Source organism: Hyla sarda, unplaced genomic scaffold, assembly GCF_029499605.1.
Source record: "Hyla sarda isolate aHylSar1 unplaced genomic scaffold, aHylSar1.hap1 scaffold_38, whole genome shotgun sequence".
NCBI lineage: Eukaryota > Metazoa > Chordata > Amphibia > Anura > Hylidae > Hyla > Hyla sarda.
This window is the reverse complement of record NW_026610399.1, coordinates 1-71089: the sequence shown is the minus strand read 5'-3', so window position 1 is coordinate 71089 and position 71089 is coordinate 1. Positions and strand designations below refer to the sequence as shown.

At 45.2% G+C, this 71089-nt stretch overlaps 8 protein-coding genes and 1 pseudogene across 8 annotated transcripts; 5 read left to right on the top strand and 4 right to left on the bottom strand.

The window, feature by feature from the left end:
- The first annotated feature begins 34971 nt into the window (after positions 1-34971).
- Positions 34972-35448, top strand: LOC130332610 (histone H3). The gene has a single exon (XM_056553782.1). The coding sequence runs from the start codon at positions 34978-34980 to the stop codon at positions 35386-35388; it is 411 nt and encodes a 136-aa protein (XP_056409757.1). The 5' UTR covers positions 34972-34977; the 3' UTR covers positions 35389-35448.
- A 1670-nt stretch (positions 35449-37118) lies between these two features.
- On the bottom strand, positions 37119-37541 carry LOC130332614 (histone H2B 1.1). The gene has a single exon (XM_056553786.1). The coding sequence runs from the start codon at positions 37520-37522 to the stop codon at positions 37142-37144; it is 381 nt and encodes a 126-aa protein (XP_056409761.1). The 5' UTR covers positions 37523-37541; the 3' UTR covers positions 37119-37141.
- Positions 37542-37753: 212 nt separating this feature from the next.
- Positions 37754-38392, top strand: LOC130332612 (histone H2A type 1). The gene has a single exon (XM_056553784.1). The coding sequence runs from the start codon at positions 37863-37865 to the stop codon at positions 38253-38255; it is 393 nt and encodes a 130-aa protein (XP_056409759.1). The 5' UTR covers positions 37754-37862; the 3' UTR covers positions 38256-38392.
- A 1368-nt stretch (positions 38393-39760) lies between these two features.
- On the bottom strand, positions 39761-40448 carry LOC130332619 (histone H4). The gene has a single exon (XM_056553790.1). The coding sequence runs from the start codon at positions 40296-40298 to the stop codon at positions 39987-39989; it is 312 nt and encodes a 103-aa protein (XP_056409765.1). The 5' UTR covers positions 40299-40448; the 3' UTR covers positions 39761-39986.
- Positions 40449-58526: 18078 nt separating this feature from the next.
- On the top strand, positions 58527-58625 carry LOC130332643 (U2 spliceosomal RNA; annotated as a pseudogene).
- A 4658-nt stretch (positions 58626-63283) lies between these two features.
- Positions 63284-63843, top strand: LOC130332618 (histone H4). The gene has a single exon (XM_056553789.1). The coding sequence runs from the start codon at positions 63519-63521 to the stop codon at positions 63828-63830; it is 312 nt and encodes a 103-aa protein (XP_056409764.1). The 5' UTR covers positions 63284-63518; the 3' UTR covers positions 63831-63843.
- Positions 63844-65167: 1324 nt separating this feature from the next.
- Positions 65168-65695, bottom strand: LOC130332611 (histone H2A type 1). The gene has a single exon (XM_056553783.1). The coding sequence runs from the start codon at positions 65658-65660 to the stop codon at positions 65268-65270; it is 393 nt and encodes a 130-aa protein (XP_056409758.1). The 5' UTR covers positions 65661-65695; the 3' UTR covers positions 65168-65267.
- A 253-nt stretch (positions 65696-65948) lies between these two features.
- On the top strand, positions 65949-66419 carry LOC130332617 (histone H2B 1.1). Its single transcript, XM_056553788.1, has one exon. It carries the CDS (start codon positions 66001-66003, stop codon positions 66379-66381), a length of 381 nt encoding a protein of 126 aa, XP_056409763.1. The 5' UTR covers positions 65949-66000; the 3' UTR covers positions 66382-66419.
- Positions 66420-69735: 3316 nt separating this feature from the next.
- On the bottom strand, positions 69736-70558 carry LOC130332582 (histone H1B-like). Its single transcript, XM_056553743.1, has one exon. The coding sequence runs from the start codon at positions 70532-70534 to the stop codon at positions 69872-69874; it is 663 nt and encodes a 220-aa protein (XP_056409718.1). The 5' UTR covers positions 70535-70558; the 3' UTR covers positions 69736-69871.
- Positions 70559-71089: the final 531 nt, after the last annotated feature.

Genomic DNA, 71089 nt, shown 5'->3' with positions numbered 1-71089 from the left:
TCTGCTTGGTCCTGGCCATGATCCTCTGTACACGTACACAGTGGAGAAGTGATGGGAAGAGATCGCAGAGCAGAATATTTATACTCCTGGTCTCATCACCATTGGCTCATGTTAACCACACCCCTTCATCCCATTGGCTGATTCATACAAACTAGAGCCCGCCGAAACACTTGAGACATCTGTGATGGATCTTTGTTCTGAAGCGGCGGGGCCCATCCTCAGCGATGATAGCGCCCCCCATGTATGACACGATGCCGGGTCTCGGGCGTTCACACTGATTCCCCGCTCCTCGGATACAGACTCCTTTATGCCTACAATTCCTCGGAGCTCTATCTGCTTCACTATTTCCAATCTCTATATATATTTACATGGGGCAGTACAGTAGAGCGCCCCCATGATCGAACAAAATGCCCAGTAATTCTCTGTATGGGTTAGTAACTTCATATGTGCACAACCTATTAAGTAGAGTAGATGGTTAAAATTACCACAATGTTTCTGGTTAATCAATATTAATAATTTCCAATAAATATTTTCTATTAGTCACTGCACGAAATTTTTACAGTTTCAGGATATACAAATCAGTTGCAGTGAGTGTTACAATAGCGACACCTGGTGGTGAGAGCTTTGTATTCTAACCTTTGCATGTTGCCAAATTGTAACAAGTCTTTACATTTCCTCAAGAACTGACACTAAAATTGTTACAGAGGCGCAAACAGATACAACTAGATGTTATATGAACACCACGATACCAGTTTCTCTAATATGGAGAATATAGTCAAGCCGGGAGCTTGTGTCTCTTCTTGAGGATCTAGGACAAAGGCATATGCATTGTAAGCTTTTTTATACATATATATATATATATATATATATATATATATATATAATATATATACATACACACACACACACTCCAATTTGTTTTATACTACAGTGTTAGGGTATTTAATAAAAGCTAAATTTTAAATTAGTGGGTCAAATGGTTTTCGGGTAAAATCAATGGAGTTAGAGGTCAAAGTGTCTCCTGATGATATGTATGATTGGCAATGCGCCCCAAGACTTCTGTAAACCCTCGGCCTCCTCCCCTTAGATCCTGGGCTCTAATCCCTCAGTATATCTGCGCTCCTGTCCTGTTCTGCCCCAGTAAACCCCAACAGGATTCCCCAAATACACCAGACTATGATGGCGCTTCCTTCTCTTCAGGATCTCTGCTGTCTGGAGAAAAATACACGGGCTCCGGGGAGTGTTCTGTCGGTAAGAGAGGAGGAAGATGCCGCAGGTAGAAGATATCATCCGACTGAAGCTCTGGGTGTGGAAATGGTGGGGTCGGCGGGTGATCTCCGGGCTGCTCAGCGGTGAGAAGAGAGCGGGAGAAAGGAGACAGGGATAGCGGGAACCGGCGAGGACAGCGGAGGGAGCGGAGAGCAGTGAGGGGGTCAGAGGGGCTGAAGATGAAGAATAAGGGAAGAGAACAAAGGAGAAGATTCTGAGAAGGAAAGTAATAATCCTGATCCAGATACAAGACGATCCGGATTTTCTGTAGGATCCTTCACAGACTGTATTGTATCCGCAGATCCCTCGTCTATTCAGTGATGATCTCTGGGATCTATTGTGATTATTGTCCCCCTAGATCTCCATTATAAGAATTACTTGTACATTATCCGTATAACATCAGGCTCTATTGGGGATTTCCCTTCCTATTTATTTCTCCATAAATATAAATATCCAGAAATTTAATGCACGTTTGAGAATATTTGGGGGGAGTTAAATCTCCCAATCATTCCTGTTCGCATGGTTCACAAATAATTCATTTTTTCTCTCTAAATAAAGAAAAAAAGTATCAATAAACCTTTTATATAAAATAGTGTTCCTGTTAAAAGTCCACATGATGTGAGAGAGACAGGTTTGTGTGAGGAGGGGGCCGCTGGAGGCAGCAGGAGTCTGTATCTCCCGCATTGTCCTTTATTTCACCCGCAGGAAATAGCCGAAGGGAAATGGATAAAATCTCTCCTGGACGGGGGAGCAGAGGCGGTGGTTGTGTAATGTGCATCCATTGTGGGGTCAGCCCCAAACCTAAGGACCCCCCGCGGGACATCATACTGTATGCGGCTCCAGACCTCCCCTTATACCGCTCATGTACTCACCGCAGAGAGAGAAAAGAGTCCTGTAATGTATGCAGGAGTGGAGCGGGCATTATACCGGGATGTGCCACTTATAAGGCAGCGATGTCTTCTAGAAATGTTTATTACTAATGTTATTCTGCTGGTTTATGTGTCACCTACTATCATGAAGCTGAGAACTATTTGCTGCCTCTTCCCCATTCCCATGTGCCCCTACTTCCAGCATCTTCAGTCATTGATAGCTCTACACCTAAGTGCCCTTACCCAGGTGGGCACACATACTTGAGGGTCCCGGTTTAGGCCCATGGGCTCCTATCAGCTCTCAGCCCCAGGCGCTCACAAGTGGGTTAAAAGGAAAAAACTAAACACATTTTTTTGTTTTTGTTTGTTTAATAGGAAACAGATTGGTTCAGCTCACTCCCACTGCCCGCAGCGACCGGATTGGTGTGGGCTTCACCTTCAATACAGGAATGCAGAAGAGGAGATTGTCCAGTGCAGGTAGGTGGTAGTGAAATGCTTTTATTGAAATAACTTCAGCACATAGAGGACAAGGACATGAATGACACGTTTTGGCCCTAAAAATGGACCTTAGTCAAGGCCCATTTTTAGGGCCGAAACGCGTCACTCATGTCCTTTTCGTCTATGTGCTGAAGTTATTTCAATAAAAGCATTTTGTTACCACCTACCCGCACTGGACAATCTCCTCTTCTCCCCCCCCCAAAAAAAAAAAAAAAATAAATAATAATAATCTATATATATCTTGGCAAAACCCGGCTGCGCTTAAGAAAAAACAACACACATATTTAATGTCAACTGTGAATTAAATTGTCTTTATATTATTTTAATGCCAACTGATAGACAATAGTTTTGGTGGTTTTATTTGGTGTACAAACAACATGTGAAAAACATGAATTTTCCAAATTCAATCCAGCAATAGTTAACTCCTTGGGGACAGAGGGTTTTTCCATTTTTGCCCTTTAGTTTTTTCCTTCATACCTTTTAAAAATCATAACCCTTTCAATTTTGCTCCTAAAAATCCATTTAATGGCTTATTTTTTGCGCCACCAATTCGACTCTGTAATGACATCAGTCATTTTACCCAAAAATGTACAGTGAAACCGAATAAAAAATCATTGTGCGACAAAATTGAAGAAAAAATGTGATTTTGTAACTTTTGGGGGCTTCTGTTTCTACACAGTACATTTTTGCTAAAAATGACACCTTATCTTTACGATTAAAATGATACCCTACTTATATAGATTTTATTTTGTCGTACTTCTGAAAAAATCATAACCACATGCAGGAAAATGTATACGTTTAATATTGTCATCTTCTGACACCTATAAAATAAAAAAAAATAAAAAAATCTGCAGATGGGGCGGTATTAGGGTTCATTTTTTGTGCCGTGATTTGAATTTTTTTAGCAGTTCCATTTTTGTATTGATCAGACTTTTTGATGGCCTTTTTATTCATTTTTTCATTTGATAAAAAGTGACAAAAATACGCTATTTTGAACTTTGCGATTTTTTTGCGTGTATGTCATTGACCGTGCGGTTTACTTAACAAAATATTTTTATAATTTGGACATTTTTCCGCACGTGGCAATATCACATATGTTTATTTACACTTTTTTTTTTTTTATGGGAAAAGGGGGGTGATTCAAACTTTTATTAGGGAAGGGATTAAATGATCTTTATAATAATAATAATAATAATAATAATAATAATAATTTATATAGCGCCTACAGATTCTGCAGCGCTTACAATTATGGGGTACAAACAAAGACAAGTATCAGACATAATATCACCCAATAACTATTCAAACAAGAGGTGTGGGGATATGTTGGGGATATGTTGGGGATATTGTGAGGATATTGTGAGGATATTGTGAGGATATGGTGAGGCCAATTAGAGACTGTTATAGGCCTGTCTGAAGAGATGTGTTTTCAGGCCACGTTTGAAACTATGGATGTCATTGTTGAGTCTGAGGGTTTTGAGGGATAGCATTCCAGAGAACCGGTGCAGCATGAGTGAAGTCTTGGAGATGGGAGTGAGAAGTTAATATTATAGAAGATGTTAGTGTGAGATAATTAGCAGATCGTAGAGAACGTGTAGGATGGTAGACAGAGATGAGAGAGGAGATGTAGGGAGGTGCAGCATTGTGGAGGGCTTTGTGTGTGAGACTGAGGATTTTGTACTGTATTCTGGACTGAATTGGTAACCAGTGTAGTGACTGGCACTGGGAGGAGAAATCGGTGTAGCGGCTGGAGAGGAAGATGAGTCTGGCTGTGGCATTAAGGATGGACTGGAGAGGAGAGAGTTTGGAGAAAAGAAGGCCTATTAGTAAAGAGTTACAGTAGTCGAGGCGGGAGTGAATCAAAGCAATAATGAGAGTTTTAGAAGATTCAGTAGTGAGAAACAGGCGGTACTGGAAATGTTTTTGAGATGCAGGTGACAAGAACGTGAAAGGGACTGAATATGGGGAGTGAAAGACAGATCAGATTCAAGTATAACTCCAAGACAGCGAGCCTGCTGCCCGGGAGTTATGGTAGTACCACATACCGAGATGGAAATGTCAGGGTTAGGTACAGTATCAGTTGATGGAGAAAAAACAAGAAGTTCTGTTTTCGAAAGATTTAGTTTCAGATATAAAGAGGACATGATGTCTGAGACAGCAGAGAGACAGTCACTGGTATTCTGTAGGAGTGCAGGGGTGATGTTGGAGGAAGAGGTATAGAGTTGGGTGTCATCAGCATAGAGGTGGTACTGGAAACCAAATCTACTGATTGTTTATCCAATGGGGGATGTGTAGAGTGAAAATAGTAGAGGACCTAGGACCGATCCCTGGGGAACCCCAACAGCAAGGGGAAGAGGAGAAGAAGTAGAGCCAGAAAACAAGACGCTAAAGAAGCGGCCAGAGAGATAGGAGGAAAACCAGGCGAGAGAAGAGTCCTTGAGACCGATGGAGCGGAGACTACTGAGGAGGAGTTGGGGATCCACAGTGTCAAAAGCAGCAGAGAGGTCCAAGATAATCAGTAAAGAGAAATTGCCATTTGATTTGGCCATCAGAAGATAGTCAGTGACTTTGGATAGGGCCGTTTCTGTGGAGTGAAGGGAGCGGAAACCAGACTGTAAGGGGTCAAGGAGAGAGTTCTCGGAGAGATAGCGGATAAGGCGGGAGTAGACCAAGCGTTCCAGGAGTTTTGAGATAAAGGGGAGATTTGAGACGGGTCGATAGTTGGCTGCACAGGACTGGTCCAGAGATGTTTGTTTCAATAGTGGGGTTGTGATAGAGTGTTTGAAGGAGGAAGGAAATACCCCTGAAGAGAGGGAGAGGTTAAAGATTTTAGTTAGGTGACAGCTGATAGCAGGAGAGAGAGAGACTGGATGAGGTGTGAAGGCATGGGGTCACTAGAGCAGGTAGTGGGGCGAGCGGAGGAGAGGAGCCTGGAAACCTCATCATCCGTTACAGGCTCAAAAACAGAGTGATGAAGAGGAGACGTAGCTGGGAATTGGATCAGAACTTTTAGGGGACTGGGAGAGGATTTCATCACACATGTCATCGATTTTAGTTTTGAAGTATTTGGCCAGGTCTTCCGCACAGAGATAAGTGATTGTGGTCTGTATTTTAGGCCAAATGAGAGAGTTGAACGTGTAAAAAAGGGGTTTTGGGTTGTTAGACAGAGAGGAGATGAGGGAGGTAAAATATGTTTGTTTGGCGAGATGAAGAGCGGAGTAATAGGATTTAAGCATGAATTTATAGTGCAGATAGTCTGAAGAAGTCTTGGTTTTCCTCCACAGACGTTAAGCACACCTAGAGCATCGCCTGAGAAAGCGGGTTGTTAGCATGTGCCAGGGTTGCTGCCGTCTGTGTCGGGAGGTTTGTGTTTTAGGGGGTGCCATTTGATCCAGGGTAGACTTTAGGGTGTCATGGTAATGTTTGGCTGTTAGATTAGGGCAGGAGAGAGAAGAGATTGGTGATAGTGAAGATTGTAGAATGTCTATAAATTGACAAGTGTTTATGGCACGCAGGTTTCTGTAAGTGTACAAGGTTGGAGTGTCTGGAAGAGACTAGGAGTTACTGATAGAGAAAGAGAGAAGGTTGTGGTCAGAGAGCTCAAAAGGAGAATTAGTGAATTTAGAGACAGAGCAAAGTCTAGAGGAGATCAAGTCCAGAGTATTCCCATCCTTGTGTGTGGAAGAGTCAGTAAGCTGTGAAAGGGCAAAGGAGGAGGTTAGAGACAGAAGCCGAGAGGCAGAAGAGGAGATTGGGGTATCAATGGGGATATTAAAATCACCCATGATGAGTGTAGGTGTTTCTGAGGAAAGAAAGTGGGGGAGCCAGGTGGCAAAATGATCCAGGAACATTTGGGGAGAACGAGGAGGACGATAGATGACCACCACTCTGAGAGACAATGGGCGGAAGAGCCTGAGGGTGTGGACCTCAAAAGAGGGAAATGTGAGTGAGGGTAATGGGGGGATGACTTGAAATGTGCATTGTGGGGCTAGGAGCACCCCAACACCTCCACCATGCCTGGTGTCAGATCTGGGGGTATGGGAAAAGTGAAGGTCACAATAAGATAAAGCAGCGAGAGAAGCAGTGTCAGAAGGTTGTATCCATGTTTCTGTGAGAGCCAGCAGATTAAGAGAATTAGTGAGAAATAAGTCATGAATCTGGGTGAGCTTATTGCACACAGATCGAGAGTTTAGGAGAGCGCAGTTAAAGTTTGTAGTGGTTCCGCAAGAGGCAGGCAGTGTAGAGGAAGTATTAGAGAAAGGTGGGCCAGGGTTAGGAGCAATGTCCCCAGCAGCTAAAAGCAGAAGAAATAAGAGGGAGAGCAGATGGCTGGGTGAAGTGATGGAGCGACTTCTGTGCTGTACCATGGAATGACGTGGGGGATAGAAGAGAAAATGTATTCCAATGATGTAAGTAATAAGTGTGTGCATGTTTTTTTTTTGTTTTTTTTTTTCATGAAAAAGAGTGACTTATTTTTGTAGTTATAATGTTGAGTTAGTTACCTTTTGTTCCCTTCTGGTTCAATTCTGGTATAATTCTTGATATCACACTGAAGAGCACTTTAGATGGCAGTATTAGATGGCTCCAGACCTATAACCTCTAATATATAGTGCTAGGCTGAGCCAGAAAATTGCCAGAGGATTGCAATCAGGTGTGAAAAGTTGTGATCAAACAAAATAGAAACACATACCAAATAACAGTACTAAGTATACATGACAATGCAATGATGGGGGTAGTTGTTCATGAGATGAATGATGACAAACCTGTAAATGAAAGAATAGGCTGGTGAGAAGATGTAGTGAATGAATTATGGTATAATTATTGATATCACACTTAAGATCACTTTAGATGGTAGTATTAGATGGCTCCAGACTTTTTTTTTTTTTTTTTTTGCAATGTGATACCTCCGATAGGGGGCTATATCATTGCACACACTGATCTTTTACATTTCTCATAGGAAACCATTGATCAATGATTCTGCCGCTTGACTGCTCATGCCTGGATCTCAGGCACTGAGCAGTCATTTGTCTATCGGACAGCGAGGAGGAAGTTAAGGGACCCTTCCTGCTGTCCTACAGCTGTTCGGGATGCCGTGATTTCATCCCAAACAGCCCCCTGAGCTAAACTGCATTAGTTTACTTTCACTTTAGACGTGGCGTTCAACTTTGAATGCCGCGTCTAAAGGGTTAACAGCACGCGGCACTGCGATCAGTGACTCCGAAGTGCGATCAGTGGCTCCGAAGTGAGAGAGTTCCATGCACATTTGAGTCCTAAATAAGGGAATTGTATTGGGACGGACCCGGATGCAAGCATTACACTTGCCTCCGATACCAAAAATACCCTATGACAGTGTTTCCCAAACAGGGTGCCTCCAGCTGTTGCAAAACTATAACTCATAGCATGCACAGACAGCCAAAGGGCATGCAGTGAGTTTTAGTTGTGCCTCCAGCTGTTGCAGAACTACAACTCACAGCATGCCCCTTGGCTGTGCATGCTGGGAGTTGTTGCTAAGCAACAGCAGGAGGCGAACAGGCCTCACCTCCTGTATTCTGTATCCCGCCACATCCGCCGCTGTTCCTGCCATCATCGGTCCTGCCGCTGCCTTAAGGGACAACCGCCAACCTCCGCCGAGGTAAGAAAGGTCCCGATCGCCACCCTGATCACCGGCGCCCAGCAGGAGAGTGATTAGTCGGTCATTCACCTGTGCCACCTCACTCCTGCTGGTAAAGGGTGATAGGTGCCATCTTGGACTGCACCTATCACCCATTTTTTCTTAGTCACCAGGTCACCGGAGACCCGATTGATGCAGAGTCACTGCTAATTGCCGTTCTGAATTGACACATCAACATGTGGGGGTCTCAAGACCCCCCCCCCCCCAGGGCTTTGCACGGGATGCCTGCTGAAAAATTTCAGCAGGCATCCCGGTCTGGTCCCCACCAGGTGAGCGGCGGGTACCGGAATTCCCATGGGCATACAGGTACCATCTGCATCCTCAAGGACCTGGGATGCAGGGCGTACATATATGCCCTGCATCCCCAAGAGGTTAAGGAGAGCTGGAACACACTGTTATTTTTTTTTTTTTAGATCCCTAAATTGAGAACTGGCTCGAGTGTTCAACTCCGTGCTTCCCTGCACATGTTCCAGATGTGTCTATACTGGACTCTACAAGTGGTGAGCTGACTCAACGTATTCTTTTTTTCTATACAAAATGAGTGTTGTCTTGGGCTTTCCCCAGGTTACTGTGCGGCCCGAGACATTACATCATGAGTCAGGTGTTGAGAAGAACATGCCTGTTCTTTAATGAGTGGAGTGAGCCCTGGGTGGGAGGGAGATCCTTCTCCGCAGGGCTGCAGGGAATTGTAGTTTTAAAAATAGCACAGCATGGAAGGGAGCTCAGCTGTGCTGCAATGGGTAGGGTGGCTTATGTGTGAGAGGGAAAAAAGTCACCTCACACTTAAAAACAAGGGATCCTAGGACTTGTATTAGGAGTGAGGGAACTCCAACAGAAAATAGTAATTTCACAAAAGGAAAGCAGCAGCGTTATGGTGAACTCACAACATAGCCATTTAGCCCCAAAACAAGTACAGATACTTCCTAGGAATCTACATTACTGTCTAGCAGATAAGTACTAAAGTCACCTTATGTTGGAGAACCCCTTAAATACTGATGCACAAATGCATGGATAGATGGATATGAGATGGTTACCAAATAGAGGTCCATCTGGTGTCAGACAGAACTGTTTATGAAGGTTCAAGGTTGGAGGAAGTAGCTAATGTCTCCTCTACCTGGGTCTCTGTACCATACATGATAACCAGCAGCTCACTGCATCCTCTGTAGCCCCTGTCATCCTCCACACATCTATTATCAGCCTCTTTCCAGTCACCCATCTTCAACACTCTACCGGGATACACCAAGACCAATGATCTGGTGTATGAATTATCCCCATCAGATCTCAGCAGAACATCCGGCAGCGCAACCATGTCAGATGGGAAGGAGGAAAAACCTGGTAAGACTTCTGTCCATGGAAGGTATATCAACCTGGAGATATGTTTAAATGTCTTAAATTGGTGGTCTCCATATTGTGGCCCACCAGATGTTGCAAAACTCCAACTCCGGGCATGCTGGGAGTGGAATTTTGCAACATTTGGAGGTCCACGTTTCGAGACCCATTCCTTATAAGATGAGCAAAACATATCTAAAAGATATTAGATGTCCATTGTATATATGCTGCACAGCACCGGGCACATTGAATGCTAATGCAGTTCATGGGTAAAATTGTCAATAAAAGATTGCCACCTGGTGAGCAGATTATCCAAAATTAAACTGAATATTCCTCTCTTGTTCCAAAATAATTTTAAGATCTACGTTTTCCTGAAGAAGAAGAAAGTCAACACATTGAAGAGCAAATGACGAGGCCGCACACTGCACCTTTCTTGAGCTCCACCGTTTCAGACCTTAGCAAAAGACAAAGCTCTTTTGCCTCCATGGTGGAAAACAATGCGTATTCTCAAGTGGTCACTAACACTAAGTCCTTGACTGGCCGTGGCAACAAAGCGGCTGTATCCAGGTTATTTTTTTTTTATTTTAAGAATGTGTCCTTAAAGGGGTACTCCACTGCCCCAGCGTTCTGAACATTTTGCCCCGAATGCTGGGTGCGGGCTGCGGCGGTCGTGGCGTCACGGCCAGGCCCTTTGAGATGTCACACCACGCCCCCTCAATGCAAGTCTATGGGAGGGGGCCTGGCCACGTCACGACCCCGCAACCAGCATTCAGAACAAAATGTTCCAAATGCTGGGGCAATGGAGTACCCCTTTAATACTCATGGGAGGTGCCTATAGTCTATGTCAATGTATTCAAGCCATCAATGTCTTTTACATGATGCCTTGAATAGTAGAGAAGAGGGGACTCAATGATATGAACACTAGGTCACTTTCCTTGTGTGGTACAAGGACACCACCCCTCACCATCATTTCTCAATAGGTGGGCCCAGAACTTGTTCACCACTTTTCCATCTCTTGTCTGTTCACCCTCAAGTTGATTCCTTCTTTGGTGTCTGTGGTCATGGACCACATGCATAGCAACTACATGTGATGTCTCTATAATATGTTCACCCTTGCCCTGTAGCACAAGTGGGTCTTCTGGTCTATTCATTTCTAGTTGTACCCCCATTGTCCCATTGTAGTAGCTCTTCAGGCCTGCTCATATCTAGGTGTACACCCATTGTCCCATTGTAGGGGGTCTTCTGGTCCGCTCATATCTAGGTGTACACCCATTGTCCCATTGTAGGGGGTCTTCTGGTCCGCTCATATCTAGGTGTACACCCATTGTCCCATTGTAGGGGGTCTTCTGGTCCGCTCATTTCTAGGTGTACACCCATTGTCTGATGGTTAGATCTGTCCATCAAAACTCTATCTTTATTTATGTGTCTTGGTTAGAAGAATGGGATTTTACCCTAAGGTTACAACTTCTAGAAAAAAAAGGTGATGAACAAGTTCCCAGAAAAAAAATGGTGGTGTTGGCAAACACTGGCCAGATGACCAATTTTTTATTTGTACCGCAAATGTACAAAAACATTCAAAAAGAAAATACAGTAAAATCTCCCTTAGCGGACATCTCCCAATAGCGGGCAGTTTTTAATTCCCCGGCAGAGTCCCATAAGACTTGATCTATTTGCACCCAAATAGGGGATACTCCCAAGAGTGGACAGGGACATACCCGAAAGGGAACAAAACATTCCCATTAGGGGACAAAACACTCCCAATAGAGGACAAGCAGGCTTATGCGCTGTCCCTACCTTGTACACAGGGCCTCCGTCAGGTCAGGGGGTACAGCCAATACCCCAGTAAGGTGCCCAGGCTTCAATTGCACCCCAGTGCAGAAGCACCAGCACAGAAGCAGAAGACCGCTGTTTAAACAGTATTCTCCTGCTTCTGTACATCTGCCGGGCACATCATTCATCCACCCCTTCCCTGTTCCCTCCCTGTGCCACTTTATTTCCCTTGTGCCAAATAATCCCCCCCCCCCTTTATTAACTCATTTGCCCCATTATTTCTTCTTGATCCCCCCTGTGCTATTTCATTCCAACTTTATAGCAAATTAATCACCCCCTCTTTACCACCCCCTATGCCATTTTATTCCCTGTATCTCCCTGTGCCACTTGATAAAGAGAGGGTGATTAATTTACACACAGGGTAATAAAGGGGGAATGAAATGGCATGGGGGGATCTAGGGGAAATTATGTAGCTCAGGGATTAAGGGGGGTAATTTGGCACAATTCAAAGGGGGGATAAGGTGCAAAAGATTTAAAGGGGGATGAAATGATAAAGGGGAGGGATAAGGGGAGTTTAAACAGCATTGGGAGATTCTACTGTAATATTGCTTTTTATCATGTTTTATAGGTAATTACACTCTGGAGTGAGTACAGGACAGTAATCTGTCATTTAGAAATATTTTTGAGTCTTTTTTTCCCCAAATAGGGGACACTTCTCAGTAGCGTACACTTTTTTATTCTCCAGGAGTGTCCACTATTGGGATATTATACTGTATTAAAATAACTGAACTGTACAAGAAAGGACCTTCTTAATATTCTGTGGGGAATCACATTCAACATGAATAGCAGCCCCGACAGTATAGAATTTCTGGATTTAATCATTTCACACACCGATCAAGCATATATTACCTCCACATTTTTTTAAAGTGTGGATACTAACAGTTACATTGACTTTGCCAGCAGTCATTATAAAAAAATGGTTGGAGAATGTACCATATTCTCAATACAAAAGAATAAGGAGGAATTGTACAAATGACATTGACTTCAAATCTCAAGCAGGAGTCTTACAAAAAAGATTTTGGGCGAAAAAAAATACCCTGAGAAATTACTGAATGATGCTTTCAAAAAAATCCATAATCAAACACAAGCAGACAGTTTGAAATCTAAAGAAAAATATAAACATAAAGAACCCAGACGGTGGGACACCAATTTCATAACCACTTTTAACACTTCGGCCCAAGAAATCAGAGGGATCCTTAATAATCACTGGCATATACTGGCCAATGATAATTTTCTCAAAGATATAGTACCCAGTAAGCCCTGCTTAACATTCCGTAGAGCTCCAACTTTAAAAAACATATTAGCCCCAAGTCAAATAATACCCCATGAAGCTATGCCCCATAGCAGTGCAAAACCAGGAAGCTTTTGTTGTGGTAATAAACAATGTTTATGTTGCCATGAAATCAGATCCAAATGCAGTTCTTTTAAATCCACAGCCACTGGGGAAACTTTCCCAATCAAACATCATCTGAACTGTGAATCTGAATACGTTATATATCTAATTCAATGCTGTTGCGGACTCCAGTATGTCGGTCGGACGACACAAAAATTAAGGAGCCGAGTAAACAAACATTGTTTTAATATTAAAACCAAATATATGCTCCATGGTCTCTCAAGACATATCACTACCACTCACCCCAATGTCACTTCTAATTACTATTCCATAATTCCTATTGATTTTGTTCCCCCAAGTAGGTCCAATAGATTTGAAAATCTTAAAAGGTTGGAGGTCTATTGGATCTACAAGATTAACACATTACAACCTCTTGGTTTGAACGAAATTTCGGAGACAATTATAATTTGATACATTGTTTTTTTTTTTTTTTTTTAAATTGGTTTTCATATAACAATACTCATATGTGCGTATTTCTGTCACTCTTTCGTATTAACTTTATTATTATAAAATTTTTCTGGTTACCACCAGAATTGATGTAATCATAGTTTTCAATTTTTATTTCTGATAAGATATTTTATTTTATTGATCATGTATGGCAATGTAATCATCCATTATTTTTTCTTCCTTATCACCTTGGTTCCCTTCCCCTTTCTCCCCCCCCCCCCCCCATTCTTACTTTCTTGTCTTCCCTCAACCTTTCCCCCCCTCTTCATTCCTATTCCTTCCTTCCTTTCCCCCATCTTCCCCCTTTTTTTTTCTTCCTGATTATTCCCCCATCACAATCCCCTTTCATTTTACTTTCTTTTAGTGATATACCCTATGACAACTTTCGCTAGATTGTTTAATAGCTCCATAAAACATCCATTATTCTTCTTACTACCAAATCAGTAGGATCCATTTAGGCATATGGGGATACAGTGTTATATACACTGATGTCACCACATAGTGAATTAATGGCCCCGCCCATTTTCACCTCTGCCACGGCATTATAGCGCTTGGGAATCGAGCGCTTATGCTGTGATGGTCCCGGCCAATATATTCATGTGCGCTCCATAAGACGAGCACACACGGCCATATATATCTCCCTGTTTCATCCCGCTGCTTAATTCACAGCAGTGCCATAGCTCCGCCCCCCTGCCCTTTGCCACTAACACCTAATGCTCCTTAATAAAGTGCATCCCCCTTATATATATATTTCCTTAGTTCAGTCACGGTCCACCAACTGTGACTTTAGTTAATGTAGTTACGTTTCCTTTTTTTTCCCTTTCAGATAGCATAACACGGGGCAGTGCCTTAGTCCCGCCCCTTTTGCCCTCCGCCACCGCTGTATAGCGCTCCACACCACAGTCTGATCTATTACATAACTTTTTAGATTACAACCATCCTACACTACTTGTAATAACCATGGAATGTTCTGTCCACACTTTTTCAATGAATGAAGGAAGAGCTGCATACCTATATTCTATTAGCTTCCACCGAAACTTGGGCATTACCTATGTTGTTTTACTAAGTGCATGAGGAGATATGCTTGTTTTTTTTTTTAAATAACAATTTTATTAGACATTTTCTAAACATTTGACAGAAATAGAGCAATAGAATGCTTTCTCGAAAAACAATATATCCCATTACATTACATGTCAAGAGCTACAACATATGCAATAGGACCGGCATATATCTTATACATCAGCATTCAGGTGGAATATTGCTCCATAAATCAGGACAGATGTTAATAAGCAATACTGCATTCAGGTTGATGAGTCGAGCAGATAAGGAGAGAAACTCCTCATGTGGAAACATCTGTCTTACAGTCTGACAAGGAAACAATCAGAAAAAAAAAAACATCAAATCAACATCAACTCAATCACAACTGCTACATTCACTCCTCTACTACTTCTAGGACTCCAAGAGTCCCCTTCAAGGACTGAGATACGCTTGTTTTAACAAATACTCTTAATATTTTAACACATTTTCATCAGATGTTCAAAGGATTGTATTTTATCTGTTCAAACAACATCAGTGCAAGTAAGAACTGTTATTTTTTATGTATTTTAAACTCTGTGATAGTTACGTCATTTACCTAACAGTGCTTGGAGAATATGCTAATTCTAAATTGACATAACTACTGTGTGCTAAACCTTTCCACAGCTATTTATTGCCTGTGTTTTACTGTTTTTGTATCAGCATTCTGTCCTGATGAAGGGCCCGTTTCGGGTCTGAAACGCGTTGATCTGTGCTTGGAATAAATGTTATCTTTTATCGAAATTGGTCTACTTTGTTAGACTGACTACCTCAAGGGATCTGGCGCTTGGAATAAGTTCCGTTTTTGTTTCTTCTGCTACCTATACCATTATCGGACCAGACGCTGCCTGGGATCGGGGGAATCAAGCTGCAGGATCCCATTTTATGATATATGCAATATCAGATGTTGTGCTCTGAGCGCAACACTACATGGTGAGTGTTATTACCAGCATCTTCCTACCTGTGCCTAACGTACTTCACCAGGGGCGCTATTGTGTTAGTTTTTTTCTCTTTTTATCTTCTTATTATTCTGTCCTGGTCTCTGTCTGGAAGATGCCTGAACCTCCAGGTGACTGATCCCTTGTGCTGGCAGACACATTAATATGTCTGTCTCTGGTAGCCCCAGGTTTTACATACTTTTGCTTTTCTCAGAAGTGTTGTGTATCAGGATCTGCAGAAAGTGGTGTTACGTAAACGAGATATACTCAATAATTCAATGTATAGTAAGCATTTATAATGCTGGGCACTAGCTCCAGACATGATCACCCTAGTAAAGTCATTGGGTTCTTCTCCCCTCTGTACACTTGGGTTTATACATTCTTACTTTCAATTGTTTTTTATTGAAAAGATGTTCAAGAAATTATTACAGACAGTCATGCTGTAACAAGCAACGCTTCACAGAGCAGAACAGCAACAGCAACAATTCACAACAAACATTAACAGTGTCCTTGCAGAAATATTTGGCATCTTACGTCCTAGTGAATGTTTTAATACCATCTACTTAATATTGTCATTTTTCACCCTTTGATATTTAACCAACATATCTTTATTCGTTTGGAAGGAAAATGCCTGTATGTCAGATATCTTTGCAGTATTGAGAGGCAGACCATGGAGCCCATCTAAGAGAGAAAACTGAGTACCTTCCTGAGCCTAGTGCTATGATTTTTTCAAAAGAATAAGTAGTATTCAGTTTGTTAATCAGATTGTCTATGGAAGGTAGACACGGGGACTTCCAATGACTGGTAATAACTATTTTAGCAATAATGCATACTATACAAAAAAGGTCTCTATGGGGAGGAGGAATTAGATCTAATTCTAAGAAGAGTAGTATCATATGTGGTTGCCATGGTATAAACCCCTCAAATATGTTTTGAAGTAAAGTTTTACACTGTATCCAAAAGGGCATTAAAACTGGACAATTCCATAAAATGTGGTATAGGGTGCCTCTGTGTCCACAACCCCTCCAACATTTATCAGATGCTCCCGGATATGCCTTAGCTATTTTGTCTGGCGTAAAATACCATCGTAATATCGTTTTGAAGACACTCTCCACATGCGAAGAGCATTGAAAGGCCTTATGAATGTGTCTGAACGCCTTTTCCCATGTTTGCAGCTCAAATGATTGACCAAGATCCCTCTCCCACAATCTAAGGGGATAACTTTTGTTACAGATGTCTGAGCCCGTCAGTGGTTGGTAAACCTGTTTTAACCCTTTCGTGTTTGTAGAGAGAAACCTGAATATGCTAGTATCTGATCCCTGGTGAGGTGAGCGTAGTGAATTCAGAAAGTGGCGGATTTGTAGATACTTAAAGAAATCCCTACTCGGTATATGGAACTTCGTTCTAATCTCTGCGTAAGTCATCAGATGTTGGTCCTTACAGAGGTCTCCCACCGTCAATATACCATTTTTAAGCCAAACTTTCAGATCTAAATCAGGAATTAAGAATTGTATAAGTGAAAGAGGTAATGATAATTTGTTTGCAAGTACCGATTTTTTCGTGTTGTTTAAGTAATATTTCCAAGCAGAATACGTGGCCTTCACTATCGGATTTGTTATAACCGGCGGAGGGAGGTTCCAGATTGGCAGGTACAGTAGGTCTGACAAGGAACATGGGGCCACTGAGTGACTTTCCAGTTGCACCCAGGGAAGATCTAACGTGCTCTGTTTCCAGTGTTTCAGGGAGTTTACTAAGGTCGATATATAGTAGGCCATAACGTCTGGGGAACCCATCCCTCCCGCCCATTTAGACTTGGTTATTATAGAAGGAGACAACCTAGCCCTACCACCAGCCCATATGAACTTAGATAATACGCGTTGTGTTCTTTTAAAGAAGGAACTGGGGAGTTCTATAGGTAAAGCTCTGAAGAGATATAACAGCTTGGGGAGTAGGAACATTTTGAACGTGGCTATCCTACCCACCCACGAGACCATATTTTTAGAAAGCTTTTCTGCTTCCGATTCCAAGGAGTTCAGCAATGGGACATAATTAGTATGGTATAGAGTTGAAACTGGAAAGGAAAGGTTTACTCCAAGGTATTGGACACCCTTCTGTTGCCAGTCAAATTGGTAAGTAGCTTGTAGACTAATTGACATAGGGGTGGGCATATTTATCGGCAATGCCTGGGTTTTGGAGCTATTTAGGTGGTAATAAGACAATACCCCAAATTCCTTTATGATCTCCAGAACCGCTGGTAAAGATGTAGAGGGATCCGACAACGTCAGAATGACATCATCAGCGTATAATGATATCAATTGAATAGAGTTTCCTATGGGAATGCCTCTAACTCTGTCATCTATTTTTATGGCCTGTGCCAATGGCTCCATAGATAAAATGTATATTAGGGGGGATAGGGGACACCCTTGACGGGATCCATTAGTGATTTTAAATGGATCTGACATAGTTCCGTTGGCTAATACTCTGGCAGATGGATAAGTATATAATGCAGTTATTGCGTTCATTATATTGCCATCAAATCCCATGTTTTTAAGAACTGCAAAGGCATACGACCATCTAAGGTGATCAAACGCCTTCTCGGCGTCTAAGGCGAGGATGACCGCTTCTATGGAAGAGTGTTCTATGTGGTGGAATATGCTAAGCATTCTTCTTGTGTTATCTGATGTCTGCCTCCCTGATACAAATCCAGCTTGGTCGGGAGAGACTATTGAGGGGAGGATCGGGGAAAGTCTGTTAGCAATCAATTTTGCATATATTTTTATGTCTTGGTTAAGAAGCGATATGGGTCTGAAATTTTGTGGGAGATCTGTAGATTTGCCGGGTTTGGGGAGAGTTGTGATCAGAGCTTGGAGATTTTCATTAGGCAAAGAGCCAGAAATCACCGCTTCCGAGCAGAAATCTCGCAAATGGGGAGATAATACTGATGAAAATGTTTTGTAGTATATGCTAGCAAATCCGTCGGGCCCCGGGGCTTTCCCTTTAGGGAGGGATTTTATTACCATTTCTATTTCATCAATAGTTATATCCATATTTAGTTCTCTAAGCTGTGAGTTAGAGAGTTTCAGGAGGTTGAGATTAGTAAGAAACTGTTGAATTGCGTGTTCAAAACCATGAACATCTGGAATCGTTTTATTTAAGTTATAGAGATTTTCATAAAATGATTTAAAGCCATTGGCTATATCTTTAGGTGTGGACAAATTGGCACTAGAGGTGGGGTGTATTAAATGTGGTATGCAGGATTTAAGATGTTTAGCCCGTAAACGGCTAGCTAAAAGTCTGCCAGACTTGTTGTCCTGGGCATAATATGTCGCCTGCATTTTTCTATGAGATTTCTCATAGGAAGTTAACATTATACAACGTAAATCTCTGCGTAAAGACGCTATTAAATCTGCTTTGTCTCGGGAGGGGTGAGTTTTATTTCCAAGTTCAGCCTTTTTAAGTTGCTCTATAATGTTGGACAGTTTAGCTTCCCTTTCCTTTTTTAGAATGGAACTATATTTAATGCATAATCCTCTTATTACAGCTTTATGGCAGTTCCACGTGAGAATTTTGCTATCCACAGAACCACTATTAGAACTAAAATATTTTTCTATATCTGACCGTATGAGTGCAGAATATTTAGGATGTGATAGAAGAAAGGGGCTTAGTCTCCACATATGCGGGGTTCTAGAAGTGATATTGTCTGCTAGGGTAATAGAGATAGACGCATGGTCCGACCACTTGATAACGTCAATAGATGTGGCTAGTGTGGAAGTGAGCAGTCCATTGCTTATCAGAGCCATGTCTATCCGTGAGTATGTGTTGTGAGCAGTCGAATGAAACGTATATTCTCTTTCACCGTCATGTTGTAATCTCCATGCGTCATACAGCTCCGTTTCCCATGCCCAGCTGGAAATAGATAAGGATGGGAGACGTGAGGTGGAGGAGGAGTCCACGTGAGGAGGTTTATACATTCTTATAATAAAAGAGGCTAATAATTAAGTGACCCATTACTGGTCATCTGCATGGTTGCAAATAAAATGTCTGACCCAATGTAGGTGGCATGTTGGGTAAATAAAGTTATATGTTAATGCCTCTGGGACCAGGTGCATGGCATCATGTATATCACAATGTACCTATATGTGGGATCTATATGTTTCAGGCTTTGAGGCCTACCTGCTACCTACATGGGTAGAATTAGTTATCTCCTGTGTTTTTGACTCCTTCAGTGCGCTTGGAAAGCTTGAAATCACAGAAGTTCATCCTGGAGGAGATTTTGTGAGAATTGTGCACCGATCTCTCAATAAAGAAGGAGACATTGGAGGTTTTCTTCTGCAACAGGATGTCCATGAATCTTCTGTGTCCATCTTACGCTTTCCCCCAAAATCCAGAGTCATTGCGAGCTGTGAAGTGACTGTAAGCAAAGGAGGGGGAGGGGGGGGGGTTCATTGTCGCAAAATATTGGGGGAGATTTATCAAAACCTGCCAATGAAAAAAGTTGCTGATTGCCCTTAGCAACCAATCTATTGCTTCTTTAAGATTTCAGAAAAGGCCTGTGAAAAATTAAAAGAAGCAATCTGATTGGTTGCTACTAGCAACTGGGCAACTTTTCTTCTGGACAGCTTTTGATAAATCTCCCCTATAATGTTTACCCAAAGGACAAAATTGTAAGCTTCTCAATTTTTATGATACAAAAATGCCTAGAAGAAATGAAGAACACAGTCAATCCTACAATGTATTACTGCATTGCAAACATGACATAATCTTTTCCATTTTGATCCCAGGTTTGCGCCTCTGCAGCCGGTGTCCCCCAAAAACTGACTACCTTTGGGTAGAACAGACCAAATTTGTGACAGAACCAAAGTGTACAACCATATTGTGTAACCGGGATGGTCAAGATCCAGTAGAATTAAGGGTGTATGTGCCAGAGAAAAAGCTCATTGGTAGAGGGGGAGTTGAAGCTCCATTATGCATAATAGGGCCCCCACCTACCATGGTCCATTTATTTTCACAAGGGTTATTGGGCCCCCACAGGTACCAGGGCCCAAGAGTTACTGCAGTTTCTGTACCTAGGGCAAAACTGTGATGGGGGATATACTTTGGGGAAAAATTAATTACTGGAACCATCTCACCCATGGGACCTAAACTCCAACACTCCCAATATTGTGTGCTGGAAGCCCCCAAGGTCCTTAAGGTGGTAAAAGCCTTAGTTGCCCTCCTTATTCTTCTTCCCTGTCTGCACCCCATATTGTTATTCTCCTGAATGTGGTCTCCTTTGGACACTTAGAAAGAGGGGGGAACTTGGAACTGGAGAAATAGATTTATAACTTTTATTTTTTCCCTTTTTTAACATATATTTTTCCTTTGTGTTTTTTTTAGGCCATGGCTTGATTCACTCCTTTAAGTGAAAAAACAAGAAAATCATTAGAAAAATACAAGGTTTCCAAATCTGAAGCTGAAATCATTTCATCTGAATTAACCCAGCCAATTTTCAATGTAGGACCAGGCCATTTTTTGCACATCTGACCACTGTCACTTTAAGTATTAATAAATCTGGGATGCTTTTACCTTTCATTCTGATTCTGAGATTGTTTCTTTCATGACATATTCTACTTCATGTTAGTGGTAAAATTTTGTCTATACTTGCATAATTTCTTGGGGGAAAATCCAAAATTTGATGAAAAAAATGAAAATTTTGGATTTTTTTATTTTATTTTGAAGCTCTCTGCTAATAATGAAAATGAATATTCCAAATAAATTATATTTTGATTCACATATACAATATGTCTACTTTATGTTGGCATCATAAAGTTGACAAGCTTTTACTTTTGGAAGACATCAGGGGGCTTCAAAGTATAGCAGCAATTTTCCACTTTTTCACAACATTTTCAAAATCGAAATTTTTCAGGGACCAGTTCAGATTTGAAGTGGATTTGAAGGGCCTTCATATTATAAATACCTCATAAATGACCCCATTATAAAAAAAATGCACCCCTCAAGTATTCAAAATGGCATTCAAAATGTTTGTTAACCCTTTAGGTGTTTCATAGGAATAGCAGCAAATGGAAGGAGAAAATTCAAAATCTTCATTTTTTACACTGGCATGTTCTTGTAGACCCAGTTATTGTATTTTTACAAGGGGTAAAAGGAGAGAAATATTCCTAAAATGTGAAATCCAATTTCTCTCGAGTAAGGAAATACCTCATAAGTGTATGTCAAGTGTTCGGCGGGCGCAGTAGAGGGCTCAGAAGGGAAGGAGCAACAGTGATATTTTGGAGAGTGAGTTTTTCTGAAATGGTTTTTGGGGGGGCATGTCACATTTAAGAAGCCCCTATGGTGCCAGAACAGCAGAGAAAAAAAAAAAAAAAACACATGGCATACTATTTTGGAAACTACACCCCTCAAGGAACGTAACAAGGGGTTCAGTGAGCCTTAACACCCCACAGGTGTTTGACGACTTTTCATTAAAGTTGGATGTGTAAATTATTATTTTTTTCACTAAAATGCTGGTTTTCCCCAAAATTTTACATTTTAACAAGGGGTAATAGGAGAAAATGGGGTATTGCCATACTCAGAAGAGATGGAGTTACACATGTGTGGGCATCAAGTGCACTGCAGGCGCACTACAATGCTCAGAAGAGAAGGAGTCACATTTGGCTTTTGGAATTTGAGTTTTTTACACTAAAATGCTGGGGTTACCCCATTTTTTTTTTCATTTTCACAAGTGGAAACAGGAGAAAATGTCACTGTAAATTTGTAAATACATTTCTTTGGAGTAAGGACATACCTCATGTCTGGGCGTTAGGAGCTCTGAGGGTGCACACAGTCCTCTGAGGTGCAGGAGCGCAGTATGGTCCTTGAGCGTCTGCATTGCTACCTATATACCCAGAACAGTGGGACCCCCCCCCCCCCTCAAGGGGCATTACATGGGGTAAATAACTGGGGTGCACTAAGTAACTAAAGTGGGGGGCGTGGCTGAGCGCACTTGAAGATGGCTGCTTCTTGTTAGTGCTCCCTGAGGACCGGAGCTTCAAAGGGCTAACTAATCGTGTTATGGGCGGTAGACAATGGCAAAGAAAGAAGAAAGGGGTACCTAAAGACCCCCTCATCACCTCCAGGGGCATAGCGACCTACTTCTGCCCGGCGGTCCCTCAGAGATCCAACTGCGGCCTGGAGACGGCGCCCCCACCTCGAGGATCCGTCAGAGACGCTGCTGCTCCCCCTGTGTCTCAGCGCTCCGGAGCTCGGGAGCGCGCGTACGGGCGGGCTGCTGTACTGGTGTCGGAGGAGATCCGGGACCCACCGCTGACCTCCAACTGCAGCGCGGCAAGTATCTCACCCGCTGCAAACGAGCACAATTCAAGCTTGCCTCCCCTGGTGCCTCGCCCGACTCCTAGCAAAATGGCGCTTTGTGCGCAGGTCCTGGAGAGCGCGACGCCACCATCAGAGACGCTCCTCATGTCTCCCGTGCAGGCCCCCTCTCCCTCTCGCCCGGAGACCCTGTCAGGTGCCCCGGAGGTTATCAGTGACAGACACAGCACTGCATATGGCAGAGAGCCTCTGCCACACAAATTAACTGTCTCCATACCTGAGAGGAGGGGTGAGCAGACCCATGACACTGTACTCCAACTCCCTGCTACTACAACTGCTGCAGACATGCCGAGGGAGGAGAGGAGAAAGTCTGAATCCTCATCACAGCCACAGTGTGCAGATACTGAGGACCCCCCTGGGCCTGCTGTTCAGGGCACCTCAGACCCATCGGCCTCCAGTGGGGGATCTACAGAGTGTGAAAGTCCACCAGGCTATTGGGGAGATAGCCCCCCCGGCTAAAAATAAATTGTTCAGAACCCCTCAGAGACGCTCTTCCAGGAGTAGATCCCCTATGGAATACTCCTCATCAGAAGACTCTCACAAGAGGGGTACCCGGGGGAGTCGTCGCTCCCGCATGAGCACCCCCACCTCCAAGCCAACCATGTCTCATCTAAATATGCCTGACGCTGCTTACCCATCCTTGCCATCTCCTGAAGCAGCGGTGCACACTTTGAAGAGCCACCCTGAGCTCCAGGCATTGCTAGCGCTCTTACCTACTAAGGGTGACATGCTTTCATTGGCTGATAACCTGAAAACTGCTTGGAGAAAGGACTTTGAACCTGTTAAAACGGAAGTCTCACAACTATCTGGTAAAGTTGCTGACCTTGACCTTTTTCGCAAAGCTGTGACCTCTGAGATAGCTGAACTGCGGTCAGCGACTAAACAACTTCAAATATCACAGGCAACTACCATAGACCACTTGAATGACATGGACAATCGTGAAACAACGTCCGCATTAAGGGACTTCCAGAATCGGTTAGCTCTCAGGACCTCTCTGGCACTGTCCAAAATATTTTCAACTAAATCCTGAAACAACCCCTGGACACTCCCATCGAACTAGACAGGGTTCACAGAGCCCTAAAAGCAAAAGACCCAGATCCCAAGAAACCACGTGATGTGATTTGCAGAGTACATCACTACAATGTAAAAGAGCGGGTGATGCATAAAGCTCGAGACCTCAAACATCTCACCTACAATGGAGCAAATATCCACCTTTTCCCTGACCTCTCCCTACGCACTATTCGCCTGAGAGCAACGTTGAAACCACTCTTACAGATTCTGCTAAATGCCTGCATTGTTTATAGAGGGGGGTTTCCATTTTCGCTTACAGCTAGATACGGCAACACTACAGCGACACTTCGTCACCCCAGAGATCTTCCATCCTTTTTAGCGACCTTCAAGCTGCCAAGGGTCAACCTTCCTGATTGGGATGCGCTCTTCCCACAACCTCTTCAGTCATCGCATCTTTCCGTTCAACCTGAACTGATACTGCCGAGTGACATGGATACCACACCTGCCACACCACTGCCCCAGAGGCAGAAGCGTAAGACTTGACAGACCTATAGTATACAGTCTAACATTGCTCTTTGAACCCCCCATGGTGTGGGTCGCCATAGGTGCTGGCTGCAAGTTGGACTCTGGGTCTCTGTGACCACCCTCTTACTATTAGACACTTATGCCACTGCTGTGTTCTATGTTACTGTTATATATGATTGTTTCCCTCTGAGTAGGATTACTCCACCTGCCACTCAGTGTTCCTTTGCCGTTGTACGCCCCAAACTCCGAGTCATGGGCTATCTTATGGCCCCTCCTATTACTTCTTTTAAGCCCTACTCACCGCAAGATAAAGGTCATAATCTTGACCTTTAGCTTCCCATAATTCCCAATAGGTCCATTTTGAATGCTACTTGTTTTGACACTTACAGGATGCCCTTCGGTGCCCTCACCGCTTATCCCCATTAGGGTATTGATCAGACTGGCTCTGATCATTCTTCTGGTCCTTATGACCATTTCTGATAGTCCCCCCGTAGCGGTCACCAGGTACTCGCTGCTGATTGTCAGTCCTCTTTCCTTTTGTGTCACTCCCTCTCTGACTCCCCTCTTCTCACTCACTGCCCTTTTCCTATCTATTTGCAGACAAGTGCTTTACATCGTTGCCGTGATCTGGAGAGAGACATTGCGGATGTTGCGGTCTTCAGGTGATACAGTGTTAGTTCCAGGCTCCTAACCGAATGATGGCGGACATTAAGGTAACTACACTTAACGGGAAGGGATTCAACATCCCCGAGAGGCGTAATCAAATCCTCTACTCACTACACAAACAGAGATCACACATCATAGCCTTACAGGAAACACATTTCAGAAAGGGACAGACTCCTAAATTTCAGAACCGTTACTATCACAACGGGGTACATGGTACCAACCCAGAGGCGAAAACCAAGGGGGTATCACTGGGATACCACAAATCCCTCCCACTGAAAATAGTAGATTTCAAAATTGACCCACACGCTAGATATTTGTTTGCTAACTGTGAACTTCTGGGACACAACCTTACCATTGCCTCTATTTATGCCCCAAATCATGGGCAAACCTCGTTTATATGCTCCACACTAGAGAATCTGTCCGCCTTTGCTACAGGCCAGATAATATTATGTGGTGACTTCAATACCCCCATGTCCCCCCTATCGGACTCAACCTTGGGTCACTCACACCTATCATATAGACAACTTAGATTGATCAAACAAAAATTGCATTCACTACAACTAGCTGATGTCTGGCGCACTTTGCACCCTCAGGGCAGTGATTTCACCTTCTATTCCCACCCCAGACAGATGTATAGCCGTATCGACTACATTTACTGTGCACGCCGTTTGCTCCCATCAGTGGTCTCCGCTGCAATTGGTAACATAACATTCTCGGACCATGCCCCGGTACACTTTTCTTTTAGGCTCCCCCCATTCTCTAAACCACACGCAACATGGAGGTTGAATGACTCTCTTCTGTTGGACCCATTGTGCTCCCGGGACATTAAGCTGGCAATAGATAACTTCCAAACAGATCATACTCATGACGACACCTCCCCGCTCATCAAGTGGGAAGCCATGAAGTGTGTCTTGCGCGGTGTTCTGGTTTCGCATGGGGCCCGACTGAAGAGAGAAAACGCATCCAAACTCTCTTCCCTCTATTCGCAGCTTCACTCACTAGAATCACTACACAAAAGGACACTACATGAGCAGACCCTTAGAGTCCTCATAAAAGTACGACAAGACCTCCTGTCCCTGCTTAACAGCAAACATAAGTACTATAAACAGCTGACTGGCAGAAACTATTATGAATGGGGGAACAAAGCGGGGCGGATGCTGGCCAGAGCGTTGAGGGAGAAAAAATCCTCGCTCTTTGTTTCCTCCATTGTCTCCCCCTCTTCTAATAGACAGTTACACCTCACCCCAGACATCCTCTCCGCATTTAGACAATACTAATCTGACCTCTATAATCTTCCTCCTCCTTCCTTTCCATCCCCTGCAAATAGGCCCTCCCTGACGGACTACATTGCCTCCACGGCGCTCCCGGCTCTTTCTGAGGATGTGGTGTCTGCCCTGGAGGAATCGTTCTCTCCGGAGGAGCTTGACATAGTTATCTTGGGTCTTCCGGCTGGGAAATCCCCGGGTCCGGATGGCTACACAGCAAAGTTTTACAGGTCCCTCCGGACAGAGCTCTCCCCCATGCTCCTGACGACCTTTAACTCCATTTCGGGATCCTCGGCCATACCTGACTCCTTCCTTAGAGCCTATATAACAGTTATCCCCAAAGACGGTAAAGACGTGTCCCTATGCCAAAATTACAGACCCATTTCCCTCCTGAACGTTGACACCAAAATCTTCGCTAAACTGTTGGCAAACTGACTGGCGGTTCACATGAATACCCTGATACACCCAGACCAAGTGGGCTTCATACGTGGCAGGGAGGCTAGAGATAATACCCTGCGTGCCTTCTCGGCAATACATTATGCTCGTAAAAACGACCTTCCTCTCTTTCTATTATCTCTGGATGCTGAAAAGGCCTTTGACCGAGGGGACTGGAGTTTCCTAGCGGAGACATTATCCCAGTTGGGACTTGGTGACAGGATGAGGGGCCGGATTATGTCACTTTACTCTAACCCACAAACCCAAATCCGTGTGAACGGCCAGTTGTCTAGTCCTTTTCGCATTTCTAATGGCACGAGGCAAGGCTGCCCCTTGTCACCCCTCCTTTATGTCCTATGCATGGAGCACCTGCTCAATGCGATACGACTAAACCAGAACATTAGGGGTCTACAGACACCCTCGTGCCATTGCAAATGTTCGGCCTTTGCTGACGACCTCCTGCTCTTCCCATCAGCCCCGCTGACGACCCTTCCCTCTCTACTATCGACAATACGGACGTTTTCCCAATACAGTAATTACAAACTAAACCCGACTAAGAGTGAGGCGCTAAATATTACCATCCCGAGACACTTAGTATGTCAGCTTAAAACGACTTACCCTTTCAAATGGGGTGACAGATCCCTTACATATTTGGGGATCCAGGTCCCTGCAAATCTGTCTGATGTCTTCCTCTTGAACTACCCCCCTCTATTCAGCGTGTTGCGCTCGGACTTAACCAGATGGGAGCGTAGGGACTTCTCGTGGATAGGGAGAATCAATGTGATCAAGATGAATGTACTCCCTCGACTGTTGTACTTGTTCTCTACTGTCCCGGCTTTACTCAATAGACTATTTTTCCGGGGACTCTCTGCGCTCCTGTCTGGTTTTGTCTGGGCCCGTAGATGCCCTAGAGTGGCGCGTAGGATTCTGGGCGCGTAGGATTCTGGTTAGGAGGAAGATGGATGGTGGTCTGGGCTTACCTGATTGTCTTTTCTATCATTTGGCCTCGGTACTGTCCAGGGTGCTGGATTGCCACTCCACTGAGCCCTTAAAACTATGGATTCAGTTGGAAAATGATACTACCTCACATGACCCCAAAACGGTACTGTGGAGTCCAGACCCACCTCCCCTGATGAGGAACCTTGGTTCATATCCTCCCGTGACTGCCTCCTTGCTTCATATCAAACGTACATACCTGCCCGGCTTACATCTGTTCACGCCTGACGGCCCATTGACCCCCATATTTCACAATTCTCGTTTTGCACCTGCTTTTGCCGGTTCCTCCTTCCTTGGACTTCAAAAACATACTGGTCCCACATTTCAAAACCTTTTGACTGCATCCTCTCTGAAGCCGCTATCAGACATAATGGAGGGACACACACCAACCTTCATACAATCGTTCCAATACCACCAACTGCAACACCTTTACGCTGCCAACATCGACACCTTGCGACTGCACCGCCCACTCTCCCCCTTTGAAAAGCTGTGTACCTCTAACACGGCTTCTTTTAGACCGGTTAGTTCGGTATATAGCTTACTACTAGATACCCTACGATCTGATCCCCTCCCTTATAGGGATGGCTGGGAAAGGGAACTGGAGAGGAAACTGGATGATGGAGACTGGGCGATGGCGGTGCGCTGGTGCCACAAACTCTCGATCTCTACTAGAGCGCAAGAAACCAACTACAAGTTGCTCTCCAGATGGTACCGTGTCCCCTCCCTGTTGACCAAACTTTATCCAGGAATCCCCGACATATATGGGTGTCATGCCCCAGTTTAGACCTCTTTTGGTCCCAGGTTCTGGACACGGTACACAGGCTCACGAACATTCGCCTCACCAAAACTCTGGCTCCACTACTGCTGACAGTCCTCCCCCCAGGTCTTCCTAGATGGCAACTAAGACTAACAAGATTTATGATCCAGGCGGCGCGTACGGTAATACCTAGGCTCTGGAAATCATCCTCCCCGCACTCAATTACATCTTGGTTTCAGGAGATATCCCACCTACATAGAATGGAGGAATTAATTGCTGACTCCAGACACCAGGTAGAGAAACACCACCTTATTTGGGGCCCCTGGCTTGCCTTCACAGACACCGCTGACTTTAGATCCATACACCCAGACCCGAACAGCAACTCTAATCACTGACTCTCGGATGATTTGTTACTGCCACCACTCATATCGGTTACGCCTGGGAACCCACTCCGCTCGCCTCTCCTGAAGGTCAGTTCGCCTGCGTGTAATGTGATTGCAGCATACTACTTGTAGACATAGCTCTCTGCACTTGCCCTCTTGTCAGATAATTCTCCTCCTTCTCTCTTGTTCCCCCCCTCTTTTTCTTTAAACCCTCCTTCCCTCTCCTCATCTTTCTCTCCCCCTCTCAGTCTTTCTCTCCCTTTTCTATGTCTCTTCTCCCCCCCCTTCCCCCTCGTCCCTCATCTCCAAATTTATGCATTACTGATCCTACAGTTTTTTTATTTTGTTTTTAATTAATGCTTTACATGCCTAAGTTCGCTGCAGACCCCGAAAGGGGATCTGTAGGAGTTGGATATTGGATATTACATTGCCTTACGGTGTTCCAGAAATACAGATGTGAATACCTGCCTTCCTCCTGAGGTTTGGCGAGAGTTCTGATATGATATATTGTTCTGTTTACCGTTTCTGCTTGTCAGGGGCCTCTGTAGGCATGCCTCATCCATACTGTGTCCTGAGGATTTTACCTACTTACCGTGCAAGCCCCGTCATAACTACATGCTGTTTGCATAATCTGTATTATATCACATTCATGGATGACTTGCTTTTCTTGTATTGTTTATCTTACAATTTTCAAATAAACCTTTAATGCAAAAAAAAAAAAAAATGTATAAGTAACTAAAGTGGGGTACAGTGGACCGTTAACTACATAACATAGTAAACTACGGTTTTAGGTCCGGTCAGGAAACCACATACGGGTCAAAACTGAGCCGACCGGAGTCACCGTTTGACTCCCTTCGGATTGTTAAAGTAAATGGAGTCACGGGCTGATTCGGCTGGGGTACGGGAGCGCCCGATTTGCCCCTCCCCCCGCCGACACCCGTATGTACAAAACGTGGTGTGAATGCACCATAAGATAAGCAAGACTGTCTCGTCAGCACTAGTGTTGAGCGGCATAGGCCATATTCGAATTCGCGAATATTCGCGAATATATGGACGAATATTCGTCATATATTCGCGAATATTCGCATATTCGTCATATTCTCGTTTATTTTCGCGTATGCGTATATTTCGTGCATGCGAAAATTACCATATGTGAATATTGGCATATACAAAATTAACACGCGCGTAAATTCGCATATGCGAAAATTAGCATATGCTAATTTTCGCATATGCGCATTTTTTGTATATGCGAATTTTCGCACGTCAGTCTCACACAGTAGTATTACAGCCTTCTTTACACCACACAAGCTGGAAGCAGAGAGGGATGATCACTGTGATGTGTACTGTGAAGAAAAAAAAAAAACGAATATTCGTAATTACGAATATATAGCGCTATATTCGCGAAATTCGCGAATTCGCGAATATGCGATATTCGCGAATAATATTCGAATTGCGAATATTCGCGAGCAACACTAGTCAGCACAGTGAAATGGGAGACCACCACTGGTGCGAGTCCCGGGGTGGGACAGAGTGTTACAGTGTTGTGGTTAAACTTTACTTTCCTGGAAAAGTTTCTGAGTTGCCCATAGCAACCAGATTGCTTCCTTCCTTTTTCAGAGGCCTTTTCAAAAATGAAAGAGGCAATCTGATTGGTTGCTATGGGCAACTCAGCTGCTTTTCCAGTAAAGTAAAGTTAAACCACATCACTGTAACACTCTGTCCCACCACGGGTTTTCACACCAGTGGTGGTCTCCCATTCCACTGTGCTGCCAAGACAGTTCTGCTTATCTTACTGTTTTACATGCCATGAGATCCCCATAGACCACAATAGGCCTATTGGTTTCAATGGGCAAAAAAATCACAGATTGAATGCACTAGTCACAGTTCCTATACCATTAAAGAAGGAAGGGCTCAACATTCGCAAATATGCGCATATGCGGAAAACCAGTGTAGGGGAAGAGTTGTGCAGTTGCCCATAGCAACCAATCAGATTGCTTCTTTTATTTTTGGAAAGGCCTCTGAAAAATGAAGGAAGCAGTCTGATTGGTTGCTATGGGCAACTTAGAAACTTTTCCAGGAAAGTAAAGTTTAACCACAACACTGTAACACTATGTGCCACCCTGGGACTCGAACCAGTGGTGGTCTCCCATCCATTGTGCTGCCAAGACAGTCTTGTTTATTTTACTGTTTTACATGCTGTGAGATCCCCATAGACCATATTGGGCCAATTGGTTTCAAAGGGCAAAAAATAACACAGTTAATGCTAGTCATAGTTCCCCATACCATTAAAGAAGAGAGGGCTCAATATTCACAAATATGCGCATACCAAATATGCGAATTTTGCGAATATATGATGAATATTCGTAAAATATTGCAAATTCGAATATGGCCTATGCCGCTCATCACTACTCCCTTGTTGTTGCTTCACACGCTTTAGCACTAAAGGAGTGGGAGACCTTGGATGATTTTCTTTGTTTCTCACGTTATGTGGAGATGAGGACCCCCTGATGAATGTTCATGTCTGTGCCCTTCATTTCTCCTCAGATGTTCTAAGCGCAGAGCAGAGAAATAGTAAAGATGGAAATGGACACCAAAGGTGCAGGAACTAGAAATGGCCCATCCGGTCAGCAGGGGTAAGAAGTCATTTCTCTATTGTAATAGGATATATAGGGAAAAATATAGAGATGGTGCTTTATAGTGCAGGTTATCTGCGGTATTAGCAGAGAGATAAACAGATAGGTAAAGGACCTGCTCACCTTTATAGGTTGTGCTATATTACAGGCACAACACTGATAATCACTTTGGGTAGATCGTTGGTCACTGGTGTGTCGGGAACAGCTGGCCGTTGGTCCCATTGAGGACGGTGAAGAATTCAAGAGTACAGATGTGGGAGGTGGAAATCCTAGCAGGGGTTTCCTTTTTCTTCCAGTGAAGATCTGACTGCGGCACTGTAGCGATACATCGGCATAATTACACAGGAGTCAGGTGTAGAATAGCAGTACTTTTTATTAGTAATCATAAAAAAAGTGACATACAGGGGTGGACTACATGTTTCGGAGGGGCTCCCTCTTTCCTCACGTCCAGGTTACAGTGTATAGGTAAAGCATCTTATATATCCAACTCAATGCAAGAATGTTGACACTCGGTCAAAAAGTATCCGCACTCACCGCTAAGATAGCGTATTCAAGCTCCAAACGTGGACATCGGACAACCAGGCAGAGACGTGGGACGCTCAGGGAGGAGGCGACTGCTGGTGGTTTCACGCTATGAAGAGCACTTCATCCGGCCTTATGAAGTCTGGGACTTGAACCCACACAACTACCAGGACCTTACTGTTTAGCGTTCTGCCTCGCTAGCTGCAAGATTCCCAAAGACCACAATGGGCCTAATAATTTCAAAGGGCAAAAAATCACAATGTTATAGAACCAGACTACACTGTCCTATAAACCAACAGGACCTGTACGACAGACCCTGGAGACTGACATCACACTCAGCCTTCACATGGTTGGGTGGGGCAAACCTCCAACTGTTGCAAAACTACAACTCCCAGAATGCACTGGCAGACTGTACATTCTGGGAGTTGTAGTTGAGTTAGGAAACAGACTCTAGCTCAGTGTTTCCCAAACAGTGTGCCTACAGCTGTTGCAAAACTACAACTACCAACATTCACTGACAGCCGAAAGGCATGCTAGGAGTTGTAGTTATGCAACAACTGGCGAATAACATTTTGGAGACCGCTAAGTGATCTCCAAACTGTAGCCCTCCAGATGTTGTAAAACTACAACTCCAAGCATGCCCAGACTGTTCTGGCATGCTGGGAGTTGTAGTTCTGCAACATCTGAAGGGCCAGATATTGCAGAACTACACTGTCCAGTTTCCCTGGCCGTCTGGGCATGCTGGTAATTGTAGTTTTACAACATCTGTTACTTATTGTGGTCTCCAAACTGTGCCACTTCATATGTTGCAAAACTACAACTCCCAGCATGCCCAGTCAGTGCATGCTGAAGGTTGTAGTTTTGCAACATCTGGAGTACCCCAGTTTGGAGACCACAGTGGTCTGCAAACTGTGGTGCTCCAGATGTTACAAAACTACAACTCCTAGTATGCCCAGAAGGCTTTTTTTTTTTTTTTTTTTTTTTTTTTTTTTTATATATAATGTTTTATTTATTTATTTTTTTTAAGAGAGAAAAAAATGAATTATTTGTGAACCATGCGAACATAAATTATTGGGAGATTTAACTCCCCCCAAATATTCTCAAACGTGCTTTGAATTTCTGGACATTTATGGTTATCGAGAAATAAATAGGAAGGGAAATGCCCAATAGAACCTGATGTTATACGGATAATGTACAAGTGATTCTTATAATGGAGATCTAGGGGGACAATAATCACAATAGATCCCAGAGATCATCACTGAATAGACGAGGGATCTGCGGATACAATACAGTCTGTGAAGGATCCTACAGAAAGTCCGGATCGTCTTGTATCTGGATCAGGATTATTACTTTCCTTCTCAGAATCTTCTCCTTTGTTCTCTTCCCTTATTCTTCATCTTCAGCCCCTCTGACCCCCTCACTGCTCTCCGCTCCCTCCGCTGTCCTCGCCGGTTCCCGCTATCCCTGTCTCCTTTCTCCCGCTCTCTTCTCACCGCTGAGCAGCCCGGAGATCACCCGCCGACCCCACCATTTCCACATCCAGAGCTTCAGTCGGATGATATCTTATACCTGCGGCATCTTCCTCCTCTCTTACCGACAGAACACTCCCCGGAGCCCGTGTATTTTCCTCCAGACAGCAGAGATCCTGAAGAGAAGGAAGCGCCATCATAGTCTGGTGTATTTGGGGAATCCTGTTGGGGTTTACTGGGGCAGAACAGGACAGGAGCGCAGATATACTGAGGAATTAGAGCCCAGGATCTAAGGGTAGGAGGCCGAGGGTTTACAGAAGTCTTGGGGCGCATTGCCAATCATACATATCATCAGGAGACACTTTGACCTCTTAATTTTACCCCAAAACCTTTGAACCGATTATTAAAATGTAGCTTTTAAATACTCATTACATACACTGTAGTATAACCTGCGTTTTATATAAAACAAATTAAGAGTGGGTGAGAAATGTGTGTATGTGTGTGTGTATATATATATATATATATATATATATATATATAAAACAAAAAAATGTGGTCTCAAATGGCTGGAGGTGCTCAACCCCAAATGCGGTTGTGCATTTATACTGGGGGAGCAGATCCTGCCCTTGTAGTCCGTTGCTAAGGGCGATCCCCAGCATAGAAAATGCATACAATGGAGGATGCCTGCAGTGAACTACAAGTGCCACAATAGAATCCTACACCAGATAAACGGTGTGGATGTGTAACAATTAGAATACAATACTATATAATAAATATATATATATATATATATATATATATACACATACATACACACATTACAATGCATATGCCTTTGTCCTAGATCCTCAACAAGAGACACAAGCTCCCGGCTTGACTATATTCTCCATATTAGAGAAACTGGTATCGTGGTGTTCATATAACATCTAGTTGTATCTGTTTGCGCCTCTGTAACAATTTTAGTGTCAGTTCTTGAGGAAATGTAAAGACTTGTTACAATTTGGCAACATGCAAAGGTTAGAATACAAAGCTCTCACCACCAGGTGTCGCTATTGTAACACACTAACTGATTTGTATATCCTGAAACTGTAAGAATTTCGTGCAGTGACTAATAGAAAATATTTATTGGAAATTATTAAAATTGATTAACCAGAAACGTTTTTTCTGATTTTAACCCTCTACTCTACTTAATAGGTTGTGCACATATGAAGTTACCAACCCATACAGAGAATTACTGGGCATTTTGTTCGATCATGGGGGCGCCCTACTGTACTGCCCCATGTAAATGTATATAGAGATTGGAAATAGTGAAGCAGATAGAGCTCCGAGGAATTGTAGGCATAAAGGAGTCTGTATCCGAGGAGCGGGGAATCAGTGTGAACGCCCGAGACCCGGCATCGTGTCATACATGGGGGGCGCTATCATCGCTGAGGATGGGCCCCGCCGCTTCAGAACAAAGATTCATCACAGACGTCACATGTTGTTTTGGCGGGCTTTAGTTTGTATGAATCAGCCAATGGGATGAAGGGGTGTGGTTAACATGAGCCAATGGGGGATGAGACCAGGAGTATAAATATTCTGCTCTGCGATCTCTTCCTATCATTTCTCCGCTGTGTACGTGTACAGAGGATCATGGCCAGGACCAAGCAGACCGCTCGTAAATCCACCGGAGGGAAAGCTCCCCGCAAGCAGCTGGCTACCAAGGCCGCAAGGAAGAGCGCTCCCGCCACTGGTGGGGTGAAGAAGCCTCACCGCTACCGTCCAGGTACAGTGGCTCTCCGTGAGATCCGCCGCTACCAGAAGTCCACCGAGCTGCTGATCCGGAAGCTCCCCTTCCAGCGCCTGGTGAGAGAGATCGCCCAGGACTTCAAGACCGATCTTCGCTTCCAGAGCTCGGCGGTCATGGCCCTGCAGGAGGCCAGCGAGGCTTACCTGGTGGGACTCTTTGAGGACACAAATCTGTGCGCCATCCACGCCAAGAGGGTCACCATCATGCCCAAAGACATCCAGCTGGCCCGCAGGATCCGTGGGGAGCGAGCTTAGATATAATCGGGACCCGCATACAACACAAAGGCTCTTCTCAGAGCCACCTAATTCTCCATAAAATGAGCTGATATCATCATCTTATGTTTTTCTGTCCCGATTGTCTTGCTGAGCTCTGAAATATAATCCCGGGATTGTTCTCTGTAGTTTGCCCTGTACTGTACCAGCGGCCCTTTCTATGTTACGGGTTATACTGTGACCCTGATCGGTAGAAGAAATATGAAGCGCTGAGTGAAAATTAGATTAATCGGGCGCTGCGTCCTAGTGCCGCCTCTCCCGGCCATGTGTTCCTTTAATTGGAGAGAGGGGATTTATTCGGTTCACTCGGTCCTGTTATCGGTTAATATGCCGGCTGCCTGCACCCTTCTCACGGACAGAACATCTCACTGTCCAGGCTGTAATGTAATAGACCATCAGCCCCATCATCCTCACTGATGATCGCTCCCCGCACTATACAGCGGCTGTAATATCCAGGTAATGATACAACTGCTGAGTATAGAGAGCGGAGGAATGATTCCCTTGTATCCATCGCTCCCCCATTATATGCATCTGTACAATCCCAAGCCTCGGGGGCCAGAAGAGCCTCTGCTGTGCACACAACCCCTACACCTGGGGCTTTATCATAAAGTCATCAATATATAGAATCTGGGCTAAGGGAGCGTTCAGTCCTGTATTCCGTTCATTGTGCAACAGCGACATCTGTCAGTTTACTGCAATCGCATTACTAGATATCAGGTTCCCGTTAATGTTGTGGTTTTCTGTTTCTTTTGCGGTCAACTCATTCTATAAAGGATTACATTCTAATATCTGCTGATCAATAATAAACGTTAACCCTTTAACGTCTGATAGTGTGAATATATCAGTAATAGTCCGATTTCTGACTTTGAGATACTGATTATGATGGAGGAAACTGGTATCCTTAATACTGTGGTGTCCTCCCTGCTGTGCATTGTGGGACTGCGTCATTATTGTAGTGCAAATTAACGCTAAAGGGTTAATAATGAGCCGTGTGCGCGGTCCCGTCCGATGCCTAATGCTCATTGGCTGATCACAGGACGTTCAGGATTTGAATTTCCCGCTTCCTCCAGACCCGATAACAATGGAGAGATCTCCCCGAGATGTAGAGGCTGATCCTGTGGCTGACTACTACCCTCATCCTCCTTGTTTATCACTTTCGCACAGATGAACATTTTTTGAGATCGCAGAGAAGAATGTGCGGACTAAACTTATTCTGGCGTCACCGCAACAAAGATAAAACTGAGATAGGAGGACGGGAAGTCTGTTCCGCGGTCCTGACCTGAGAGGGAGCGGGGATGAAGTGAGGGCTATAAAGCAGAAAACCGGCCCTGTGCGGAGGATCACATTCCTCTACAGAAAGTGTTATTCATTACACCGGTTATGTACAGACCATGGGGAGTATAGGAGGGATAATCGGAGACTTCGGGTGGATGAGATTTAGTTACACTGACCAAATGTCAAAAGGGAAACTATAGAGAACTGATCTACAGCGCCCCCCACTCCACCACAGGAGAATATACACCCTGCAGTCAGTGAGAACCGCAGCCGCCGCTCTGATCTCACCCGATCCCGGAGCAGAATATATATAGTATCAATAGACTGTACTGACAGAATAGTGGCCACATATACAGAAGAGAATACGGGAAATACAGACAGGAGAAGCTCCAGCTCTATTCTAGACAATGTGGGTGGCTCTTAGAAGAGCCTTTGGGGTGACAGCAGGAGGCGGAGCAGGTTACTTGGCGCTGGTGTACTTGGTGACGGCCTTGGTGCCCTCGGACACGGCGTGCTTGGCCAGCTCTCCAGGCAGCAGCAGGCGCACGGCGGTCTGGATCTCCCGGGAGGTGATGGTGGAGCGCTTGTTGTAGTGAGCCAGGCGGGAGGCTTCCCCTGCGATGCGCTCGAAGATATCATTCACAAAGGAGTTCATGATGCCCATGGCCTTGGAGGAGATGCCGGTGTCAGGGTGGACCTGCTTGAGCACCTTGTACACGTAGATGGCATAGCTTTCCTTCCTGGTCTTCCTACGCTTCTTACCGTCCTTCTTCTGAGTCTTGGTCACGGCTTTCTTGGAGCCTTTCTTGGGCGCTGGTGCAGACTTGGCGGGATCAGGCATGATGCTCAGTCACAATACTTCTTCACTAAAACAGAGAGAATAATGATGCTTCCTCCTCCCACTGCAGCCGTATTTATAGGCAGCCCATGCAAATGAGAACTGCTGTCTGCTCGCTGTTCTACTGGAGGAGCAAATCATGTGACCTGTGGGAGTGTCATAAGCCCCGCCCAGTGCAGTTTATTGGTGTCTCTTTAATTCTCGTCACAATTGGCTGGATTCAAATGTACCCAATCACAGGAGCCGGAGGGCGGAGCAGGAACCTATAAAAAGCAGCAGAAAGGAAATTACGGTTACATCACAGAGAGGCTTCTTTTGAGCGTTTTACGGTTTACTTATCATTATGTCTGGACGCGGCAAACAAGGAGGAAAGGTTCGGGCTAAGGCAAAGACCCGCTCATCCCGGGCAGGACTCCAGTTCCCCGTCGGTCGTGTACATAGGCTTCTCCGCAAAGGGAACTACGCCGAGAGGGTGGGCGCCGGTGCTCCCGTATACCTGGCCGCTGTGCTGGAGTATTTAACCGCTGAGATTCTGGAATTGGCCGGTAATGCCGCCCGGGACAACAAGAAGACCCGCATCATCCCCCGTCACCTGCAGCTGGCCGTGCGCAATGACGAGGAGCTGAACAAGCTGCTGGGTGGGGTGACCATCGCCCAGGGAGGCGTCCTCCCCAACATCCAGGCCGTGCTGCTGCCCAAGAAGACCGAGAGCAGCAAAGCGGCCAAGAGCAAGTGATCGCCGCTCATCCCAGACCCATCCTGAACACCAAAGGCTCTTCTAAGAGCCACCACATTGTCTACTACAGAGCTGGCACCGCTGATCTTGTCTGATAAGGATTAGATTTGACATGTTCTTTATACGGGGTTATAGTAGAACTGATACGTTTCTTTCATTAACAGTATGAGAGGGATTGGACACCTTCACTTTTATTAAAAAAAAAAAAACTACCAGAAAACTTCCTATAGCAGATTGTGACCCTCAGCACAAGGACCGTTTCCTCCTCACTCCATCCCCGCTACCCTCACTAAGGGGGACGGGTACAGTTTCTACATATGGATTTTGAGGTGCAGCCAGCAATGTAATCACGTGTACAGGGACGAGACTAAGCGAGAAAGTCAAAATCTCCAATGAGCGTAAACTATCGGGGTTATTGCTCCACCTACAAAGTTAACCCTTCATTGTCCCTCGTTATTTATGCTCTTTCCCCTTCAGTCCCCGGAGCGCTCTCTGCTTCACTAGTCCCAATCCCTATATACGCTTACACGGTGCACTATAGTAGAGCGCCCCCATATTTAGTCTCCATTGGCTTTATATTACGTTTACAAGAAATAAGCCCAATAATTCTCCAGATGGATAAAACACCATGTGCACAACCTATTAACTAAAGGGTTACATTAACCCCCAAGTCTCTGGTAAATTAATTGTTTCCTTATATCTATCCATAGATCGTCTGTCGCAGCAGTATAAATCGTTAGTTTATACAGATCAGATACATTGTGTTACAATAGCGACACCTGGTGGTGAGAGCTTTGTATTCTAATCTTTACATGTTACCAAATAGTAACAAGTATTTCCCAGGTGCTGATACAAGTTACAGAGGCGCAAATAGATACAACTGTGGATGGTGACTAAAACTTATAATAACACAGCACAATAATTTCAGCTGCTCTTATACACCCTGCTTATCCTATACCAGATATAAGTGTCCTAAGGGGATCTAGAACAAATAAATACATCTGCATTGTCCTCGATATAACATATAAAGTGATGTAATGTAGAAGGTTTGTATATTAGGGTGAGGAGTGACAGATATTTATCTCCAGGATCCTGAATTATATCTCTTTGTTGGAGCTGTCACCTCTGACCGGGCTTCGGGAGTCTTCGGGCCGCCAGGAGAGGAGAGATGCCGCAATATAGAACATGATCCGGCGAGAAAGAGGAGGGAAGCGGGTGTCGGCTAGTAATGTATTCTCCGCATTGTAGTGTTAGTACAGAACTCCCGGGCAGCGATCATAATCTGGGCCATGTAATGTTATACTACGGTCCCTCCACATGTTTAGGGGAAGGAGTCTCCACATCTATTATATTCATCGCTCTGTATAGAATCACATCTCCCACCTGATCTGCTACTAGTTCCCCCGACACTGAACACATCGGCCGATCTATATTTACAGCAAAGGAAACTACGGAGCTACTAAACTAAACACTTTGAGCACCATATACCGGAGCCACAGCTCGGGCCATCGAGATAAAATCCTTGCAAATCCCAAAATCGGGTTTCCTCTTCAATATGCAGCTTCTATATCTTAACCACGATAATTGTACAGACAAGGACAATACACTACGACAGATCTCCGATAACACACAGCAGTGTAAACACAAGGAATTGTAGCCTTTCCATAGAACATGTGGGCGGCTCTGAGAAGAGCCTTTGGGTTGGTGAGATGGAGCAGAGTAGAAGCAGAATTAACCTCCGAAGCCGTAGAGAGTGCGGCCCTGGCGCTTGAGGGCGTACACCACGTCCATAGCGGTGACGGTCTTCCTCTTGGCGTGCTCGGTGTAGGTGACGGCGTCACGGATGACGTTCTCCAGGAAAACCTTCAGGACACCGCGAGTCTCTTCATAGATGAGGCCGGAAATACGCTTCACACCTCCCCTGCGAGCTAGACGGCGGATAGCAGGCTTAGTGATACCCTGGATGTTATCCCGGAGCACCTTCCTGTGCCGCTTGGCTCCGCCCTTACCGAGACCTTTTCCTCCTTTGCCGCGTCCTGACATCCTGCTGATTGAGAATTGAATGAATAATGTTTGAGGCGCGGAGTCCTAGCTTATATAGCACATGTGCGGACCAGAAGGAAAACTGTAACAAGATGACGTCCACATGGGCGTTTCCTTTTACTGAATTTACATTACCGGCCCCTCCCCCTTCTCTTTTGATTGGCTGAACACAGAATCGTTGGTGATTTTGAATTTCCCGCTCACCCTGTAATTCTCCGCTCTGGGAGAGAAGACACTTGTCCCGTGTTATGTGATCTCATGTTCAGGCGGCTCATTCTCAGGCTGCGGATGCCGGCACTTTCCGTATACAGTGACCGGGAATAATCACCAGGGCCCGTCCTGACATCTCCTGTTCTTATATAGAGGAAGAGGAGAGAAATCACCAAAGCTCCGGTATCAGCCAATCGATACTATGTATCAGGACTATAGCTCCGTACAGTGTTAACTCTTTAGTGTCCACATGTTCTGTTTCTTGTTTTATATCTGTACGGAGACTGCGGTGTGTAATGGCTGGGACTGTATATATTATATATAATTACACTGCAGTCACCATTCTCTGTCCATTCTGATCTCTCGCATATTGTCTCCGTTCTCTTTCATCCTACATCGTCATTGACCTATATTTACCCATGAAATTAGATACTAACGAACTCTTAATTAATTACATCCAAATGTTCTCTTTGTAGCGTCAATCATCATATTTAGTTCTATTAAGTTCATTGATGTTACTTTGATTAATTGGTCTTTTCACTCTCATTCCTAAATGTCATCTCCTGCCGGGGCTCGTTCCTACGATCGGTCTCCTACACGGTATAATATAATGGGTTACATAGAAAACTATTTACTGCCATGTTGTGGTAGCTGAACACAGTACAAGAAAAAAAACTTTTGAATAGTCTTTACATTCTTCAGCCTTACCACTAGGTGGGGACAAAGTACAGTGCAGCCTCTTCTAGGGATTCAGGCGAGAAAGGAAAAGTGTTGAACAGTGTCTTTTGCCATCTAGTGGCCGCAGAGCAGATTTCAGCGAAGTTCAATATAAAGTTATTAATTTTGGCCAAGTTTCTTTTCTCATTCTGCTATAATTTTAGCCCTTAATTAATTTGATTGTAATAGTGTTTAATAGAAATATGTATTTTTTTTTTTTATAATTATTTTTCTAATCTCCTTTTTACATTAACCCCTCAATGATGCTGTATTTTTTTTTATATATTTGTTTTCTCTTTTAACTTTTCACAAAAAAAATAATAATCAATATCTCTGTCAATGTTTCATCTACAGACCCATATGAAGGCTTGTTATTTGTGAGACCAACTACACTTTGTAATGGCATCCTTCACTTTACTACTAAGTCTACAGCAAAGCCAAAAAAAAGAGAAAATTATAGGGTGAAATAAACAAAAAAAGTTAAAAAAAAGTTTAAAAATGATTATTTTTAATTATTATTATTATTATTATTTTTTTTTTTGGGGGGGGTCCAAGTTTAAGGGGGAGGGGAAGTGATGGCTGCACATTCACATGTCATACATTGTAATTCCCATACTTGTGCTGAGAAGCAATAGAACAATCAAGTGTTACTATACATTTCACTCAAACTGTACAAGCCAACTCGTCACTTCACGGTCACCTGATTCAAGTGAGTCCCTAACTTAACAACTTCTCCTTTTAATGACATGGCAGGGTGCATAAACATTTTGTTTTCCGCGTATCTGCTAAGAAATGCATTGCAGTCCACACAGTCATAGTACCACCTTCGGGATCTCTAATAAAAATTCTGTCCGTTCCTTCTGTGGTGGGAACCCGGCCTTACTGTGCAGAATTCAGATCCCTTTATAGCGCAAGGTTCTATAGAATGTGGGTGTGATGATGATTTGGTCACTTTCCCTTTTAGAATCTTTGAAGGCAGATATAAAAGTCTCTAGCTATGCTTCTCACACTTTTTGTAATGTTGATAGTGATGATATAAAGCAGGGTCGGCACTGCCACTAGGCAAACTAGGCAGCCGCCTAGAGCGCAGAACCGATTTTGTGACTGATATGAATTCCTGTAGAAGACTGTCTTAGCTATGTTAACCTTACAGAGAGATTTTTTTTTTCCAAATAAAAGTTTATTCAGTTTTAGAATAATGTGCATTATAACAAAAACACAATAATCATTTAACAGGAGAGTTGCATAATAATTTGCCCATAGCATAGTATGTGTAGAAAATACTCTCTTTGTAACAGACTGCCAGTCATGTAACTATCTAGGTATTGTTACAATATACATGGTGGGGACTAATGTCTGTTCAGAGAATGCCTCTCTTAACTAGGTAGTGATAATCTTTAGATACCATAATGAAAAAGCTTCTACGAGATCCCGTATTGTATCTAATCGGAATCAAAATGGGGTAAATGAGAGGTAAGGTCAAAACTTGTGGTATCAAGCAGTCTGGCGAATTAAATGACATTGTAAACTTAACTTAACTAAAAGAGAAGGAAAGGAAAAGAAAGGTGGGTAGAGACGTAGGGGTAAGTAGAAGAGAAAAAAAGGGGGGGGGGCATAGGGGATACAAAAGAAGAGTTACATGGAAGAAGAAGGGACCATGGAAGACATATCAAGAACTTACCGCACAGGCCAAACCACACCGGAATCACTGTCGCGCCCAGTGCTCACAGGAAAAAAAAGGGTATGTATAATAGAAGTGTACATGTCCAAATACATGTTGATAGGAAAAGGGTAGTACACTGGGTATAGACAGGGGTTCTAATGGGTGTTTGTATATCAGTTGGCAAGATACAGAGTCTCATATTCCGGGGAGGATACAAAGGTTAGCCAAGGTGACCAGATCGCAGTATACCTGGCTAGCTGGCTGGGAGAGTCGGCCATCAGCTCCTCCATTCTATGTAATTTAGATATGTCAAGTAGCCAAGAGGAGATTGAAGGTACCGAGACCGACTTCCACAACCTCGGGATAACAGCTCTGGCCGCTATCAACAGGAATGAGATTAGACGTGAAGTGTTCTTGGGTAGCGATGTTGGAAAAATCGATAATAAAAGAGTCTCAGGTGTGCGCTGGAGACCCACCGATGTGATACGTTTAATAATGTCTAAAACCTTCAACCAATAAGAAGTTAGTCTAGGGCATGAGAGACATATATGCAGCATGGTGCCTCTATCACCAGTGCATCTCCAGCACAAATCCGATGTTCCCGGGTACATATTAGCCAGTAACGTTGGGACCCTATACCATCTGGAAAGGATTTTATAGTTAATTTTGTGGGTTTTACATGACACAGAGGTTTTATGGCACCGTAGCAGGGTCTGTGTCCAGGCTAAATCTGGGATTGCGTGGCCCATGTCCCTTTCCCAACCCACTTTGAATGGGAGAGGTTTGGATGTCGTCCTCCTAAGTAAGAGAGGGTAAAGTAAGCTTATTACATGAGACAGCTGAGAGCTTCTTGTACACAGTTTCTCAAAGTCAGTTAGAGGTCTGTGAAGTTTCCAGATGTTTTTAGCGGAGGCATAGAAATGTGTGAGTTGAGAATATTGGAAAAGGTGGGCCGTGGTTGGGTTTGTCCCGTCTATGATTACTGAGAGGGGTTTCAGAGATGTATCATTCAAGAGAGATCGAAATGTAACATAATCCCTGGCCTTAAAGGATAGGAACGAGGAGTGAGATTGTGTGGGAGGAAATATTGAGTTGTGGAATAAAGGCATTAAGGGTCCATCTGGGGTGTAGAGGGGTGTCCGAAATAGATACATTTTGGTTGCCTGACTAATAGAAGTCAGAACCGGTGGATAATACTTGATGGTTCCCCTAGCCAATTTAATTGGGGGGCTCCACAGGATTGATCTAAGGTCACTCCCTGTAATGTCCCGTTCTATCTGTAACCATTGCTTATCAGAGACATGAAGAAAACAGTCTAGAACTCGATTGAGTACAGTCGCTAAGTAGTAAGAGTGGAAATCGGGGAGGGCTAGTCCTCCTTCATCTTTTCTCCTGACCAGCACATGTCTCGCCAGTCTGGTATGTCCACGATTCCATACAAAGCTATTCTGTAGGGAGATTAATTCTTTGAAAAAAGTGCGGGGCAGGGCTATAGGAATTGTGGAAAATAGGTATAGGAGGCGAGGTAGAGTGTTCATTTTAAGGATGTTTATTCTTCCTATCCAGGAGAAGTCTTTCTTTTCCCATTTGGATAGATCCGCTCGCAACGCTTGTAAGAGTGGTGCATAGTTAAGTTTAAAAGTTTCCGTATGAAGTGATGGTATTTGAATTCCTAAATAAGTGATCGAGTGATGTTGCCACTTGCATGGATATGAGGTCTGCAGTAAGCGAACCATTGTCTGGGACAAAGTAATGTTGAGTGCCTCGCATTTTGATGAATTTAATTTATAATTACTGAGAGCTGAGAATGTTTTGATCGTGGACAATAGAGAAGGGAGAGATGTAAGTGGTGAAGAGAGGTAGAGCAACAAGTCACTGCAAACGACGCACACTTGTGATGGCCCGAGGGCAGAGCAATCCCCTTTATATTTGGGTTATTTTGTATAGCTATTAACAGGTGTTCCATGCAGATAACATATAGTAGCGGTGAAAGGGGACAACCCTGCCTCGTGCCATTTCCAATATGCAACGGGGAGGAGAGATGCCCGTTAATCCTAATCTGAGCCTGGGGGCTTGTATATAGTGCTTGTATGCGGGAGAGCATGTTGGGACCTATACCTATTTGAGATAAAGAGGCAAACATGAATTCCCAGTCCACCCGGTCAAAAGCCTTCTCGGCATCTAGAGACAAGAGGAAGAACGGGCATCTCTGCGCACGTGCTTGATGTATCAAAGAGAAGGTACGAAGGGTATTGTCCCTCGCCTCTCTGCCTTGCACAAAGCCGACTTGATCCAGGTGGACTAGGGAAGGCACGTACGGGGACAATCTATTAGCGATTAATTTAGCGTACAATTTGGTGTCCGAATTAAGTAGAGAAATGGGACGATAACTAGGACATAGAAGCGGGTCCCTACCCTCTTTAAGGATCACAGTTATATATGCTCTCAAAAAGGACGGGGAAATGTTAGGGGAGTTAGACATGGAGTTAAATGCCTCGAGCAACGAGGGGGCCACATCTTCCCGCAAGATCTTATAGAACTTGGCTGTATAGCCATCAGGGCCTGGGCTTTTACCTGCAGGCATGGTAGATATAGCATCAAACAACTCTACTTGCGAGAATGGCTCCTCCATTGCCCGAATTGCATCGATAGATAATCGAGGCAGTGCAGTGTCAGAGATAAACTGTGATAGAGACGGAGTCTCAGGGTTAGTGGGAGAGGTAGAACCGTGCTTGGGGAGATTATATAGCGAAGAGTAATATTTATGGAAGGATTCCAAAATGTCAGGTGTCAAATAAGAGGGGATTCCATTCGGATCTTTAATTGCCGGGATAAAAAGAGAGGATTTCTTATTTTTGAGAGCTCTTGCCAGCAACTTGCCCGATCTGTTACCCCATTCATAAAATAACTTTCCTGTCAATTGTTTGTGTGAATTGTTCATAAGCGATAGTAAGTCTGTGCGTACTTTAATAATGTCTCTGAAGACCATATCTTGTTGTGTACGTTTGTGCAGAAACTCAAGCGACTGTAACTGTGTTTGTAAGGAGTGAAATTTTGCCGATGCTTCCCTCTTCAATCTCGTCCCATGTTTAATGAAGACACCCCTCAGGACACACTTTAGAGCTTCCCATTTGGTGAGAGGAGAGGAAGCATCAGAGGCATGGTCTGCATAGAAGTGGGAGACAGTCGTCTTAAGGTCTTGGAGACATAGTGTATCCAAAAGGAGGGTCTCATTAAGCCTCCAGGTGGGGCGAGGTCTGGCAAAAGCCGGTAGCGAGATGGAGCAAAACACCGGAGCGTGGTCTGAGATAGCTATATTGCCTATTTGAGACCGTAAAATCGTATGGAGTAAGTGATGTGAGCATAGTAAATAATCTATTCTACTATATGTGCCTCGTGCATTAGAGTAGAATGTATAATCCCTGTCCTGAGGGTTAAGGGATCTCCATATGTCACTAAGCTGAAGATCATGTAGTTTCTTTCTCAAGGCTCGGAGTTTGCTGTGAGAGAGCAGTGAATGGCCCGTTGAAGTGTCTATGTGGGGGAAGAGTGGAAGGTTGAAATCACCCCCCAAGAAAATCGGGCCAGTGGCAAAGTCGGACAGGGCGTTTAGCGTCTTAATTAGAAAGGGGACCTGAGATCTATTGGGCGCATATATGTTTGCGAATGTGTATCTCTGATCCCAGAATCTCACAGTTCGCAAAGATATATCGGGATTTCGGATCAGTATGGGAAGATGTGATAGAGATTGGGAGGGATTTATGGAAGGCTATAGACGTCCCTTTTGAGCGGGAGTCCGGGTTGGTGCTATGAATCCATTGAGTGTAGTATTGATTATTTATTTTAGGTATATGGCCAGATTTAAATTGAGTTTCTTGTAGGAACAAAATGTGAACTTTCTGTCTATGGAATGAATATAGTGTTTGAGCTCTTTTCTCAGGCGTATTAAATCCCTGTATGTTGAGGGAGGCAAGTTTAAGATCAGTCGACATATTTGGTTAGGAGAGGTGGACACCATATGGGCCAGGCACGACAGCACCCCGGTCGGTCCAGTCTGCACGGCAAGCTAGGTTGGAGGAAGATGGTCCTGTAAAAGAAGAAAAAGTGGAGAGATGAATTAGGAGGGAGTGTAGTAGTAGAAAAAGGAAGTACCCATAAGGGAATGAGTACACGGTGTCTACAAGAAAGGGCCATAAGGGCCAATAGTAAGACTGGAACCAGTCCAATCATGCAACTAGTGGGGGTAACGTAGAAGTCTCGCTAGGGTAAATCTACAGGCTATAACAAATTAGGTCAAAAATTAGAACCGCTAAAAAAAAAAAAAAAAAAAAAGGACTTAAAGAACATGGGTCATGGTGTAGGCCATGACAACCACTGCAGGGTACAGTGAGGCAATTAACTATTAAAGAGAAAGCAAAGCCATCTCTTTGTAGTAGCGAGTGTATGGGAGGCAACAGGTCATAGTTAGCCCTGTGCTTTTTTCTTGCATTGGTCTCTAAGTGTGTAGTAAAAGAAAGTAGAGTCAAAAATATGTGTCAGGGATTTGACCAAGATCCACTTTCTAAGTGCGGAGGTGAATAATAGTGTTGAGCGGCATAGGCCATATTCGAATTCGCGAATATATGGACGAATATTCGTCATATATTCGCGAATATTCGCATATTTGTTATATTCGTTTTATTTTCGCATATACGAAAATTCGCGTATGCGGAAATTAACATATGTGAATATTAGCATATACAAAATTAACATACGAGTAACTTCGCATATGCGGAAATTAGCATATGCGAATTTTCGCACGCCAGTCTCACACAGTAGTATTAGAGCCTTCTTTACACCACACTAGCTGGAAGCAGAGAGGGGTGATCACTGTGATGTGTACTGTGAAAAAAAAGAAAAAAAAAAAACGAATATTCGTAATTGCGAATATATAGCGCTATATTCGCGAAATTCGCAAATTCGCGAATATGCGATATTCGCGAATAATATTTGAATTGCGAATATTCGTGAGCAACACTAGTGAATAATGCGACATTAGAAGACAGACATTCAAACTCAATATCTAAGTACAAGTCAGTAGGTGCTTCTGGGTCCAGACAACGGTTATGGAAAAGGCGTTCAAGTAATAGTAAAGTAACAGAAACTGGGCCAGATGGCCCTCACAGGTATTTGTTGTCAAGGAAAGTTAGTGTAGTGTTGACGACAAGGTTATGGTGAATGTACATCAGGTTTTGCGTCTCATCAGAGAAGTCTTCTGTGACATCGGTTAGGTGTCTTGCTGGGTGGGAGCATTGCGTTTATGAGCAAGCTGGGCTATCGGTGGATAAGAGGTAAGGCGAAACATTCTATCCCATTCCGGAAGAGAAATTGGAGGGAGACGAAAAGTATTCAGAAAGTTCTGTAAATCCATTGGATGTCTTAGCGTTGCTGTAGTGGTATCGTACTTAGCAATTAGTGAGAAGGGAAAGCCCCAACGATACACAATTCGGGCGTTATTCAGGAGTTGCAGAAGCGGTTTAAGAGCTGCTCTTAGCTTGAGGGTACGGAGGGAAAGATCCGGGAACAAGTAAATGGGATGGCTATTGTAGGTGAGATTCTTCAGGGATCTCGCTTTTTTCATGATGTCCTCTTTCACGAGGTAGTGATGCACTCTGCAAATGATATCCCTTGGTTTGGCTGGATCCGGATTTTTTGCTCTAAGAGCCCTATGAGCTCTACCCAGTTCAAGGGGTGTGTCTAAAGGCTTCTGGAGGATTTCATTAAATATTTTTTGTAAGGTAGTTGTAATGTCTTGTGGGGAAACGGATTCAGGCAGTCCTTTGATTCTTATATTGTTTCGCCGATTGCGATTGTCTAGGTCATCAAGATGATCTATTTCCGCCGCTTGGTGAAGAGAGAGGTTTTTAGTCGCCTCCTGTAGGGTTTGAATCTGAGCGGAGGCAGTAGTACGAAATTCCTCAAGCGATTGTACTTTGTCTTTAAGTTGAGTGATGTCTGATTTGACCGGTTTGAGGTCTTTTTTCCAAGCAAGGCGCAGGTCATTTGCCATATTCTGGATGTCCGATTTGGTCGGAATTAGAGCCAGCAAGGCCTGTAGTTCCGGATGGTCCTTCAGTGTGTTAGTTGCCATTTCAGGGGTGGGTAAGGAAGAGTCAGAAATCGTATCAACAGTGAGGGTGGGTCTGTCAGCTCCACGGGCTCTTCTAAGGTTTTGTTTCTTGCCTATGAGAGCTTCATCTGAAGAGGAGTGGTCTGCACCCTTCGCTACGGCTGTTTTCGCCTTCAGTGGAGTTTTGAATAACTTCTTCTTGGCGGGTGGGCTAGCGCCCCAATATTCAGGGGTGTCACTATCTTCTGTGGAATCTCGTATCTCATCCTCAGAATGGGAGATGTCTGAATCCATAGCTTCCGCCCAGTCAACAGCATTTATTGCAGGAGGACCAGAAACAGGTTGCTGAGAGGTTGATAGTGGTAGATGGGAATCACTAGTGATATTGTTAGAGTGGGTATATGTCTCAGCGGAGATACTAGGTGTAGTTGCTGATGGAAGTCCCTTAGAGAGAGGAGCAGGTTTTAAAGGTGGTTGTGGCACCGTCTGGGTTGACTTGGGTGGATATGAGAGTTGAGGAGGAGCTGCAGCATCTATATTTGTACTGATAGACTGCCGAGCTTGATCAGTACATATGGGGTTAATAGTATCTGGCATAGTGGTATACTTAGGGGTCTGTGAGATCGTTCCTGAGGTTTGTAACAGAGTTTGGGTAAGTTTCAGCTCACCTCTCATGTCAGATCTTACTTGTAAGGGGGGGGGGCGTCACTCCGGGCAGGCGTAATGGCGGCCTGGGAGGAGGCCACGCACCCCTTCATGCTGTGCTGCTGTGTGTTCGGGGGGTTTCGCGCTGCATCACGTTGAGGCAGTGGAGTCTGAGGAGGTGCCTTCGGTTGGTGCGGCTTTCCAGTAGCTGCCGACATCTTTAGTGGGGGTATTGAGGTCTCCGATTGCGAGCACTCCTCTCCTGTGCGCTCCGTGCTAACCGGGGAGCCGGAAGCTGAGGAAACTGTATGCTGCGCAGCGTTTCCAAATCGAGGCTGCAGCACTGGTGGAGGCCTCGGTCCAGCGTCTGAGGTCTGTAGGGGCTGAAAATAAGCCGGGATGGTCCTAGGTTTGTCTCCGGTGCTTTTAGGTTTCTTCTTGTGCTTTTTACTGTGCGATCTGCCTCCCATATCAGTGTATATGGCCTCTAATAAAGCGGTCCGCCAGGAGCTCTCAGACCATGCGACTTGTCCCGAGCGCGTCAAGCCACGCCCCCCCTACAGAGAGATTTAATTTATATATATATATATATATATATATATATATATATATATATATATATATATTTTTTTTTTTTATTTTGTCATGGGACTAGTTCCACCACTGATCCTATATCTGTCCTGTGAGACGGAGTGGGGATTTGGCCTAGGGTAGCAAAAATCTTTACACCAGATGACAGAAAGGCCTCCTTTTTCAGTTCGGCGGGTCCTGTCCCCTCAGTGAGCAGTGCAGTGTTGTACAGAGTGGGGCAGCTACGTCACATCTCAGCAGTGCATAATAGAATTGAAAATAATTATTTATTTTCTTCACAGGCCCCCAACTACCTAGTGAAAAATATAGCCCTGTACACGGTACTTTACAAAAAAGACACAATGCCCTCATGTGACTGCATCCGGTATTGCAGCTAAGCTCCCCTCACATGAACACCAGACACCACGAATGAGCAGCTTTTTATATTTATAATTCTATGAAGACTCATTTGTAACTTAGAAACACATGAGTCTCTGTATGATGTGTGCAAAAGGGACAAGCAGAGCAAAACCTAACCCAGGTGAATTCATACGAGGAATTTTAATTTTTTTCTAGAGATCAGTGAATCGAAGTTGACGAACCCGAATTCGTAACAAATTTCATGAACAATTTGATTTGCAACTAATGTGAATATCGCTGCAATTCTATTGCGCAAACAGCTTCATTAAACTCAATTTTACAGCGTTCCAGGCTATCGGAGAGCTAAGATGGCGGATCCACATGTGAGTCAATTGCCCCCCCCCCGCTCCCTAGTATGGTGGAGCCGAAGCTGTAAGCTCCGGCTCCACCATTCACTAACCTTACACACACACTGTGAGTACACAGCGTGTGAGCTGCGGGGACAAGATCCACTAAAGGCCGGCGCGATGACGTCACATCATCGCGCCGGCGCCTGGAGGACCCGTCCCCGTGGCCTGCATACTGTAAGTAAGGGTATGCTCAGGGTCCAGGGGATTAGGGAAACAGGATATGCGCCACTGTTAGGAGGAGGGGGGGGGGGGGGGTCAGAGAAAAGGGAATATTTAATGAGGGTCTGCAGTGCAAAGCACAGGGGGCATTATATGTGAAGAGCACATGACAGGGGGGCCCCCTGTCCTGTGCCCTTTACATATAATGCCCCCTGTGCTGTGCCCCTCACATAATGCCCCCTGTGCTGTGCCACACATATAAATTATATGTGTGGGGCACAGCACAGGGGGCATTATATGTGTGGGGCACAGCACAGGAGGGCATTATATAATATACAGCCCCCTGTTCTGTGCCCCACACATATAATGCTCCCTGTGCTGTGCCCCTCACATATAATGTCCCCTGTGCTGTGCCCCTCACATAATGCCCCCTGTGCTGTGCCACACATATAAAGTATATGTGTGGGGCACAGCACAGGGGGGCATTATATGATATAATGCCCCCCTGTTCCGTGCCCCACACTTATAATGCCCCCTGTGCTGTGCCCCTCACATATATTGCCCCCTGTGCTGTTCCCCTCACATATATTGCCCCCTGTGCTGTGTCCCACACATATAATGCCCCCTGTGCTGTGTCCCTCACACATAATTCCCCATCATGTGCCCCTCATATATAATGCCCCCATCATGCGCCCCTCACATATAATGCCCTCTGTGCTGCGCCCCTCATATATAATGCCCCCTGTGCTGTGCCCTTCACATATAATGCCCCCATCATGCGCCCCTCACATATAATGCCTCCTGTGCTGTGCCCCTCACATATAATGCCCCCATCATGCGCCCCTCACATATAATGCCCCCTGTGCTATGCCCCTCACATATAATGTTCCTGTCATGTGCTCCAAACATATAATGCCCCCTGTGCTGTGCCCCTCACATATAATGCCCCCTGAGGGGACAGGACATGGGGCTTTATATGTGAAGGGCACAGCACAGGGGGGCATTATATGTGAGGGGTGCATGATGGGGGCATTATATGTGAGGGGCACAGCACAGGGGGCATTATATGTGTGGGACGCATGATGGGGGCATTATATGTGCGGGACACATGATGGGGGCATTATATGTGCGGGATGCATGATGGGGGCTTTATATATGAGGGGCGCATGATGGAGGCATTATATTTGAGGGGCAAATAATGGGGGCATTATATGTGAAGGGCACAGCACAGGGGGCATTAAATGTGTGGGGCATATGACAGGAGCATTATATGTGAGGGGCACAGCACAGAGGGCATTATTATGTGGGGGGGACAGGACGGTCATAATTATTATATGTAGGGGCACAAGATGGGGCATTATTACTATATGTGAAGGCACAGAGGGGGAGATTTATGAAAACCTGTGCAAAGGAAAAGTTGCCCAGTTGCCCATGGCAACCAATCAGCTAACTTCTTTCATTTTTAACAAGGCCTCTGGAAAATGAAAGAAGCGAGCTGATTGGTTGCTATGGACAACTGGGCAACTTTTCCTCTGCACAAGTTTTCATAAATCTCCCCCAGAGTGTTTTGCCTTTCAGAAGTATAGTGTATATTATGAGGAATTTCTGGGGTGGTATGTTTTTTAGGGGCCACACTACATTACGGTATTTTACTCAGAGGGTGCACTGCACAGCAAGTTATATTCAGAGAATGCACTGTGTGGTAGTATTAGATTTAGAGGGCACAGTGTGTGGTAGTATTTTATTCAGTGGGTACAGTGTATGATAGTATTATATTTAGAGGGTGCAGTGTGTGATAGTATTATATTTAGAGGGTGCGGTGTGTGATAGTATTATATTCAGAGGGTGCAGTGTTTGAATATAATACTACCACACACTGTGCCCTCTAAATTTAATACTACCAAACACTGCACCCTCTGAATATAATACTACCACACACTGTGCCCTCTAAATCTAATACTACCAGAGGGTGCAGTGTGTGGTAGTATTATATTCAGAGAGTGCAGTGTGTGGTAGTATTATTATTATTATTTTTTTTTTTTCAAAGTAATTTTTTTATTTTCAAAAATAGCATACAAGACACTAAAACAACAAAAGCATCTTACAGGAAAAAAGAATGGTATGAGTGACTCTCTTCGATGCGCTCGTGGGGCGGCCAGTTCAATATAATAGAGGAGCTTCTCACAGCATGACAATGGTTATATTCAATATAACAATGCAATTCAGAGAGAACATGAGAAAAAAAAAAAAAAAAAAACAATAACTGGAATGTAAATCTCAATAAGGGCGTAGGCCAGGTGTAGGGAAGGGCCGTCAAGTTATGGAGGGTATAAGCACAGTCACACAGGTCAAGAGAGAAGAGAGGGAAGGGAAAGGGCAGATGGACCAAAGTAGAACAAGAACAAGAAGGTAAGACGGATGTTAGAAGGAGAAGAGGGAATAGGGAAGCAGGCGAGCTAGAGAAGGACGTACCTCATGAGTCTGGCAGGACCGGCTACCTCCAGATCCGCGGCCACCAGGGTAGTACTGAAGAGAATGGCAGCTGAGCACAGGTGTATCACATTATGCCTCCAAGTGAAAGGACTCAAATTCCCCAGATGACATAAAGGCAAGCCAAGGACCCCAGATATGCTGGTATTTGTCAATCTGCTGTTCCGAGACCGCCATCAGTTCCTCCATTCTACAAATATGTGATATTTCTTGGAGCAAGGACGAGAGGGTTGGAGGTCTGGGAGATCTCCATATCCTGGGGATCACCGATCTGGCAGCCATCAACACATAGTGTAGAAGGAGGGTCGAATATTTAGGAAGCGACGGGGGTAGAATGGATAATAACGTCAGTTCCGGGGTCTTGGGGAGTGTGTGGGAGGTTAGCTTGGACATGAGTTTCAAAGTGCCCGTCCAATAGGAGTCAAGTGATGGGCAGGTGAACCAAATATGGGTCATAGTACCACTGTTGACTCCACATCTCCAACACATCTCCGAGACCCCAGGATATATATGGGCCAATAAGGATGGGACTCTATACCATCTGGTCAGCACTTTGTAGTTGGTCTCTTGCGTTCTACAGGAAATCGTCATTTTGTGACAAACTGATATCGCCCTGTGCCAGTCTGTATCGCTAATCGTGTGTCCCAATTCAGATTCCCATGAGGACCTAAATCTAAGTGGGGGAGAGGCAAAGCTGTCTAAAAAGAGGGTGTATAGTATCTTAATTTGACCCTTGGAAGGGTGCGATTCAGCACCAAGGCGCTCGATCGATGTCAAGGGACGATTGAGAGCCAAGCCATGTTTATTGGTGTGGTAAAAGTGAGATAGCTGGGCATATTGGAACTGATATAATGGTGTAGTCGGGGTACTTGGGCAAAGTTCACTAAAGGTTTTCAGATCCCCACCACGTGTGAGAGTATGAAAGGTTGTGCCTTCAGAGCGAGGTAGGGTCAGAAAGGTACGAGCTTGAAAAGCTGGTGGGAATGTTGCATTACCAAAGAGCAGAGTGAGCGGTCCGTCAGGAGAGAGAAAGGGGGAGCGTCTCAGGTAAGTCAAACGGGCACGCATAATGGAGGCATATATGGGGGGTCTAGGGAGGGGGGAGGTCATGTGTGTACTCGTCCATAAGATAGCCCTAATATCTCTGCCAGATAGAGCACTTTCCAGGGAAACCCATTGTTTTCTATCAGTTGTACGGAACAAGTCCAACACTCTAGAAAGGACAGCCGCAAGGTAGTATGAAAGGAAGTCAGGAAGAGCCAGTCCTCCGTCATTCTTACGCCTAATAAGTATGTGTCTAGCTAACCTGGGATGTTTATTCGCCCATACATATCTAGTTTGTAGGGAGGACAATGCTTGGAAGAAGGTCCGAGGGATATGAGTGGGTATACCCGCGAACAGGTAGAGGAGTCGTGGGAGTACAATCATTTTAAATATGTTAATTCTACCTAATCATGAAACATCAGTTTTATCCCACGTCAACAGGTCCGACTTCAGGGCGCATAGAAAGGGGGGAAAGTTGAGAGTGTAGGTGTCAGCAGGGTTAGCTGGGACACGAATGCCTAGATATTTTAGGTATTTTGATTGCCATTGAAAGGAATAGGAGTGCCGTAGCATCTTATCCGTCATAGGGGGGAGGTTCACATTAAGGGGCCTCACTTTTGGAAGTATTCAATTTATAACTGCTGTAGGCAGAGAATCTGTGTATAGAAGCGAGTAGTGAAGGGAGAGAGGTGACAGGTGAGGAGAGAAAGAGAAGAAGATCATCTGCGTATGCCGAGCATTTGCAATGGCCCGAGGACAGTGAGAGGCCTGTGATGTCCGGATTCTGTCTAATATCTACAAGGAGATGCTCCATACAAAGCACAAATAGAAGTGGGGAGAGAGGACACCCCTGTCTCGTGCCATTGCCAATGTCAAAGGGAGACGACAGATGACCATTTATCCTTGTTTGGGCCTGAGGGTGGGAGTAAAGTGCCATTATGCGCGACCTCATGACTGCACCCAGTCCAATTTGGGAGAGGGTGGCATGCAGAAATCCCCAGTCCACCCGATCGAAGGCTTTTTCTGCATCCAAAGAGAGCAGGCATAATGGGATATCATGTGATCGGGCACCATGGAGAACCGAGAACACCCTTAGGGTATTGTCTCTGGCCTCCCTCCCCCGTATAAAACCTACTTGATCAGGGTGGACGAGAAACTGCATGTGGTCTGCCAACCTATTCGCAATAAGTTTTGCAAACAGTTTAGCATCACTGTTAATTAGAGAAATAGGTCGGTAGCTGGGGCAGAGCTAGGGATCCATACCCTCCTTTGGGATGACAGTAATGAAGGCGCGCAGGAAGGAGGCAGGGGGCGGGGTGTCACCTCAAATGGAGTTAAAAGCTGAGAGTAATGTGGGAGAGAGGTCAGTACCTAGTATTTTGTAGAACTTGGCAGTGGAACCATCAGGTCCCGGGCTCTTGCCGGCCGCTAAGGAAGATATCGCCCTCATCAGTTCCTCTGAGGAGAATGGAGATTCTAGTGACTGGGTCACATCTTGGGGAAGTTCAGGGAGTGCCGTTGATGCTATGTATTGCTCTAAAGAGGGAGAAGCCTCTGCAGAAGAGGTCGGGACCTGAGGTTTTGGCAAGTTGTAAAGAGCAGAGTAGTAAGAACGGAAAGCAGAAAGAATGTCCGGTGTAAGAAAAGAGGTGGAGCCCGCAGAAGTGCGAATCGCTGGGATAAATAATGTGGACTTTTTCGCCTTAAGGGCAGCAGCTAATAGTCGACCCGCTCTATTACCCCACTCATAGAATGTTTTCCCCGTGACCTGTCTATAGTAGCGGTATCTGTCATTGAGGTGGGAAAGTAGATCATGGCGTACTTTTATCAGTTCCCGAAAAGTGCTCTCTAGTTGGGTCTGTTTGTGTTGGGTTTCCAGTGTCTGTAGGGTTCGAATAAGTTCCTGATATTTAGCCGCCTTTTCCCTCTTAAGTCTCGCCCCATGGGTCATTAAAACACCTCTTAATACACATTTAAGGGCTTCCCAATATCCCGATGCTCTTACTCTCACTGGACGATCGGGAGGACTGGCAATTCTTATTGGCCACTCTGTCTCAGATTGGCGTGGGCGGGGTGATGCTGGAACGTATTCTGGCACTATACACTAATCCGACGGCTCAGCTTCGCATAAACGGCCAACTCTCAGCCCCCTTTGGAATTTGTAATGGCACAAGGCAGGGATGCCCACTCTCCCCACTGCTATATGTACTGTGCATGGAGCACCTCCTTAATGATATCCGGTCGAATCCAGACATACGGGGCCTGCAGACACTACTGTGCCATTACAAATGCTCGACCTTCGCCGATGACTTATTGTTGTTCATTTCTACCCCTCATACGTCACTCCACTCGCTCATGTCCACCCTGTGTAAGTTTTCCTCTTATAGTAACTATAAGCTCAACCCCACTAAATGTGAGGCTCTGAACATCAACATCCCTCACCAAGTAATAGAAGCGCTGAAATCGGCCTATCCCTTTAACCCCTTAAGGACTCAGGGTTTTTCCATTTTTGCACTTTCGTTTTTTCCTCCTTACCTTTTAAAAATCATAACCCTTTCAATTTTCCACCTAAAAATCCATATTATTGCTTATTTTTTGCGTCACCAATTCTACTTTGCAGTGACATTAGTCATCTTACCCAAAAATGCACGGCAAAACGGAATAAAAAAATCATTGTGCTACAAAATCGAAAAGAAAAACGCCATTTCGTAATTTTTGGGGGCTTCCGTTTCTACGCAGTGCATATTTCGGTAAAAATTACACCTTATCATTATTCTGTAGGTCCATACGGTTAAAATGATACCCTACTTATATAGGTTTGATTTTGTCGCACTTCTGGAAAAAATCATAACTACATGCAGGAAAATTTATACGTTTAAAAATGTCATCTTCTGAGCCCTATAACTTTTTTATTTTTCCATGTACAGTGCGGTATGAGGACTCATTTTTTTGCGCCGTGATCTGAAGTTTTTATCGGTATGATTTTTGTTTTGATCAGACTTTTTGATCACTTTTTATTCATTTTTTTAATGGTATAAAAAGTGACCAAAATACGCTTTTTTGGACTTTGGAATTTTTATGCGCGTACGCCATTGACCGTGCAGTTTAATTAATGATATATTTTTATAGTTCGGACATTTACGCACAAGGCGATACCACATATGTTTATTTTATTAATTTTTTTACACTGTTTGATTTTTTTTAAGGGAAAAGGGGGGGGATTCAAACGTTTATTAGGGAAGGGGTTAAATGACCTTTATTAACACTTTTTTTTTACATTTTTTTTTGCAGTGTTATAGGTCCCATAGGGACCTATAACACTACACACACTGATCTCCTATGCTGATCACTGGCGTGTATTAACACGCCTGTGATCAGCATTATCGGTGCTTGACTGCTCCTGCCTGGATCTCAGGCACGGAGCAGTCATTTGTCGATCGGACACTGAGGAGGCAGGTAAGGGCCCTCCCGGTGTCCGGTCAGCTGTTCGGGACGCCGCAATTTCACCGCGGCGGTCCCGAACAGCCCGACTGAGCAGCCGGGTCACTTTCAGTTTCACTTTAGAAGCGGCGATCAGCTTTGACCGCCGCTTCTAAAGGGTTAATACCACAGATCGCCGCGATCGGCGATGTGTGGTATTAGCCGCGGGTCCCGGCCGTTGACGAGTGCCAGGACCGACGCGATATGATGCAGGATCGCGGCGCGATCCCGCTTCATATCGCGGGAGCCGGCGCAGGACGTAAATATACGTCCTGCGTCGTTAAGGGGTTAAGTGGCAGTCGCACTACATTACCTACCTTGGGAGTTCAGGTCCCCGCGAACTTAGTAGATGCGTACCGTCTAAACTTCCCTCCGCTTCTCGGCCTTTTGGCTAAGATCAAGTGTAGTATCTGTTCTTATCAGTTTTCATGCTGGTGGGGATGGGTGCTGCATGGAGGATGCAAGTGTACCAGGGCTTTCCGGGGCTGGTTCTGAGGAATCAGCTCGACGGCTGCCCCGATGTGACCTGTTCCCTCCGGGTCTCGCCATGAGGCTGAGAGGGTCTAGAGCCCAGGTACTTTTGTGCCTCGGGGAGTGGTGACCCTGAGGTGCCGAAACTCACTGGGAGGATGGACTCACTGAGTTGAAGCACGGCCACCATTATCTTTTCACCTTTTGGCACTCACATCTTGATTCCCGGCCTTCTGGCTAGGATCAGAGAAATTTTTTATAGATTCGGCCGGATGTCCGGGCAGTATATCTGCACACATTCACTTATTTATTTATTTTTGTCTCACTGTGTCACTTTTTGCGTGTTGTGTGTTCACAGGATTTGTCAGGATGCGGTAGCCCTTCTGGGTGTCCCTCCTGGCGGTCTAGGGGAGGTGTGTGTGGCCATTAGGTTCCGCACCTCCCTGCAAACACCCCGGGTACTCCTGCTTTGGCAGGGTACCTACCGTTATCGGCTCTGCGGGCAGATACCTTGGCTAACGCCAAGGGGGATGCCAGGAGTATTTGTGGTCCCCTAGTAGCTTCGGCGAAAAGGGACATCGAACCTGGAACCTCGCAGGTACCTTTTGGTCTGGAGGCGAAGGATAAGGTGTGTTGGGGGACCTCTCTCCTATCGGAGAAGGGCTTGCGATAGACCGCATCCTTTGTGCAAGTTTTTTTAGTGTAACACGTTTGCACTTTTTCTTGCACTTTGGGTGAATCGAGAGCACGTTCCTCGGCTTTAAAAAAAAAAAAAAAAAAAAAAGGATGCGTACCGTCTAAACTTCCCTCCGCTACTACAGGCGCTGTGCGTGGACTTGGCCAGGTGGGAGCGTAGGGACTTCTCGTGGCTTGGCAGGATAAATGTGTTCAAAATGAACGTGCTCCCACGCTTGTTATATCTATTTTCAGGCATACCAATTTCCCAGCCGTGCTCCTTTTTCAGGGAGGTCGCTGGGCTCCAGATTGGCTTTGTCTGGGCGGGACGTCATCCTCGCTTAGCCAGACACGTGCTGCATAGACGTAAAAAAGAGGGGGGACTTGCCCTTCCAGATTTCTTGTCGTACTACTTAGCCACCGTACTGTTGAGGGTCCTCGATGGCATACAACATGGATCGAGGAAACAATGGGTCGCTCTTGAACAACTGTCCTCAGACTGGGACGTTAGGACATGTGTGTGGTTACCTAGACGGCTAATTCCTAGAAAGGTACCTGCTAATACGCCCCCAATTACAGCGTCGGTGATTAGAGCACTCAAGGCATACCTATCTCACTCTACGCTTGCAGCTCCCTCAGGTCCCCTGACCCCATTCTTTAACAACCCGGCCTTCCCCCCTGCAGTTAAATCATCCACCTTCCTATCTTTTCATAAATATGAAGCGCCCAGGTTCTGAGACCTCTTAGACACATCAGGCCTAAAACCCCTTCCGGACCTGCTGAGAGGCGATACCTTGTTGTTCATGCACGGCTTCCACTACGCACAACTTAGACACTTCTACAAGACATACCATGACCAGCTTCATCTGCACAGGAACCTGTCGCACTTTGAACGAGTATGCACTTCCTCCTCACCAGTTGGAAAACCTGTAAGCACCCTATATGCTCTTCTCTTAGATGCCTCTACAGCGGACACACCGGCCTTTTGCTCGGCCTGGGAACGTGAACTCCAATGTACTATTTCGGAGGGGGAGTGGAGGACGGCATTCTCATGGTGCCACGGGTCTTCCACATCGTGCAAAGCACACAAAACAAACTACAAAATACTGACACAATAGTATCGGGTGCCCTCTCTGATTGCTCAAATGTACCCCAAAATGTCGGACATGTGCTGGCGGTGTGGGGCACCTGGATGCACCATGTCTCATATCTGGCTAACATGCCCGACCATCTGTCCTTTTTGGACACAGATCTTAGACATAATATCCAAACTGACCTCCACCACACTTTCCCTCTCCCCTAAAATGGCCCTTTTGTCTATATTACCGGACTCTGTCCCGAAAACCTCAGCCCGACTGTTGCATTACCTGCTATTAGCAGCTAGGACTGTGATCCCTAGATTGTGGAGGTCTGCAACACCCCCTTCGGTATCATCCTGGCTCCGTGAAGTGTCCCATATACACAGAATGGAGGAGCTAATAGTGGACTCTAGGAATCAATCTGATAAATTTCTATCAGTATGGGGACCCTGGATAGACTTTATGTCCTCTAATGCCTTTGAAACCCTTTACCTAAATGTATAGTAAGCACTGTCTGCTTTCCTCGCCCGGCCTCCCCCCCCCCCCCCCTCCCGACTATGCTGCCATGCTCGGAATGCCCGGTGAAACCAGAGCCCGTTCTGCATCATGAGGTATTTGTGTCTTTGTTATACAGACCTTATCCTTGTTACCCTTTATTTCCCTCTCCTACTCTCTCTGCTTCCCCCCTTTCCATCCTGTTAACCTACATACTTATCGGTTTATTCATGTGGGTGTCAGTTATGATATGCTGTTACCCTGGCTGAAGGATACAGATGCCACTCTCATTGGCTCTCCTATTTTCCCTACCCGCTAACTCCAGGAGCCACGGTCTTAAGATATTTTGTTGCATTGACCCCAGACATTTGCCTTCAGCCATTTCTGTGTGGGTAATGAGATGATGAGATGTCACTTACGGGTGTCATTTGGAGACTCACACAGGTAAGATCAGCCTGTCTTGCACAGCGGACATATGCTCTGTTTGACATAGTGTTATTGTTCTATTCACCCTGTTTGTATTGTACCATGTTATCCTATAGAGTATTGTTATATATTTCTTTACTTGAAAACTCCAATAAACATATACTTTGGAAAAAATATTGGACACCTGAGTGCCACTTGCCCCAACAAAAATAATTCTCCACCGGCAGCTGGAGGAGACACAGACGTTCTTCTGGTGTCCGGAGCGGTGGAGAAAAGAGCGTATAACCTGCAGAGTGTAACTGTGGGTGACAGTGGGTTTGCGAGATTCTGGAGCCTCATTTACCTTGGTGCGGCCTGAAGTGGTGGATACAGAGGACATCATCCCTGGAAGAACCATGGCTTTAAAAGGAATTGGAGGTGTGTGGCCTGCTGTGCCCATAGCCCGTGTGTACCTGGATTGGGGTACAGGCCAAGGTTTGCGGGAGGTGGGGGGTCTCTGAGGACATCCCTGTTAATGTTCTGCTGGAGAATGATTTGGGTCGGATGCTCTGTCATGATGCGGCCATCTCTCCTCCCCCCCCCCCCCCCCTTAAACGTTTAAATAATGGCTAAATATATAATAATTTTAACCTGTAGAATGCAAGACATAAAAAAAAACTAGGACCACCTGCCCCCCCCCCCCCCCCCGAACCAAAAAAAAAAGGTTCACAATTATAATTATTTTTTATTTCACCCTACAATTTTCACTTTGTTTCTGTAAACTTAGTTGTAAAATGAAGGGTGCCATTACAAAGTGTAGTTTGTTTCGCAAATAACAAGCTTTTATATGGGTCTGTGGATGAAAAATTGAAAGATATGCAGCTTTTTAAAAGTGAGAGGTTATAAAAGAAAACATCAATATAAAAAAATGACAGCATCATTAAGGGGTTAATGTAAAATAGAGATTAATATTAATTTAGTAAAAATAAAGCATCAATTTCTATTAAAAACTATTACAATCAAATTAATTAATGGCTAAAATTATGGGTGAGAAAAAAACTTGACCAAAATTAGTAACTTTATATTGAACTTGGCTGCAATCTGTTCTATGGCCACTAGATGGCAGAATACACTGTACAATACATTCCCTTTCTCGCCCGAATCCCTAGAAGAGGCTGCACTGTACTTTGTCCCCACCTAGTGGTAAGGCTGCAGAATGTAAAGACTATTCAGAAGTTTTTTTCTTCCCTGTACTGTGTTCAGCTACCACAAGATGGCAGTAAATAGTTTTCTATGTAACCCAATATACCGTATATGAGACCGATCGTAGGAACGAGCCCCGGCAGAAGATGACATTTAGGAATGAGAGTGAAAAGACCAATTAATCATTAAAGTAACATTAATGAACCAATTATAACTAAATAGGATGATTGACGCTACAAAGAGAACATTAGGAGGTAATTAATTAGGAGTTTGTTAGTATCTAATTTCATCGGTAAATAGGTCAATGAGGTAGTATCATATGTCAGCCAGTAGGTGGCGACGTAATATAGAAATTAAAAGGAAATACAGTTTAGTCCAAAGTAATGGGTGATGCGGCTGACGATGTAGGATGAAAGAGAACGGAGAAAATATGTGAGAGATCAGAATGGACATTGACCATAATGTAGTGTGTGAGATCGGCTCTGGTGACTGCAGTGTAATTATATATAATATATACAGTCCCAGCCATTACACACCGCAGTCTCCGTACAGATATAAAACAAGAAACAGAACATGTGGACACTAAAGAGTTAACACTGTACGGATCTATAGTCCTGATGCTTAGTATCGATTGGCTGATAGCGGAGCTTTGGTGATTTCTCTCCTCTTCATCTATATAAGAACAGGAGATGTCAGGACGGGCCCTGGTGATTATTCCGGGTCACTGTATACGGAGAGTGCCGGCATTCGCAGCCTCAGAATGAGCCGCCTGTATATGAGATCACATAACACGGGACAATTGTCTTCTCTCCCAGAGCGGAGAATTACAGGGTGAGCGGGAAATTCAAAACCATCAACGATTCTGTGTTCAGCCAATCAAAAGAAAAGGGGGAGGGGCCGGAAATGTAAATTCAGTTAAAGGAAACGCCCATGAGGACGTTATCTTGTTACAGTTCTCCTTCTGGTCCGCTTATGTGCTATATAAACTAGGACGCCGCGCCTCAGACTTTGTTCATTCTATTGTCTACCAACAGGATGTCAGGACGCGGCAAAGGAGGGAAAGGTCTCGGTAAGGGCGGAGCCAAGCGGCACAGGAAGGTGCTCCGGGATAACATCCAGGGCATCACCAAGCCTGCTATCCGCCGTCTAGCTCGCAGGGGAGGTGTGAAGCGCATCTCCGGCCTCATCTATGAAGAGACTCGCGGTGTCCTGAAGGTTTTCCTGGAGAACGTCATCCGTGACGCCGTCACCTACACCGAGCACGCCAAGAGGAAGACCGTCACCGCTATGGACGTGGTGTACGCCCTCAAGCGCCAGGGCCGCACTCTCTACGGCTTCGGAGGTTAATTCTGCTTCTACTCTGCTCTATCTCATCAACCCAAAGGCTCTTGTCAGAGCCGCCCACATGTTCTATGGAAAGGCTAGAATTACTTGTAACTTGAGCGATCGGTGTTGTGCTCTGGAGGCTGCGGTGTTTGTTCTTCCCAATTCTGCCTTAATCTCCGCACTTGATCAGTCTGTCGGTGTTTCCTGCTCCTTCACTATCTGCTCCGGGAGATCTCCCCTGAATGTTCTGACTACTGCACTCATCCACCGTGATTATCATTACTCTCACCATCTACATCATTCCTCTCCTCCATATTACATTACTTCCCTTCCTAAAGAGTCCGTGTTATAGAAGATGCAGATCTCCTGATAATATCCGGGTAAGAATTATCTATGTCTCACTATCCGGATAGATGTGCCTTCACTCTATAACACCTTTAGGTTAATGGAGCTGTTCACACCGAACTAAATTGCATTTATTTATTTATATTCCGCCTGTTCTCATAAGCAGGATCCCTGGATTGTTTTCTGCAGTTAACCCTCTCAGTGCTGAGTTCAGTTACTATAGTGATGTAGATCGTGTCCTCTGCAGTGTAATGCGCCTGTGTGATCGGTGCTGCTGGCTTCAGTCTCACGACACCTGTGACCGTAATTGGTACAAAGAGGGCAATGAAGGGTTAACTCTAGGCGGAGTTATAGACACGAATGTTCGCTCATTGGTTGATCACCGCAGTTGACTATTTTGAAATTCCCGCTCTTCTTCTGGTCGTTTCTCCCTTTGTCTCGTCCTCTTCCCTGTACACGTGACTACATTCCTCTGGTTTCTGTAAATAGGAAGAAAAAGGCGGCGGAGGGGAAACCTTTTAGGGGCCGATCAGGGGGATTCTAGTGAGGCTGATGCGGTAGAAGGAGAGAGGACACTATGTCCGGGTTTTCCCTGCAGAGTATATAGTGGAGCCGCGTCCCTGTCCTATTCCAGACCCGAGACAGCGGGAGGGTGATCAGTGTGCGGTTATCTACACCAGACTTTTACTTATCTTTGCAAATTAATTATAGTCATGAATTATAACCAACGGCAGCTGTGCGAGCATTGCGCATAGGATTAGAATCTTTATTGGTGGCATACACACAGTACGCGATCCGGAGCATACAACGATGTTTAATTACGTTTATTTTCTGTAATATTCAGACATTCAGTGTAACAAAGCAGCAGCCGCCGCCCTCTAGTGTCTCGTTCGTTACATTGTTACAACTAACAGGATTGTTACTTTTTATAAAAGCTCAGAATAACTTCACCGATGTCTGTTTTACTTGTTACCCCCCCCCCCCCCCCTAACCGACCAGTAAGTGCAGATCCCTATCACACCCGAGATCAGCGGTGCCAGCTCTGTAGTAGACAATGTGGGCGGCTCTTAGAAGAGCCTTTGGTGTTCAGGATGGGTCTGGGGTAAGCGGCGATCACTTGCTCTTGGCCGCTTTGCTGCTCTCGGTCTTCTTGGGCAGCAGCACGGCCTGGATGTTGGGCAGGACGCCTCCCTGGGCAATGGTCACCCCACCCAGCAGCTTGTTCAGCTCCTCGTCATTGCGCACGGCAAGCTGCAGGTGACGGGGGATGATGCGGGTCTTCTTGTTGTCCCGGGCGGCATTACCGGCCAATTCCAGGATCTCAGCGGTTAAATACTCCAGCACAGCGGCCAGGTAGACCGGAGCACCGGCGCCAACCCTCTCGGCGTAGTTCCCTTTGCGGAGAAGCCTATGTACACGACCGACGGGGAACTGGAGCCCTGCCCGGGATGAGCGGGTCTTTGCCTTAGCCCGAACCTTTCCTCCTTGTTTGCCGCGTCCAGACATAATGATAAGTAAAACCTAAAACGCTCAAAAGAAGCCTCTCTGTGATGTAACCGTAATTTCCTTTCTGCTGCTTTTTATAGGTTCCTGCTCCGCCCTCCGGCTCCTGTGATTGGGTATATTTGAATCCAGCCAATGGTGACGAGAATTAAAGAGACACCAATAAACTGCACTGGGCGGGGCTTATGACACTCCCACAGGTCACATGATTTGCTCCTCCAGTAGAACAGCGAGCAGACAGCATTTCTCATTTGCATGGGCTGCCTATAAATACGGCTGCGGTGGGAGGAGGAAGCATCATTATTCTCTCTGTTCTAGTGAAGAAGTATTGTGACTGATCATCATGCCTGATCCCGCCAAGTCTGCACCAGCGCCCAAGAAAGGCTCCAAGAAAGCCGTGACCAAGACTCAGAAGAAGGACGGCAAGAAGCGTAGGAAGACCAGGAAGGAAAGCTATGCCATCTACGTGTACAAGGTGCTCAAGCAGGTCCACCCTGACACCGGCATCTCCTCCAAGGCCATGGGCATCATGAACTCCTTTGTGAATGATATCTTCGAGCGCATAGCAGGGGAAGCCTCCCGCCTGGCTCACTACAACAAGCGCTCCACCATCACCTCCCGGGAGATCCAGACCGCCGTGCGCCTGCTGCTGCCTGGAGAGCTGGCCAAGCACGCCGTGTCCGAGGGCACCAAGGCCGTCACCAAGTACACCAGCGCCAAGTAACCTGCTCCGCCTCCTGCTGTCACCCCAAAGGCTCTTCTAAGAGCCACCCACATTGTCTATAATAGAGCTGGAGCTTCTCCTGTCTGTATTCCCCGTATTCTCTTCTGTATATGTGGCCGCTATTCTGTCAGTACAGTCTATTGATACTATATATATTCTGCTCCGGGATCGGGTGAGATCAGAGCGGCGGCTGCGGTTCTCACTGACTGCAGGGTGTATATTCTCCTGTGGTGGAGCGGGGGGGGGCGCTGTAGATCAGTTCTCTATAGTTTCCCTTTTGACATTTGGTCAGTGTAACTAAGTCTCATCCACCCGAAGTCCCCGATTATCCCTCCTATACTCCCCATGGTCTGTACATAACCGGTGTAATGAATAACACTGTTTCTGTAGAGGAATGTGATCCTCCGCACAGGGCCGGTTTTCTGCTTTATAGCCCTCACTTCATCCCCGCTCCCTCTCAGGTCAGGACCGCGGAACAGAATTCCCGTCCTATCTCACAGCTTTATCTTTGCTGTGACACCAGAATAAGTTTAGTCCGCACATTCTTCTCTACGATCTCAAAAAATGTTCATCTGTGCGAAAGTGATAAACAAGGAGGATGAGGGTAGTAGTCAGCCACAGGATCAGCCTCTACATCTCGGGGAGATCTCTCCATTGTTATCGGGTCTGGAAGAAGCGGGAAATTAAAATCCCGAACGTCCTGTGATCAGCCAATGAGCATTAGGCATCGGACGGGACCGCGCACACCGCTCATTGTTAACCCTTTAGCGTTAATTTGCACTACAATAATGACGCAGTCCCACAATGCACAGCAGGGAGGACACCACAGTATTAAGGATAATGCCAGTTTCCTCCATCAGAATCAGTATCTCAAAGTCAGGGACCAGATCATTACTGATCTCTATTAGCAGTATATTCAAACGATCAAGCGTTAACATTTATTATTGATCAGCAGATATTAGAATGTAATCCTTTACAGAATTAGTTGATCGCAAAAGAAACAGAAAACCACAACATTAACGGGAACCTGATATCTAGTAATGTGATTGCAGTAAACTGACAGTAGATGTCGCTGTTGCACAATGAACGGAATACAGGACTGAACGCTCCCTTAGCCCAGATTCTATATATTGATGACTTTATGATAAAGCCCCAGGTGTAGGGGTTGTGTGCACAGCAGAGGCTCTTCTGGCCCCCGAGGCTTGGGATTGTACAGATGCATATAATGGGGGAGCGATGGATACAAGGGAATCATTCCTCCGCTCTCTATGCTCAGCAGTTGTATCATTACCTGGATATTACAGCCGCTGTGTAATGCGGGGAGCGATCATCAGTGAGGATGATGGGGCTGATGGTCTATTACATTACAGCCTGGACAGTGAGATGTTCTGTCCGTGAGAAGGGTGCAGGCAGCCGGCATATTAACCGATAACAGGACCGAGTGAACATAAATCCCCTAACAGACCATCTCCAATTATAGGAACACATGGCCGGGGAAGGCGGCACTAGGACCCAGCGCACGATTAATCTAATTTTCACTTTCAGCGCTTCATATTTCTTCTACCGATCAGGGTCACAGTATAACCCGTAACACATGGAAGCGGCCGCTGGCACAGTACAGGGCAAACTACAGAGAACAAGGCCGGGATTATATTGAAGAGCTCAGCCAGACAATCTGGACAGAAAAACATAAAAAGATGATGATATCAGCTCATTTTATGGAGAACTTGGTGGCTCTGAAAAGAGCCTTTGTGTTGTATGCGGGTCCCGGGCAGATCTAAGCTCGCTCCCCACGGATCCTGCGGGCCAGCTGGATGTCTTTGGGCATGATGGTGACCCTCTTGGCGTGGATGGCGCACAGATTGGTGTCCTCAAAGAGTCCCACCAGGTAAGCCTCGCTGGCCTCCTGCAGGGCCATGACCGCCGAGCTCTGGAAGCGAAGATCGGTCTTGAAGTCCTGGGCGATCTCTCTCACCAGGCGCTGGAAGGGGAGCTTCCGGATCAGCAGCTCGGTGGACTTCTGGTAGCGGCGGATCTCACGGAGAGCCACTGTACCTGGACGGTAGCGGTGAGGCTTCTTCACCCCACCAGTGGCGGGAGCGCTCTTCCTTGCGGCCTTGGTAGCCAGCTGCTTGCGGGGAGCTTTCCCTCCGGTGGATTTACGAGCGGTCTGCTTGGTCCTGGCCATGATCCTCTGTACACGTACACAGCGGAGAAGTGATGGGAAGAGATCGCAGAGCAGAATATTTATACTCCTGGTCTCATCACCATTGGCTCATGTTAACCACACCCCTTCATCCTATTGGCTGATTCATACAAACTAGAGCCCGCCGAAACACTTGAGACATCTGTGATGGATCTTTGTTCTGAAGCGGCGGGGCCCATCCTCAGCGATGATAGCGCCCCCCATGTATGACACGATGCCGGGTCTCGGGCGTTCACACTGATTCCCCGCTCCTCGGATACAGACTCTTTTATGCCTACAATTCCTCGGAGCTCTATCTGCTTCACTATTTCCAATCTCTATATATATTTACATGGGGCAGTACAGTAGAGCGCCCCCATGATCGAACAAAATGCCCAGTAATTCTCTGTATGGGTTAGTAACTTCATATGTGCACAACCTATTAAGTAGAGTAGATGGTTAAAATTACCACAATGTTTCTGGTTAATCAATATTAATAATTTCCAATAAATATTTTCTATTAGTCACTGCACGAAATTCTTACAGTTTCAGGATATACAAATCAGTTGCAGTGAGTGTTACAATAGCGACACCTGGTGGTGAGAGCTTTGTATTCTAACCTTTGCATGTTGCCAAATTGTAACAAGTATTTACATTTCCTCAAGAACTGACACAAATTGTTACAGAGGCGCAAACAGATACAACTAGATGTTATATGAACACCACGATACCAGTTTCTCTAATATGGAGAATATAGTCAAGCCGGGAGCTTGTGTCTCTTGTTGAGGATCTAGGACAAAGGCATATGCATTGTAAACTTTATTTATATATATATGTATATATAAATTATATATACATATACATACACACACACACACACACACACACTTCCCATCCACTCCAATTTGTTTTATACTACAGTGTGTTAGGGTATTTAATAAAAGCTAAATTTTAAATTAGTGGGTCAAAAGGTTTTCGGGTAAAATCAATGGAGTTAGAGGTCAAAGTGTCTCCTAATGATATGTATGATTGGCAATACGCCCCAAGACTTCTGTAAACCCTCGGCCTCCTCCCCTTACATCCTGGGCTCTAATCCCTCAGTATATCTGCGCTCCTGTCCTGTTCTGCCCCAGTAAACCCCAACAGGATTCCCCAAATACACCATACTATGATGGCGCTTCCTTCTCTTCAGGATCTCTGCTGTCTGGAGAAAAATACACGGGCGGTGATTACACAGCTCTGGTGGGAGGAGGTGGTGGCTCTGAAAAGAGCCTTTGAGGGATAAGTACAGGACGAGGCTCCCGATTATTTCTTAGCCGCGCTCTTCTTGGCTTTAGTCACCTTCTTTGCCGGGCTTTTGGCAGCTTTGGGTTTGGCCGCCTTCTTAGCAGGGCTCTTGGCAGCTTTGGGTTTGGCCGCCTTCTTAGCCGGGCTCTTGGTCACCTTCTTGGGGGCAGCCTTCGGCTTCTTTGGGCTCTTGGCCGCTGCAGGCTTCTTTGCTTTCTTCGGGCTCTTGGCCGCGCTCGGAGCCTTCTTTGGCTTCTTAGGGGATTTGGTTGCTTTCTTAGCTGCTGCAGGTTTCTTGGCCGCAGCCGCCGGCTTCTTCTTGGCCTCCTTGTCCTTAGTCTCCTGCTGCTTCTTGTTGATCTTGAAGGATCCGGAGGCGCCGCTGCCTTTCACCTGGAGCAGGGTTCCCTTGGTCACCAGCCCCTTGATGGCCAGCTTCAGGCGGCCGTTGTTTCGGTCTACATCGTATCCTCCGGCAGCCAGAGCCTTCTTCAGGGCGGCCAGAGACACCCCACTGCGCTCCTTAGAGGCGGACACGGCTTTAACGAGCAGCTCGGACACGCTGGGACCGGAGGGTTTGTGGCTTTTCTTAGCGCCCCCTGCGGCTGATTTCTTCGGCTGCTTCTTGGACTTGGCGGCCGGTTCGGCGGGAGGAGCAGCGGCTGGTGCGGTTTCTGCCATAGTTTGTCGCTGACGTCTATAGGAAACAATACTGCGGAAGAGAAATATAGATTGCGGAGCTGCTGGCGACTCTTATATATTCAGCGGCTTCGCTCTGATTGGCTGCTGTGCTTCCATATTCCTGAGCTGTTATTGGCTGACGCAGAGCACAGGCCCCGCCCCATCCCGTCTGATCCCTGGTGAAGCTTCTCTCCCCTCTTGTGCTTCCCTGCCCGGGATAAGAGCCCCATACCGGCAAGAACCGGACAGGAGAGCTCGTTGTCTCCATTACTTCCTCCTCCCCATAACCCCACTTATCGGTTTATAACCGTCACTGGCCGAGGTGCCGGGAAGGGGCCGGGAGGAGGCCCCGGGATCTCCGTCACAGTCTTCCCGATCTGCTCATCACTGTGTATCCGGGAATATAAATCTGCTGCTGGGGATCGTTCCTTCTATTCCCGGCACCGGTCACCATCACACGGATCTTTACTACAACATCTACCGTCCAGGAAGCTGATTGCACGATGCGGAGACGGCCTGGAGCTGCTGAGAGCCCCGGAGGGTAACACAGGTGGC

Excerpts from the sequence above, each read along its gene's own strand:
- LOC130332610 (XM_056553782.1), top strand. The coding sequence starts at position 34,978 with ATGGCCAGGACCAAGCAGACCGCTCGTAAATCCACCGGAGGGAAAGCT.
- LOC130332614 (XM_056553786.1), bottom strand. The coding sequence starts at position 37,522 with ATGCCTGATCCCGCCAAGTCTGCACCAGCGCCCAAGAAAGGCTCCAAG.
- LOC130332612 (XM_056553784.1), top strand. The coding sequence starts at position 37,863 with ATGTCTGGACGCGGCAAACAAGGAGGAAAGGTTCGGGCTAAGGCAAAG.
- LOC130332619 (XM_056553790.1), bottom strand. The coding sequence starts at position 40,298 with ATGTCAGGACGCGGCAAAGGAGGAAAAGGTCTCGGTAAGGGCGGAGCC.
- LOC130332618 (XM_056553789.1), top strand. The coding sequence starts at position 63,519 with ATGTCAGGACGCGGCAAAGGAGGGAAAGGTCTCGGTAAGGGCGGAGCC.
- LOC130332611 (XM_056553783.1), bottom strand. The coding sequence starts at position 65,660 with ATGTCTGGACGCGGCAAACAAGGAGGAAAGGTTCGGGCTAAGGCAAAG.
- LOC130332617 (XM_056553788.1), top strand. The coding sequence starts at position 66,001 with ATGCCTGATCCCGCCAAGTCTGCACCAGCGCCCAAGAAAGGCTCCAAG.
- LOC130332582 (XM_056553743.1), bottom strand. The coding sequence starts at position 70,534 with ATGGCAGAAACCGCACCAGCCGCTGCTCCTCCCGCCGAACCGGCCGCC.